Consider the following 72089-nt stretch of genomic DNA (forward strand, 5'->3'; position numbering starts at 1 on the left):
ATCTCTATCATATCCATCTAGTTGTTTATTTGGTGTTTGTGACTTGTTTGAGGCACGACACTTGGGGTGCTAAGCTCTTGAAAGGCCAAGTTCTACAAGCTACAACAAAGAGGTAATCTTCTAACTAGTTTTATTATGTAGTTTATGTAAAACTGCATGCTAGTTAGACTTCATGCTTTGGAAACCAATATTGTATGTATAATTAGAGAAAACATAGATCCAAAGCATTAGGGTTGTATGTGCACCATAGGAATGTTAAAGTATATAAAACCCAACAGTGGTATCAGAGTCATGGGTGTTTTCTATTGTATTGATGCAACTGTGTAATTTTCAAAGCTGAAAAAACTGCAAAACTAGATTCTGCCAGGGCCTACTCGATGAGTCCACATATGAGCTCGACGAGTAGGTGCCTTATGATGATGAACTCGTTGAGTCCATAAGTGCACTCAACGAGTTGGACTGTCTGTGGGCAAAATCTTCGAGTTTTTGGCCTGTTTTGGATTAGGATCATTACCACAAACTATTTTGGTTCATAAAATATGATTTTACTGATATGGTAGTGTTTATCCCCATCCAATAACATGATGATTGTCAAAATTTAAGATAATTACTTGATTTTGTGAAAAACTAATTATTTGTAAAATTTGAATCTTTTTGCTATATGAATTGAATTAGGTCAAATTAGTTAAAGATAAAATTAGTTGATTATTTTATTAGTTTAAAAGTTTGATCTAAAGAGTTTATGAAACCTCCATAAGTTATGGATATGAAAAGTCTCACTCTTAAAACAAGTTAACTTCTTTAAGTTATGGAATTCAAGAGTCATGAATGATTACAAGTCTAGCCATTAAATTTTGAAGTCCAAAGGTCTTGAAGAGTTTCATAACTTGTCCTCAAGTTATGAAACTTGGAAAGTCTCATTAATGCAATATAAATTTTAAGTTATAAAACTCAAAGGTTTTTGAAGAGTTTCAAAACTTGCCCTCAAGTTTTGGAATTTAAAATTTGATTAAAAAAAGGGTTTTAATTGTCAAATATTAAATACTAAACCTTTTGACTTCATAACTTAAGTTTAGAATTAAAAGTTTTAATTATGGCTTTGTTAACAATTAATTAAAAGAGTATTAATAAGTCCACAATTATATGGTTTGAGTTTAATTAAATTAAAAGTCTAGTTTAATTAATAGATTAAACCACCTAGTATTTTAAATGTTTAAAATACAACCTTATACTATATAAAATTAAAAGTCTAATATATTATATATATGTATAAGTTAAAAGTCAATCTTACCATTAGTAGGCCTCATTCACGAAGCTGATCTATAAGGGGTGTTTAAGGAAGCGGCCTATAAAATGACCGTCATTGGGTATACACTCTTACCCACCGCACCCTTGACTAGTGGAGGGTCGTTAGCCGAACGGGTTTGACAGGACATTTAAATCCTCATTAAAAGTATAATAAAAAACTAAGTAACTAAATACTTATAAACTCCCAATCTTAGTTACTTAGGAAAAATGTGAATTTTATGCTAACCCATGAAATTGCACTTTGCACCTTGTTAAGTCGTTAGTGGAGCGTGTGTGGTTAACCGGCATACTAATTTGGGAATAACAATGTGTGGCAAAGGGTAGCTTGATGTCAATCATGGATCAATGGAGTGTGTGTGGTTAACTGGGACATTGATTGGATGATTTGTAGCATTAAGTGTACCAAGCTGATTTGCTTGGTTATTCACACCTTGTTTGTGATCCTCAGTATCCCAGTCACAAACTTGAGAGGGCATAATCGAGATTAAACATGTCGTTGAAAAGTTCAATGAATCTCAAAAGATCTAGGAATTTCAATTCATTTAAAACCTAATGTTCATTTTCGTTTTTCATGGTGGAAATTGGTAAATTGTCATTTACCTACCTTCAAATATTTTACAATTGGATTACGGCATCCCTCTTCCGAATTGTAGAATATTGTGTTGGGTCCTAGCCTTAATATTTCATTTTGGGTGTTATATTAAGGACTTAAATCAACTAAACTTGAATTTCTCCCTTGTAGATGTCTAGTTCTGACAACTATGGTCTTCCCAAATCTTATGGAAAAAGCTTTCCTCATGAAGATGATGTTCCATGTTTTGATCAAGGATCTGGAAATCATACTTCACTTCCTCCACCTCCTCCAATTATTCTCCCTGACCCACATGTTCATAGACTTGAAAAGTTCAAGGTCACTCAAGCCCTATTGGCAAGCAAACAAGAAGATGGAAAGTTTGTATGTGCTCACATCTTGAACATGAAGCTGCATATTGACAGGCTGGGAATGTTGGGTGTCGTGTTCCCAAGGAAGTTGGCTATTGACTTGGTTCTTCAATCACTTCCCGAGTCGTACAGTCAGTTTGTTAAAGACTACTATATGACAAACCACGATGTGACCCCTATCGATCTTACCTATTTGCTTATTGCTGTTGAATCAACAATGATTTGGCGCATTGGTAAAGCAAACCCGATTTGAAGATCTACTTCCCAAACTTCCATGGACACTGACAATGGAAACATTGGAAGTCTAGAAAATATTTCTCTTTCCAAGGGAAAGGAAAGGCTAAGTCTGATATTGTCCCATGTACCATTCCGAAAGAGTCTGTTTGCTTCTATTGCCAAGAAAAGGGACATTGAAAGCGAAGCTGCCCTGACTACCTGAGGGATCTAAGAGATGGTAGAATCAAATTGTATGGTTCCACTTCAGGTAAGTTCATTATCTAACTCTATTAGGTTCCCATTTATGTATTCTTTTTACATGATGTAAAGTTACATTTTGATGTTTTGCAGAATCAAAGAGAAAGAAGAAAGCTTAAAGGAAATAGCATGCTGAGTGTGATTGCGAAGAAATGGATTTCGATCGCATGGCTCGATGATCAGATTTTTGAGTTGTTGCTTAAGAGTTATGATAGATTGCTTAGATATGTGTAGTAACATAGTTTTCATTTGTAATTGCATTGTAAGGAAAAGTTTTCCGCAAATGTTATAAATAAAGAAAATCTTTGTTTTATCTTATTTATATTTCCTTGCAGTGGAATTTTTGAAAATTGGTGGTTATATATTGTTAGCAATATTGAAAATGGATTTGATTCTTTCGTTTGTGGTAGTGTCATAATTTGCCAAATAAGGAAAGATTCTCATCACCCAAGTTTCAATTGGACATAAACTTGGAATCATGCAACTTGTATTGCATGATGAATGAGAACCTTCGTCTTTGGGAAATTAAGACTAATTCCTTGTTCACATGTATATGTGAGTTAATTGAAGGACTAGGGGATCTAGTACACATATTTGTGCACTGGTCAGGTCCACCACAAAGAACAATAAGACTATTCGTCATGATTTACTAAAAGGTTAGTGAGTATGGTTATGATTACAAGTTTAAGTGTAAGTCTGAATCGTTGAAAAAGTTTCAATGTATAGCAGAACGAATAAGAAGAATCAAATTAGGCAAAAAGATAAACGTTTCTCCAATCTGAAAGGAAGGGAGAGTACTTGAGTATCATGTTTTATGATTATCTTAGTGATTATGAAACCAGATCACAATTGATCCTATAAGGACATCTTAGTGCATTCGTATGGCTAAGAAGAGGAATCGTGAATTGTTGAAATGGTTAAATCAAAAGGTGAATCATACTTCGTTCCAAAATCAAGTCTTAGAGTTATACTCCAAGATTGTACATTGAGTGACATAATCTTAAGCAAGGGTTATAACACTTATCAAATGTAGAGTAAAATGTTTACTACTCTTGTACATTTGAAATTGGTAAGTTGTGATGTTTTGGATAAGACAAAGACCAACTAAGACCAATTGTGTGAAGTGTTAGTCTGGATAAGAAACCGCACTAACTCTTGAATATTTGTTTTGTTAAGGAATGTTTCTTGACAAAGAGAATCTTATATGTCAAGAGGTCAGTGGGAGCCTTAAAGATCTTGGAAAATTTTCAAGAACTAATCAAGAATAAACCTGTTGTTAAACACTAGCACACAACTTGAGGTTTGTAACCTACCGTGTTGAAATATTCTTGTTTCTGTGCCATTCCAGTTGAAGTTGACCATACATGTGAGTTCTATGAGCACTCAATTGGTTGCACAACAACTTGGAAGACACGGTAGGCCCTTGTGCTACCAGGTGGCAAGAAATTAAGATTGAACAAGTTTAGTCCATATGAGTTTGGATTTGTCACTAACCTTGTCTTATGATTATGATTATGACAAATTCACATGGATAGGAACACATACACCATTAATCTAAGTGACAAAGGTTTCTCTCCAATTCATGAAAATGATTGTGAGGAAACATTTTCACTAAGTAGATTTTAAGGAGATAGCATTTGTGATATTTGCATTCTCAAATTCGATTATGATTATGGCATCCTTCTTCATAGTTCGAATTGTGAGAAATGGCAAAAGGTCTGAACATTTGAGACTTATTAGTGTAAGTTCTAAAAATGTTTAGACACACATATGAGCTATCTAAGGAAAGGTGTATGAGTTTGAGAATCCTAGATAAAGTCTTATCGAAGCGTCTTGTATCAGAAATCTGAACTTTGGTAAGAAAGTCAACAAGTATTGATTTCTAGAAGTCCAGCTTATTTCTGGGTACATGTCAAAGCTAGTGGGAGCATAAGTGTTATGCTAATAAGATAATAATTATTATGCTAGTGGGAGCATAATTATTATGGTACGTGTTGCGAGTTAGCAATGTTTTTTTTAAAGAGAAAAAATTAATGTTAGCAATGTTAATTATAGAAAACAAAAGTTTCAAATCGCAAAGTTGCAGGGTTTGAAAAGTTGTTTTGCTATAATTAAGGGAGAGGAATTCATACTTCATTTCAATTCTGAAAACTTAGATTGAGATTTTAATCAAATTTAGTCAAGGACATATATGAATGCTATGTTGAAATGATTCGACATAAGGAAATTCTATATGTGGAAATATTATAGCGAAAGACTGGTCAAGTATCATGTCTTTATGTAAGACATTATGAATCATATCCCATATGCTTCGAGTATAGGATCGATTGCATATGTTATAATATTCTCGTGTTCTAATTTTCCAAAATGCCTAGGGCATTAAGAGGGAAAAAGGACTAGAACCAGATATGACTAAAGTTATTAAACAATTGTTAAGGACAATCCAAGGTTCGCTAAGGATTGGTCACTTGGAAGTATAGTAATGGATGGACTATATTGACATTATTATGAATAGACAGGATTCTATTAATAATGAGTTGTCATATGGCATTTATGGAAATGTTTCCATAATGGGAGATGGATATTGGGAATCTATGTGGAAGTTAGAAACTTTTATGCAAGAAGAATGTTCAAAGGAATGTACTTCGAAATTGAGACTTCGCTTCCATGGAATTGTTTTGTAACAATCTCCAAAGGAATACTTTGTAATATCGTTGGCAAAGTCTCTGTGACTTTAGTACCATGACATTACAAAAGGTTATATTGCATGATAGTTTAGAATCTAACACTAAGTAATAAGGATTTGGAATTGTGAAATGAGTGTCATTGGAAATTATTACAATTGATCTATTTCACAAAGAAATGACCATAGGTAAACATAGTGTGCATGCTTGGAGCATGGGATAACTATTGTTTTAATTCAAGTATTAAGTTGATAAATCGAAACATTATACAATGAATAATGTGTAATCAATATGGTGATTAAATAAAAGGTGTTTTATTTATATTCGAAAGTTTTGAGACCATATTGGATTCGATAATTCTTAGGTTTCACTTTGCATGTTTTGACTTCCTGAATAACTAGGTTATTCAAACCATCCACAGTCAATCATACTTTGGAAGTAGGTATTGAAGCTAGACTGTCATGAATGGGTCTGTAGATTGTCTAAAGGTGTTTAGACATAGCACAAGTTTGCTGTAGTATTCATGAGTACTCTTGTAATAAGATTTGAGTATTGGATTCAACCCACGCTCATTTGAATCACTTCATGGATTTTATCACGAGTGATCATGAGACGATAATATCTTATATTATTGAAACCTAGACATGTGAGTTGTAGTTTACAAGTCGGTTGCACATTGACATATGTAAATGCACCAGTAACTTGGTGTTATAAAACATATTGGTGTGTGTGATTTGATGAGTAAGTACAGCAAGCATATGAGTCGAAGTTTATCCGTTTCTTTTATCCAATGTGGGATAAAAGCGATATTTGTGGGCCCCTCGATGATTTAGTGATGACAACCCTAAGCGCTTGACCAATCCTGGAATGAATTGATTTGTTCAATTAGTCAGTCGGCATAAATCAGAAATCAGGAAACAACACATGAATAGAGAGAATGATTATAATCCATGTCTCAGTTCATACGATATATTGTAGAATGGAGGAATATATGATCCCTTATCTAATGGATGCGTCGTTTGATTTGTTCAGAGTTCGACAACGGTTTTTTGAGAGCTACGATTGCTAATCGGATTTTAAGTTGCATTGGCAATTATAGTTATTAGACTTATCCAAGTGGGAGACTGTTGGATTAGGTGTCTAAGCCCATAACTATAACTGGTATGTACTTGACCCGATAGTAGCATGGTCCATTTCGGGTTGCCTTCACTAGAACAATTTGATAGATGGATATTTGAGTAAGAGGTTATTTATGATTTATTAATATATTATAAGTATAATATATTAATTGAGGAATCATATTATTTAATTAGTATTGATCAAGAATTAATTAAGAATTCATTTAGTGATCAAAAGAGACTAATTAAATTGATACATATAAGTTGGGCTAATGATCCATGGTTTGATTTGTGATGGACTTATGGGTTAATCCATGAAGTACTTATCCAAATCAAATGGATGGATCATTGGCTAATGTGTATGGATTAGGGTTACACACGACCCTTGATATTCTACATATATATATATATATATATATATATATATATATATATATATATATATATATATATATTCATAAGCTAAAATCGGTTACACCTTGAATTCCAAGAAGTATAATTCGATTTCTAGTCTCCTAAATCTCTCTCATATCCATCTAGTTGTTTATTTAGTGTTTGTGACTTGTTTGAGGCACACAACACTTGGGGTGCTAAGCTCTTGAAAGGTCAAGTTCTATAAGCTACAACAAAGAGGTAATCTTCTAACTAGTTTTATTATGTTGTTTATGCAAAATTGCATGCTAGTTAGGTTTCATGCTTTGAAACCAATATTGTATGTGTAATTAGAGAAAACTTAGATCCAAAGCATTAGGGTTGTATGTGCACCATAGGAATGTTAAAGTACATAAAACCCAACAGTTCCCGCCATAGTTTTTTATAAGGTTGCCAGGGTTCCCGCCATGATCTTTCATACGGTTGGCATGGTTCCCGCAATGGTATTTCATATGGTTTCCGTAGTTCTAGCCATGGTCTTTCCTTGCAATGCCAAGGGCTAAATCTTGGTCTTACATACAGGTGCCAAGGTCCAAATCCTGGTCTTTCATACAACACATTAAATCATATGTAGTTAGGGATCAGATAGACAGTCAAATAGATGATTCTACCCAAAAGCAATAAATCAAACAAGAACCATGTAATAAGGCGTCGGACTAAGAGTTCTCAAACTATCTAACTTAGCCCCATACAACCTATCAAAAAACAATCAGTACTATCATTACCCTAACCATTCATGACACCTAACAGTATCGTACAATATATAGGCAAGACACAACCAGTCTAGCATACCATGACATTAAGTTTCCTATATTTCATATACATAAAAAGGAGTTATCCTAGCCAACCAACATACTCGTACTCCAACAGTACCACTATATGCAAAGGATATATAAATTTTATACGTAGCATAGTGATAAGACTCACCTGAGCCACAGAATCGGAGAAGCACAACAACATTCTCACTCCTTGCATTGATCAATCCCGCGAACCGATGAACACCAAAATAAAGATAAATCCTTAATCCACGACCCCAAAGCTCCAAGTTTAACCCAAGATCAAACTGGTAAAAAGTCAAATGTAAAACAAGTCAATGGTCACCATGACGTGGAGACCTCTTGGCCACGTCGGGGGCATGTCAGGACAAAACAGTCGACATGCAGGATACCACCACGTCATGGGTCCTCCTTAGCCATGTTATGGTTACTGTCAGGATGTAATTTTCTCATTAAGAACTTAATCCTAACAGAACAAGGCTCAAAACTTTAGATTTGGTCCTTCTCTTTGGCTTAATGGATAAAGTTTCCAACTTTATCCATCAAGACTTCACTACAAAGCAAGATCCTAAACCCTAAGTCCAAACAAGCTCTTTCAAGGCTAAATATTGTGCATGGGATCAAGAACACCCAAGCTAGGACCTTTTTCACATTTAACAGAAGTCCAAGACCATAATAGTATCACAATAAGCTCTGGAGTTCCTCAAACTCCAAGAGCATCCATGAATGGGACCAAAACCAACCAAAAAGGAGCATAAAAATGGATCTCAAAAGAACAAGGTCAAGGTGCAAGATTTATACCTCTAATGACTTAGAAACATGAATAAGGTGATGGATGTATGCTTGCTCTTTTCTTCCTTGCACCAAGATGGAGTTTCCTCCTTAACAAGCTTCACAAAATCAAGGAGATAAGCTCAAAACCAAGCCACCAAGCTTACAACCATGGAAAGGAGGCTAGAGTTTTAAAAATGAAGAATGGAGGCTGAAGAGGATGCCCTAAATTTGTAGTTAGTACCTTTAAATATGGTAGAAACCCTAAAATCTTGGGCTTGGGTTGCATCAGTAACTACGTCGTGGCCATCACATTGCCACGTCGTGGTAACCAGCCAAACACGTTTCTTCATTCATGTCTCATTGCCACGTCATGGTCATCTTCTTACCATGTCATAGCATAAGACTTTTCCGAAAAATATTATACTTGAAATCCTTAAGTCTTCAATTGGTCATATCGGGAAACGAGTGTTACAGAATAATTGTCATTTTTACAACTGGAGCAAAAGTCTCTTCGTAATCTATATCATATTATTGTGAGCATTCTTTTGTGACAAGTATGACCTTATAACGTTCAATAGACCCACCAGAGTTGGTTTTCATCTCATATACTCAACGACAACTAATTTTGTGTTTTCTAGTAGAGAGTGGAATCAAATCCCATGTATGAGTCTGAAAAAGAGCTGCAAGTTCCTCACCCATAGCGTTTTGTCGAATAGAATTAAAGAAGACATCTTTGTAGGATGTTGGTTCATAGAGACGATGTATATGTAAAACCTCAATTTACAAGTATTTACATTTTGACCCATGGTATGAGAAATTGTTTGCAAATTGGTCACAAATGGCATTTACATGAAAATCCGGATTTGATCACGTACGATGGGCGTATGCTTGGTACACTGGGCGTACGTGGCAGAGACTTTGTAACGCCCCAAATTTTTTGATTAATACTTTAAGTATTTATTTAATTCACAACTGCAAGATCTTAAAACATTTATCAGAGTATCATTAAAAGTTATCAAGTATACAAGTCCCCCATTGATGCAATGCAATCAAATCGTGCCCCTCCTTTAATATAAGAAAACATTAAACATGTAAACCACAAATCGTAAGCACAAAGCATAGTGAGTTCCCCAAAATACCACACACAACACGACACAAATAAACATTTATGGGTTATCAGCAACCTTGGGGACTATCAGCAGTCCCAGTGGGCTAACAGCACGCCCGGTGGGTTATCAGCAACCCTGGAGACTATCAGCAATCTCAGTCACATATAAACAGCATAACACAATAATAATAGCTAGACCCAGCTGGTCATCACAGATACAACTATTCTACCACACAGACTCATACAAACATACAAGAGTCACAAAGACAGCTAACATCCTACATACATAATTTAGTGAGTCGACATTGGTGCCTTCGAATCACGAGCACCTGGAGAAGACTCACCTGAATCGAAGAACCCTGAAACACTACGACACGATCCCTTTTCTGCACTGCTTGCACCCGCAAATCCACTAATACCAGAACCAGATAAAATCTTATTTAATAGCTCAAAACCCTCAAGTTTGACCCAAGGTCAAACTTGGTCAAAAGTCAATTGTCAACGGAAGTCAAAGTCAATAAGTCAAGCTTTAGGCTGAGTACGCCCAACGTACTCATTTCGTATGCATGGCGTACTCACCATCCAGGGACGGGACTCCTCACGAGTACGCACAGCGTACCCAAAGGTACGCCCAACGTACTCGACCAAAAGGCACTTTTCCATTAAGTGCTTAATCTCTTAAGCCCTTTCATCCAACACTTAGATCTAGTCCCACAACATCATTCTAAGTAATAAAGTTTCCACCTTTATGACTTTCCATGTCTAGAAAAGGTCCAAAATCCAAAACCTTAACTTATTGATCCATTAAGACATCATGACACTTTCATGGAAGGAATAGAAGGATCAAGATCACATTTTTATGGATCCTAATAGCTCCATAATGGATAGGGTTTCCAACTTTATCCATTAGAATGCTTCAACCCACCAAGATCTAGACTTTAAATATCAAAGGGACCAAAAAGTGCATCTTTTTCAACTTAATGCATTAAGTCCAAGTCTCCAACCTTCAGATCTGAATCACAATGATGTTTAGATGGATAAAGTTTCCAACTTTATCCATAAGAAGGTCACAAACTTTCAAGATATAAACTTTATGCACTAAAATGACCAAAAGCTCATAACATCCAAAACTAGCTTGATCTAACAAATGCATCATCAAGATTCAAAATTTATACCTCTATAAGAAAGATCAATGTGAACAAAGTCTGGATCTACAGGCTCCAATGCAACCAACACTTTTCCAAATAGTTCCTTCTTCTCCAAGATGCACCATGCACACTCCAAAGCACTCAAAACACCTTCTTTTAGCTCACAAGGCTCAAACTATGGTTAGGGTTTCATGGGAGGGTGTTGGAGAGGTGGAGACTGAGAATGAAATGGTTTTGGGGGAGTTAAGGAGCTTAAATAGGGCTCAAACCACGAAAATAGGGTTTGGGCACTGATTGCGTACGCCTAACGTACTCCTCGTACACTCAGCGTACTCAGGATGCCCTAATACGCCCAGCGTACTCAGCTTAACCCAAAACCGTCCAAACTTCAAACGATCATAACTTCTTCGTTTCAACCCTGATTTCGACGATCTTTATGTCCACGGAAAGGTATTAAGGATATCTACAACCCTATCTAATTATTTTTGACTTAAAACACATCAAACTAAAATCCCTAATTCATAAAAGAAGTCTGAAACACTACTTTTCCATTTTACCCTTTGACTCCAAAGCACAAACCGAACTCTTGGATCACACAATCTACATTACCTACATCTAAATGGCTCTAAACCTTTCATTACCAAAGCCCAAAGTGTAACACCCCATTTATTAAGTAAATAAATAGACAAATTAATGAATGAATAGTAGCCCTAAAATCAATAATAATTTAGCAAGGTGTTGGTTCGAGGAGTTAACTGTCATAATTTTAGAAGTTGGGGATTAAAATGTAAATTCCGAATTAATTTGTAAAGAATTTTGAAGGTTGGGGGCTGTTTAGTAAATTATGGGTTTAATTTGAAAGGATTTTTTACGACAGGGGCTGCTTGGTAATTATTAGGACTTACTATGAAAGGAATTATGGAAGCAAGGGCTAAAAGGTAAAATTTGGACTTAAATTGAAAACAAATCTCGTGAGGAGGGACTGAAGTTGGCAAATGGCACACAAGTTTAGAAAGAACAGGGGATATACCCGGTGTTCCTTCCCCCGTCGTCTAACCCTAAACCTAAAGGCGCCATTCAGCAGCCGCCACCATTCTTGGAGCTCCTCTAGCCGCCGCCTCCTTGCCATTGAAGCTGGAAACCACCAAAGCAAAACCGTCGGTGAGTCTGCCGACGACGATGAAGAACATCGCATGGACGTTGTACTCGTGAGACACTGTCGCTGCTATCTTTCGTCGGCGAGAACGCAACCTCCATTTCCTCTGCCGCCACCACTCCTTCTCCCTTCGTTTCTGCTCCGCATTAGCTAAACCATGCCGCCGGCGTCGACGTCGCACTCTTACGGCTGTTTCTTTTCACTCGGGAAATATCTTCGGTCGTCGCTGCAATAGACATGATGGATGTGGGTACGTTTGGTGGTGTTTTTCCGTGATTGCAAGATGTGTGTGTGAGTATTTGCTGGCCGGTAAATGTGGGTAACCACCATGGCAGCCAACCATGGTGGCTGCCGCCATATAGCATCCTTCTGCCGTTTTCTGCCACCTTTACCGCCACCAGCCATCGTAGGAGGTGGTTGTGTGTGTATATATTATGTGTGCGTTGTAATGATAAATGTTATACCGGTTTTTCTTAGTCAAAAGTGAAGAAGATCACCACCACCGCCGTGAGGTGGTGTCTGCCGCCGTAAGTCGCCGCTGACCACCACTGCCCGAGGTGGTAGTGGGCGGTGCCTAGCTTAGTGGAACCCTAATCCGCCCAATAGCTTAATCTTGGACGTAGTTGGCTTGTGATTGGGTTGAAACCCCTAATTAGGGTTTAGAAAACCCTAATTCTGGGAATGTTAGTTTGGGAATTTTCGGGACCCGCTTTTGGACTGTTAGACTGGAATTTTGATTTATGTCCAACTACATTATATTAATGGCCTAGTGGAGTTATGGACTTAATGGGTTAAGTAAGAACACTTAACCCTAATCGTCATTTCATGTGAGAAACCCTAATTTTGGTTGGGCCATCCAAGAACAAATATATGGAGTAGAATATTTGGAGTGGGCTTTAGGATAAGGCCCATTGGAAAGGCTTGGGCCTAATTTGGAAAATTAGGCCATATTTGAGCCTTGATGATTATGAGATATTGGGCCACCAGAATGTCAAGTATTTGGACTAGAATAAATGGTTGGACCTTAAGGTAAGACCATGTAGAGGTTTGGGCCCAATTTGGAAAATTGGGTCGTATGTTGGGCCTTGGATCATTGTTTGGATTTTGGGCCTCCAGAATTTGAGTTTGGGCCTTGGCTTTGGACCAAGTTAGGTTAGGGGTAAAATGGTCTTTTTACCCCAAGTATGGACTTATGGTTATGCATTGGAACCCAATTATTAATTGGGTGTTGTTTTGATGTTGACAGTTTGGGGATCTGTCAGCCAGCAGCCACAACTTTATACGCGGGACTTCAACAGTGTGAGGTGAGTCTCCTCACTGTTTGTGTGGGTCGAAGGCACCAATGCCGGCCCATTTGGTTTATGCATGGTAGGAAGACCCAGGGGTTAGCCCTAGGCATTATGTATGAAAGACCAGGAGGCGGCTCCTGACACACTGTATGCTATTATGTATGGTAGGAAGACCCGGGGGTTAGCCCTAGGCATTATGTATGAAAGACCAGGAGGCGGCTCCTGGCACACTGTATGCTATTATGTATGGTAGGAAGACCCGGGGGGTTAGCCCTAGGCATTATGTATGAAAGACCAGGAAGTGGCTCCTGGCACACTGTATGTGATTATGTATGGTCGGAAGACCCAGGGGTTAGCCCTAGGCATTATGTACGAAAGACCAGGAGGTGGCTCCTGGCACACAGTATGCTAAGTAGCTAAGTATAGTAGTTTGTATGCTAGTTGTCACTATGATTTCTTGCATGGAAGACCCGGAGGTGGCTCCTGGCACTTGTCTGTAAGACCCAGGGGATGGCCCCCGACTTGGCAAGGAAGACCATGTGGCGGCCTGTGGCATAACGACAAGACTATGTGCGGCACATAGCATCTTATATGATTATGATTGATAGGTATGGCTCACGGTTATGTATGGCATGTATGGATAGGTCGATATGTATGGTATGTGGTATTTGGGGAACTCACTAAGCTTCGTGCTTACGGTTTTCAGTTTTGGTTTTAAGTACTTCGTTTTCAAAGGAAAGAGTCGGCGATCGCAACGCATCACACTATGTTTTCCGCACATGAGATCTTTTGGATTACACTATGATATTGTTTTATGATAACACGTTTTGATTATTGACACTTTGGATTTTGACATGGGATGTTATTATGGATGTTTTTATACTGTTAGTTTTATAATAACTTAATTATAAATGAAATTTTTGGTCTTAAATTTTGGGATGTTACACGAAGCCTTATGATACTTGACCTTCGGGTCACGGCCCCTGAATTATGAAACGACCCGAAACAGGGTGTTACAGACTTAAACCCTAATTTTTAGGGTTTTGACCCTATTTAAACATTCTTAACTCATTGAGACTCATTCGTTCATTAGCCTCCATCTCCATTTTTGACCCTAGCTAACCCTAATCTCTTGTATGAGCATTTTTTACCTTGAGTGTGTATTTTGGTGATCTTGAAGGAGGAAGAAGGAAGAGGAATCATCTTGGGAGCTCAAAGACAACCTAAATTCAGAAGCACATCATCATTTTGCACCACTTAGAGTTAAAAATCTATGATCTTGATGAAGTTTTTCTTAGATCTTGTTATCCATGGATTTGTGTTTATTTTGGTCCCATAAGCTTGGAGTTTATGAGTATGGGTTACTCTAAATCATATGAGTTGTCCTTTAAGATGTTTTGGAGTGTTTAGAGTCATAAAAATGTAATCTTGGTCCTTAGTTTCCTTCTGTGCATGGGCTATGATGTCTTAATGAGCTACTTAATAGCCATGCAATATCATAAAGTTGGAAACTTTATGATTAAGAACGGCATTTGAGGACTAGATCTGGATTTTGGACAAAATGGCTTAAAGGATTAAGCTCTTATTAGAAAGGGAAGCTGGCAGACGCGTACGTTGGGCGTATCTTATGATACGTTGTGTGTATGTGGTCAACAGCCCGTAACCCGGTCAAGACGCTTAGTACGTCGCACGTACAATCTGAGTACGTTGGGCGTACTCAGCTGAGTTGACTCAGTTGAATCCTTTTGACTTTTGAATTTGACCAAGATTTTACCAAGTTTAACCTAGGGGTATTTTTGGTATTTTGAGTTATAGTTTAAATTGGTCACTATTTGATGTATAGGTGACTTGTAGAGCTGATATTCTGAGCAATGTCCTGTTCAGCTATCTTTTCAGACTGAGTTGTGAGTTTTCCCTCACTATACTTGTGGGTCAAAGGCACCAATGTCGGCCCATTAGATTATGTATCATGGTATATAGGATGTTGTTATGCGATAGTGATCTATAGATCTACCTGTTAGTCGGTTGACTGTTTATATGATAATCTATTTGCTGAATATGTGTTATCTATTATATGTCGACATAGTGTGGTTGGGTTGAGACTATACTGCTTTGTGCGGTCAGTCAATAAACCCGAGGCAATCCAACCGGGAGGTTGTGGGCCAGGGTAATCCAACCGGAAGGTTGTGGACCTAACATGCAATATGATTATCCGTTTGGTGGTGTGTAGTACTTTGGGGGGAACTCACTAAGTTTCGGCTTACAATTTCAGTTTATTGTTTCGGGTACTTCATGTGATCGCGGGAAAGCGAAGGCGTGATCGTGCATATCCTTCCAGTTTTTATGATTTTGGATTTCTGGGATACTTTGATTATTGATTATGACTTTTGAGAACAATGTTTTGTAAACAATTATGGTTTTAGTTGGATTTTAAAATGAAATTTTTTACCTAGATTTATGGGGTGTTACAGTATATTCCCAGTAAAGGAGGCAAAAACAATCGAGTAAGAGGAATATACAATTTTTGGAAGCTTGGTGGACTTTCGAGCTCTAGTAGGTCTTGATGAAGAGGGATTCTGAGCAAGATGGGAATTTTGAGCAGGTGGGGGTTCGTGAACAACAGTGGGTGTGGGATCAGTGGTTGGAAGGCTATCTGAAGTAGCAGAAGAATTAAAAGAAACACCATCACTGTCAATGCTAAATCACGGTGCGAAAATCAACGAAAAAAAATAATATCCAACGAATACCAACAATAATCGGAACCCTCGAACAATCCAGACAAATCAAAACAAACCAAATTCATAAACATATCAGAAAGGCATACCAAAAATTGATTCACGGAATGCCACAACTTTACATATAACTCGTTTCAAACAATCATAAACGATGGACCGAATATGGTTATGATACAATGTAAACTTATGAACAAAATACTGCTATGAATTCATTATTTAATCATAAAAAAAAAAGAGTACAATTATAATGAAAGAAAAAGACGATATAAATAAAAAAAACTAACTAGATTAAACCTAAATGGCTAAAGGGTCAAATATACAGCCTAAACCGAAAATATGCCGAATAGATTTATTAGGCTAACAATAAATACTTAATATTTTTATAAAAAGATTTTTTTGGAAACGGCGAATATATATAAAGAAAATACAATTAGCAAGTAACTAAATCGTGGGTTTGTACAAGGTGTTATACAAATACAGGAACTAAATGGAGAAATACTCCAATCAATCCATTTACCATATTGCTCAGAACCTTGGTATTTATATCTCGAATACAAATAAGAGATGATATCATCCACGATCTTTGCAGGGGTTGTATTTATTTTTTTGAACACCATCTGATTTTTCGCCATCCAAATATACCACAACATACAATAAAAGATTAAGAAGACAATCTATCATCTTGAAGCAATTACCCCCAATAAAAGATTTTTGTAAAAGATGATATAATTTTTGTGACACACTATTTTGTTTTTCATAAAATCAGTATACATAGTAATTCGTCATCATTTTTTTGGGCGGTTCCCCAATAAAAGATTTTTATAAAAAATATACTCCCTCCGTCCTAAAATTATAGTCCATCTTTTCTTTTTGGTTTGTCCCAAAATAATAGTCCACTTATAAAAATAAATAACATTTTTACCAAAATACCCCCTCATTATTACTTAACCAACTAAGCATTTAATGAAACATTAAATGCAAAGTAAGGACAAAACTGTCATTTTATTAAATAAAGTTAATGGTAATTAATGTTTTTCTTAATATGTGTATTTTTTGTCTGTAGACAATAATATTGGGACGGAGGGAGTATAATTTTGGACACTCATAATATGAGTGTCCATCGTAATTCGTGTGCATTTTTTTTTTTTCTAGTTTTTTTACTAAATAGCATTAAATTTAAATCAAATTTTATTATTTTCTGAAGCAGCTTTGCATTAAATATAAAGCAAATTTTACTATTTTCTGGAAGCATTTTTTAATTAATCTTACTTCGAATAAATAATTATGGAATTTCAACCTCATTTTTTTCCATTGCATATGGAATAAAACGATAGAGTGTTTATGATTAGACGTGAATGAACGATATAAGATATATACCAATCTTATGAGTAAACGCGAAGCCCATGATTAATGGGTGATGGCGCATGGTGGAAGAAATCAGTACACACAGGCCCCACACACACATACACATGCGATAAACGCCATTGTTGTTAGAGCCTGTCATCATTAAATAGCTTGGCCCTCCGATTCCCCATCCTTGTTCTCTGCTGACTTCCCTTTCACCACATTTGCTATTAATAGATCAACCATACAACATTAGTTTGTGTGCAGGTGTGTGAAAATGGAAAATGAAGGTGTCGGTGGAGTGGTTGAAGAGAAGAAAGTTTTGAAGATTAGATCGAAGGAAGAAGCTAAGTATTGGACAGATGCTTATCCTATTGGCAATGGGCGTCTTGGTGGAATGGTTTGGGGTGGTGTTACTTCTGAAACTATTAATCTCAATGGTACGAACACTACACTCTCAACTTTAATACCTGTTTAATTGATATCATCTATTCAAACTTCTTCAAATCAATTATGGTTTGGTCAAATATCTGTTGAAATTTGCATATTGGAATTTTGGATATATTGTCTCATAAGTTGCATCATAATTTGGGTGCACATGAACCGAGCTATTCGGATCGACTCATAAAAAGTTTGACCAAGCTCGAGTTAAACGAGTCGAGCCGAGCTCGACTTTAATTTCAGACTCATTTATTAAACAAGCTTGAGCCCGAGTTTCATCTGTTGAATTCGATCAGGCCCACGAACCTAAAAGAGTCTATACTTACTTATATAATAGATTATTTATAATTCGTGGAAACCATACTTACAAAATTAACTAAACATTCATTAAACTTTATGGAAAATCTCAAAATTATTAATCAATTATTTTAAATAAGTTATTAAATAAGAGATATTTTTTAGTTATATAAAATTATAACCGTTGATTTAAACAAATAATATTTCTAATGTTATTAATTTAATGTAATTCGAGTGATAAATTTATATTTTGAAATTTAAAATGGAGAATCGATAGGTTGACAAGTGGCATAACATTAATTAGGACACTTAATAGAATGACACATGACAAAAAGAAAATTGACAAGTGGCATAACATTAATTAGGAGACTTAATAGGATGACACATGACAAAAAGAAAATAAATCTATTCTTTTATTATAATAGAAATTTTCATTTTTTAAATTTGTATATTAAATTATAATTAAATAAGTAAATATTAAATATCAAATAATGACAAATGAGCTTCATATTTAACTATTAACCGAACCGAGCTTAACAATTTTAAATACTCCATGAGCCGAGTTTTAACTTTGAAAACTAAGCTTGAAACGAGCCAAACTTGAGCTCAAGCCCATGAATTTTAAATGTGCAAAGCTCTAGCTCGACTCGACTCATTTACACCGCTAATGTTCGTAATGAGATTTCGAATATGGATAATTTTTGATTTGGTGATTCAGTTATTATACATGATTTGATTAGTAAATTAGGTTTTTTAAAAACTAATTGACATAATTCATTGATAACATCGTAAAGTTTTTTCCATAAATATAAAAATATACCTTTAGTATATTTGCCGTTAAAATGATATTTTATTTAATAAATAATTTACAACTTAAATAACATTTCCTTTTAGTTGAGCAGCTTTAAATTTAATCATGGGTATCTAAAAGACAACGAATACATTCATATAAAAAACGTTTGTCTTGCGTTATCAACATTTTTTCATTATCAATAGAAAATTTAATTTAGATTTGAAATGATTTGAGAATGATTAGGCTTTTTTTTATATCGTAAGATTGTTTTATTTAGGATTTATCGATGATTTTAGATAAAACTTCATAAATGGCCCTTGTGGTTTTGATAAATCTGGGTTTTATCCCTTAACTTCAAAAACTTCATGAAAGGTCTTTGTTGTTTTTAATTGTTGTGGTTTTTAATTTCTATCGTAGTTAGTCTATCACCTATATAAAAAGACTTTTATATCGTTTTTAATTTGTTTTGTATTTTCTTTTGACTAATTTACAGTTACAAGAAAAAAAATTAATAAAAACACTTACCACATCCTATCCTACCCCTTGCCTTTCTTTTTTCGGTTACAAGAAAAAAAATTAATAAAAATACTTACCCCATCATATCCTACCCCTTTCCTTTCTTTTTTCGGTTACAAGAAAAAAAAATTAATAAAAATACTTACCCCATCCTATCCTACCCCTTGCCTTTCTTTTTTCGGTTGACGACACCCAAGACAAAACCAAAAGTTAAAATCTCCCACAAATCACTTGAAATACCTTTGATTATAAGCTTTTTAATTAAAATAAAATGTTAAAAGTTCATAATATCGAATGGAGTTTTTAAGTTAAAAGGTAAAAACTTCCAAAAGATTTTAAAAACTTCATGAACAAATTATCCTGTATATATAAATTTAATATAAAATGTAATATTGAGCTGGAAGATTAATTATAAATGCGATAAAATGATAAGTGATGTTTATTTTATAAAAGAAATGTTTATTTAAGATTACTCTTATGGGGAGTGGACTCGGGGATCTGCAGCCGCTGAGTCAACTCGTTATTACGTTAAACACCGGCCTTCGAGCTCGGGATGCTGAGTTCGGCGAGCCAACACTGGTTGGAGAGAGAGAGAGAGAGAGAGAGAGAGAGAGAGAGAGAGAGAGAGAGAGACTTCTCTTCACTCTCTTCTTCTACTCCACAGGCCCCACTCCCACTTTTCCCGACTCGGTAATGCATTGAGTGGAGAGTTGTTTGGTTGAAATGGAGCTCGATGAATTGTAAATTTGTTTGTGCAGATGATACACTGTGGACACGAAGTCCAGGTAACTACACAAATCCAGATGCCCCAAAAGCACTATCCGAGGTCCGAAAACTTGTGGATGACGGAAACTACGCCGAAGCTACTACTGCCGCCGTCGAATTATCCGGCGAACCCTCCGCCGTATGCTTCTTCATTTACTTTTTTAATTAATACACAAACTTTCCTTCCATTTATAACTTGAATGTAAATACAATCTAATCTCTCTTCTCTTTCTCCCTCAGGCGTACCAGCTTGTGGGTGATATCAATCTCGAATTCGACAACACTGCTGCTGCCTACGACGCGACAACGTATCAACGAGAGCTTGACCTAAACACCGCTACAGTAAAAGTCGGGTACTCCATTGGAGAAGTTGAATTCACGAGGGAATATTTCGCCTCATTCCCTGATCAACTCATCGTCTCCAAATTTTCTGCAAACAAATCAGGCTCTTTGTCTTTCACTGTATCCCTTAATAGCCAGCTACCTCATCGTTCATCTGTGAATGCTCAAAATCAGATCGTTATGGAAAGAGCCGAAAATGACGATAACTCTGAGTCAATTAAGTTTTCTGCTATCCTTGATTTGCGAATTAGCGATGGAATCGGCACCATAACTGTTACAGAAGACAACAAAATTAAGGTCGTAGGATGTGATTGGGGTGTCATACTTTTAGCTGCATCATCTTCATTTGAAAGCCCTTTCGCTAAGCCTTCTGATTCAACGAAAAACCCTACATCTGAGGCTTTGAATACTTTAAACTCGGTCAAGGATTTTTCATATGAACAACTTTACACTCGTCACTTGGATGATTATCAGAAACTTTTTCATCGTGTCTCGATTGATCTTTCGAAAACCGATTCATCAAAAGATGTGACAGAAAACATGGTGGCAACATCAGAGAGGGTGAAATCTTTCAAAACAGATGAAGATCCTTCGTTGATTGAGTTGCTATTCCAATACGGTCGTTATCTGCTTATTTCATGTTCAAGACCTGGAACTCAGCCTGCAAACCTTCAGGGTATATGGAATGATAAAGTCACACCACCATGGGAGTAAGCTATTCCATTCCGAATCCGACCTTTCTGTTTACAAAATGGAAATTAAAACCATTTTTAATGTCTTATATATATTTTCAGTGGTGCACCTCACTTGAACATCAATCTTCAAATGAATTACTGGCCTTCACTTTCCTGCAACCTCCATGAATGCCAAGAGCCTTTGTTCGACTACATTGAATCACTTTCTGTAAACGGAACCAAAACCGCAACAGTAAGACGACTTTGAACTTTCTTATATTCTTATTAAAAAAGCGCCAAAATAGTAAATGACTATTTTACCCCTATGTTAAAGGTAAACTACGAGACAAACGGGTGGGTTGCACACCAGGTATCGGATATATGGGCCAAAACATCACCTGATCGAGGTGAAGCTGTGTGGGCTTTATGGCCCATGGGTGGAGCATGGCTTTGTACCCATTTATGGGAACATTATACTTATACAATGAACAAAGTAAGACCCTCGGGTTTTTTTTTTTTTTTTTTATCTTCACATATATTAATATATATGCTGACTTTGGTTGAAAAAAAATAGAATTTTTTAGCAACAAAAGCATACCCGTTGCTAGAAGGATGTGTTTCTTTTCTTTTAGACTGGTTGATTGAAGGGAAAGAAGGGTTTCTTCAAACTAACCCATCAACTTCACCGGAACATATGTTCACTACACCTGATGGTAAACCGGCTAGTGTCAGCTATTCAACCACCATGGACATGTCGATCATTCAAGAAGTCTTTTCTGCAATTGTATCTGCTGCTCAGGTATAACACGGTACAACTTATTCTGTCATGTCATGGATTGTACTGTGTGACAAATGAATGATTGGAAACAAACAGGTTTTGGGAAAAGCTGAAGATGATTTGATCAAGAAAGTTGTCGAAGCTCAAGGGAGACTTGAGCCAACAAAAATTGGTAAAGATGGTTCGATTATGGAATGGGCAGAGGATTTTGAGGATCCAGATGTGCATCATCGCCATATTTCACACCTATTTGGGCTGTTTCCCGGGCATACAATAACTGTTGAGAAAACTCCGGATCTATGTACAGCTGCTGATGTCACTCTTAATAAAAGAGGTGCTACTATATCACATTTTATGTTGAACTAATCACCAAAAAAAAAAGAACAAAAAATAGGAACAAAAATAGGAAGGTCATATCATAATATCATAATAAAATGATCATTTTTTCCACATTTATCACAAAATACCAACTTATTTAGCGGGAAAAAAAGTTTTTTTTTTGTAATATTTATTGCAAATTGACATAATTTTTTGCAATGATATAATTTTGGTTTCTCCTAGAAAGATTGTGGGTTTAAGTCTTTAATTGAAAAAAAAAAACCATGTTTAAAGAAACTACATGTATGATTCAAAATATAATCATGTTATGTTTGTAAAAATTGAAAATATAATCTTATAGTATTATAAATTGATAAAAATCAAACGTGATTCAACATTTTTATTTAAAAAGGAGAGGAGGGTCCCGGATGGTCAACTACGTGGAAAGCGGCTTCGTGGGCCCGACTTCACAACAGCGACCACGCATACCGAATGGTCAAACATTTGTTTGACTTGGTTGACCCTGAAAACGAAGCCAACTATGAAGGTGGACTCTATAGTAATTTATTCACCGCACATCCACCTTTCCAAATTGATGGCAACTTAGGGTAATTACAAATTACCATATTTTACATGTGTTTGACAAATAATCTGTAATTAATAAACTGTTGAATGGATAAATGATGTCTGTCTCGAGATAATGAAACTATACTTGTTGATGTACAGTTTCAGTGCGGCTATAGCAGAGATGGTGATCCAAAGCACCATGAACGATATTTACTTGCTTCCGGCACTTCCTAGAGATAAATGGGGGAGTGGATGGGTGAAAGGTCTGAAGGCTCGTGGGAATGTAACTGTGAGTGTTTCATGGAATGATGGAGGTTTGAATGGGTTCAAACTTTGGTCCCCAAATGACAACAATTTAGAGGCGATGGAAAGTGAAAGTGTAACAAAAACTATACATTACAATGAAATGAGTGTCGTGGCAAAAATGTTGAAAGGAAAAGTATATACTTTTGATAAGGAGCTACAATTCATAAAGACGGATTGAATTCTTTGTTAGATTCATCAAGTATTTTCTATAAATAAATAGTATATATGTTCAATTTGACAAGTATCTAATAATATGTATTTGTGTTTATATGTTATATGGTTTATGGCTTTTAAAAGTTGTATAAATCATATTGCACATGTATTTGGATGGTTAACACATACATGAGAATGGCTATGTCTCACATATTTGAGTAAATGCTATTATGGTTCTTAAACCATGGGAATGGGATAAGGTGCACGTCATTGTTTTAAACTTCTAGTTACTTACGTTTTGTTTTTAATATATGTGTCTTTTATCAAATGTTTATTTGTTTATTTTAGGGAAAATGACTTATGAGGGTAATTAACTGTTGTCATTGTACTTATTTGGTCACTTTTCTTTTTTTTGTATCTCGTTTACCATTGAACTTGTTGTAGGTGTTCACAGAAACCATTGAAACCGGCTATTGAAGGTTTCCGGCAATTTCTTATCTCCGGCGACTCTCCGGTCGTCTTCTCTGGCGAGCCTCCGGCAAAAATGAGTTTTTCCGGCGGACTTTTCTCAACTGCCATCCAAGCGGCACCCACCGTCGGTGCTACTGCTTAGCTTTTTCCACCCTCCCCTCTCTCCTTCTTGTCGATTTGCTGCCAGAAAAACGAAGAAGGGACGAGGCAACAAGCCACCTGCTACCTCCTCCTACCATCACCGAAACCCACCTGCCACATCCCTTTTGTCGCCGGTAAACCACCATCACCACCTCCTGCTGCTTGCTGCTGCTGTAAGTCATCCATCCGAGACCCAAGGATCGGTCGGAAAACTCATTTTTGCCGGAGGCTCGCCGGAGAAGACGACCGGAGAGTCGCCGGAGATAAGAAACTGTCTAAAACCTTCAATAGCCGGTTTCAATGGTTTCTGACTTTCTGTGAACACCTACAACAAGTTTAATGGTATATCAGATACAAAAAAAAAAAAAAAAAAAAAAAAAAAAAAAAAGACCAAATGAATACAAAGGCAATAGTTAATTACCCACATAAGTCATTTTCCCTTCATTTTATGATATGAACTTATGAACTTAGTCGGCGACATTCCACCAATGTAAGAGACACTTCACCTCATTGAAACCTTCCTTCCTCAAGACTTTAGGCAAGTTAGCAATAAGGTTCATGTCCCTTACGCAACATAAAATAGAGGCAGCAGCGTCCACGACCAATAGGACTTCAAGATCGAGGCTTTTTCATCTAGAGCAATATAATCATCGTTAGACTACCTTCTCTTTTCATGTTTTGGAGTTACTCCCCCAAACCATGCCCACATAGGATTCATTCCCCTGCTTCTCAACATTTTGTGTGAACTTTACAACATTAGGACCGTTCTTGCCTTTGTTACCCACCCATACCGGCTTTTGCATTATCTTCGACCTCTCAAATCGAACAAATGACACCCAAAATTGTCAATCAATCTATTCTTATCTTTTAACTCATAAAAATTGAATGAAAGAAAATTTCTAACCCATCTTTGATCGTTTCAAAGAAATGTATACAACCAATCTGATTCCATATTGCTTGTGTTCGAATCAATCTTTTGTGACCACTACTAGAAAAAAGAGGGATTTTCTACTTATATTTTCAATGAAAAAAAATTATCGGGATTTTCTACTTATATTTTTGCCTACATGGCAGTGTGGCGAAATGATGGAGTGTGACACTACTCCCTCCAGCCTTATAGACAAAAGATATACATCACGAAAAACTACATCATTACTCTATAGAAATTTGTCTCTAAAAAACACAAATCACAATAAGGTATTTTGTGTTGTGATCACGAAAAACTACATGTTTTTCAATCCAACAGAATATTGTGATCTGTAGTTTTGCCAATATTACAAATATGTATGTGAACAACATCAACATAATATCATCTAGGGAGGCATTTTTTTGTCATTTCTGCCACCGGGTGAGATTTATTTCCAGTCAACCATTTTTCAAATGGATGACTCTCTCTCTCTCTCTCTCTATATATATATATATATATATATATATATATATATATATATATATATATATATATATATATATATAATTTTCAGGAGTAATGAACACCTAACAAATGATTCCCAACATGCAAATCTTACCTAGAAAATAAGTGTGTTACTAAACACCCGCTAAATCATTCCTATTATCTAAATTATACAAAGGAACAAAAAACAATCAAATAAACAAATAAAGCAAAAAAGATAAAAGCAAAAGGAAAAACAAAAAGGCAAAAAAAATCTAAATCTAAAATAAAAGGTGTTTGGGTAATTAATGGGGATGAATTTTGTAAAATAAATTAAAAAAGGAAAAAAGTTGATGAGTAATTGATGGGGATGAATTTGGTAAAATAAATTTAAAAGAAAATGTCGATCGGTTAAAGTTGAAACAAAATTTTATTTGATTTACATTAGTTATGGTGTATTTGGTAACTTATGAGTTTTTTTATAAAAAGTTTCAAATAAAAAATCTTAGTTTATCTTTTAAAATGATAAATCTGCACAAATGGTCTCTGTGGTTAGCTGAAAATTGTCACTTTGGTCCAAAAAAGTTTGGACTAACACCAGAGGTCTAAACTTTTTATTTTGTTGCAAATTTGATCCAATTTGCTTTGAACTTTTTTATAATGACGATTTTACCCTTAACTTTTACTTTTTCAATTTTATTTATGTATTTAAATATTTGACTGGTTAAAAAAATAAAAAGAATTTAAAAGAAAAGACAAAACTCTCTCTCTCTCTCTCTCTCTCTATCTATCTATCTATCTCTCTCTCTCTCTCTCTCTCTCTCTCTCTCCATAAACAACCACTTCCTTTTCTCTCTCTCATTTTCTTTTCTTCCCCTTGTTGTTGCTTCATTTCCTAACCACCGGCGACACCAAGAAATACCCCAACACCATCGAGGACCACCTTGCTCCACCACGTCACCACCGCAACTGCCCACCACCCTCTACTCCCCCACTTCCTTTACCGATCAAACCCAACCCAACTCCCTTCCCTTCTCTTCGTTCTCGCCGGAAGGAAAGCAAAACAGGAGGCATCAAGGGTAGCAACGAGGACGAACCGAGAATAGGGGTGGTGCTGAATAGATCTGAAAAATCGATCAAACTTCAACTAATGATCTGAATAAATCTGAAAAACAAATATGAATAGATCTGAAAATCGAGCCACATATTTGTTGTAATCGACAGTGGGGCTCGACGCAAGAATATAAAGAGGTAGAGAGAGAGAGAGAGAGAGAGAGAGAGAGAGAGATAGTGGTAGTGGCTTACCAATGGCAGAAAATGGTGGTGGTGTCAAGAGGTTGATGGTGTCCGACGGGATTCCACAGCAGCGGCGACGGAGGGCGGCGATGGCAGCCCTGCTGCTTTTACTTTCCTATTCCGACGGGTTTGACGAGAGGGGAGGAGAAGGAAAGGGTTGTGGGTGGTGGGTTGATCGGCGATGGCAGGAGGGTAGATGGGTGGTGGCAGCGGTGATTTTTCGGTGGTCCCTGTTGGTTTTTCGGTAGCCTCATTATCGGTGGCTGGTTATCGGAACTCCTTACAGCAGTTCAGTGGTGGCTATGGGTGGTCCTTGGTGGCTGCTAGTCACGGTCCAAGGTGAAAGGTGGAGGTTGGTGATGTTTGTTCTAACAATGGTGGAAGTGTGTGGATTTAAGGTGATCGTGGGTATTAGTCCAAGAACAACAAACAAGAATATGTTCTCTTTCACTTTATAATTTATGCAATTTCTTGTCATACCAAAAGCAATCCTCTACACTAACCCAACGAGAGAGAGAGAGATTTTTATTTTTATTTTTATTTTCTTGTTTTAGAGAGAGAAATTATTTTTATTTTTATTTTCTTGTTTTTTTTTAAATCAGAAAATCAGAAAAAGAAATAAGAAAAAAGAGAAAAAGAGAAAATCATATTAACAGGGGCAAATCCGTCATTTTGAAAATAATCAGAACAGATTGGACCAAATACGCAACAAAATAAAAGTTTTGGACCACTGGTGCTAGTCCAAACCTTTTTGGACCAAAATGGCATTTTTCGACATATCACAGGGACCATTTGTGCAGTTTTGTCTTTAGAAATTGTTTTCTTTCCCTTTAGTAGGAGACGATTCAAAAAGTTTTGCTTATTATGTTCTAGTCATATTAAAAGAAAGTACAACTATTTATTATTCTATCGTTTTGTGTGCACGGAATCTAGTGGGGAAACTTGCCGACATACAAAAGTCTAGGGACCAAACCTAAAAACATGGCAATATATAAAAGTTAAGGGATGGAAATTGTTGTTGTTCAAATTTAAAAAAGGTAAAATTGATATTTTTACAAAGTAAAAGGGTGGAAAATGTCATTCTACAATGTAAGGGATGGAAAGTATATTCTACAAAGTAAAGGGCTACAAATTACAAATACAAAAGCCTAAAGACCAAATATCCCAATATATAAAAAAATACCAAAACATGAAATAACAAAGCAATTTGTAGCCAAAATATTACATAACAAACTATGATGAAATTATAAAAACACAAAACTATATTATTCGAATTGCTAATAAATTATATAACAACAATAGGATAGCTTTTCAATTTGTTTGTTTATGAGTTTCATCATTTTTGTTTTTATATTTATGTTGTGGTTTATATAAGTTGTTTATTTTCAATTTGTTGAAAACCATAAAACATATCGGAAAAAAAACTGATGACAAAATTTTGTTGATTAACAATTTGTTTAAAATTGTTTATGCATTTTGTTTAAAAATCTCAATTGAAAAATTGTTTTTATTTGTAAATGCTCCCCAAAGGATCCTTTAAAGATGGACAAAGTTTGGGTTTTATTGTCATAACTAGGGAGGAGCTTCCGAACCGGACCGGTTCGGAACCGGAACCATTTTTCCTATATTATAACAACTGGGAATCGGACCGCCGGTTCTAACATCGGTTCCGGTTCCGGTCTCGGTTTTTCGGTTATTTTTCAAATTAAAACCGGTTGAAATATTATAGATGATATGTTATCTTCCGGAGCTTGTAAATGATTCAATATTTAACTAAATTATGACTGTTTACATTCTAAATTGAAATACAAATACTAAATTACATGATGAAAAAAAATCAAGTAATTCCGACTTCATATGAGTGAGTTATGCGCATTTTAAAAGCGGGACATATTCCAAAAAAAATGTTGAAAGAGAAAATACGCAACATTGATATGTTGTCTTCCGAGGTCTATAACTTATTCAAACTCTATCCAAAATATGTGTTTTTATAGTCTAAAATGAAGTACAAACACCAAATTACATGCTGGAAAAAAAATTAAGTAATTTCGATGTGATATGAATAAGTTATGCACATTTAAAAAATGGGACAGATTCAAAAAAACAAAAAAAAAAAATTGAAATCGAAAAAACGCAGCATCGGTATTCTTTCTTTCGGGGCATGTGTCTGATTCAATATCTAACCAAAACATATGTTTGTACAGTCAAAAATAAATTACAAACTCCAAATTACATGTTGGAAAAAAAATCAAATAATTCCAACTTCATATGAGTGAGTTATACACATTTTAAAAAACGGGAAAATTTTATCAAACCGGGACCGGTTTTATAAAATGGAGAACCGGTAACCGGACCTTGTTACCAATTTCGGTTCCGGTTCCGGTTCCGGCGGTCCTAATGTTCATCGCTAGTCATAACCTATTGGTGGTAACGATGGCATATCGATTTTGAGAAAGGCAAGGTACTGACATTTTGAAGATTCATAGGTTAGTTTATACGTTAGCTCTCTCTCTCTCTCTCTCTCTCTCTTACACACACCTTTGAAAAATGTAATATTTTCAAATTTTATTTATTTATTTATTTTTATCTTTTTACAATTATAAATACTCACCGCTATTTTTTCAAAAACCACACATTTCTTCAGTTTCATTCAATCTTTCTTCAATCTCATTCATTTTCTCTCTAATTCAGTTCCAATTTTATCCAATTATATTCTAAATAGATTATCCTAGCAAATCCAAACAAAGTTGTTTTAACCAAAGACATAACTGACCAAACAAAACCACTTCACAAGATTTTTTTTTCATTTTTGTTTTAGAAACCTAAACCTAAACTACCCACGATACAAACACTATCAACAACAATATAACTCATTCTCGATTCAACAATCTTACAACCAATTTCGTCTTTCGCCAGAAAATCGGTTATATGCAATATAATCAATCAATTCGAGAAACTTCTTGTAATTTTGTGAAATGCAAAACCTAGAATCTGAAGAATCTAGCGACGAACCCGCTCTTGTCCAAAATGAACAAACAAGCGATGAACCCGAACCCATCGTTGAGACCGTACATGCTTATATAAAATGGAAAAAGTTAAAGAAATGGACAGAAAAAACAAAAGGTGACGTTGGCTAAGGCGTATATCAACGTTTCTGAAGATACGAAGAGGTGGCTTTGGCTAAAGCTCAGTTGGAAGGTTCAGATCGTATAAGGCACCAAATGAACTCCAAATGGAAGGATCTCCAAAAAAAAATATAACGATTTTAAATACATCTTCAACCAAAAAATTAAACGGTGTGGCCAGCGGGAGATCCACGGTTGATGTTTTAAAATCGAGACAAATTGAGTATCAAGGGCTTTATAAAATATAATTATTTTCACATGAAGCAGGTTGGGATATTTGAAACGCCGCGCCATATGGTTATGTGTTAGATAAGTCGGTGAAGACTCTCTGCCTCCATCCAAAAGAACAAAACATCTTCATCCAACGCCTACACCACCTCTTCAGATGCATAATTCTCACCCGGATTCGGCCAAGACCTGGAAGTGGTTCATTTTGTTGACTTACCACCTCAAAGACAACGGAAAGGGAAAAATTGGCATCAATATCCTCACAACCACCAGAAATAATTGTTCTCGTCAATGAAATCGTTGACATCCCTACTATAAGCAAAGTGGAGACGGAATAGGAAAAATATCAAGATGAAAAATTGTGCATGATGCAAGAAACCGAGCAAGGGAAAGTTGCACTCTTGGAGCGTGGGATAGTGGCGCAAGATATGCATTTTTTAAATCTACATGACCATTTGACTGGATGTTTGTTGTGATCGATGCTTGAGAAGAAACGTCAAATTGTTGAAAAATATGGTTGAGATTTTTAGAATTGCATTTTAAGATTTTAATTATTGTTTTTGAATTTTAATTGTCATTTTATCTTTTTACTTTTTATTTGTATTAGTTTATGTGTTATAAAAAAATATTATATTTACTTTTATTTTTAATATAGTTTAAAATTAATAGAAGTTTAATTTAGAAAAAAAAAATTGAATGGGTTGAAAGGAATATGAAAATATGAGAAAAGATGTGTTTTTGTTTGTTGTAGGTTGAAGAATAAAAATTAAAAAACAAAAAGACATAAAAAGTAATATAGCATGATGAGGGAAATGAATTATAAATAACAAAAAAAATGGACTTTTTCTACCCTAACATCCTATCCAAAATTTGTAGTAAATATACAAAAAAAAAAAAAAAAAAAAAAAAAAAAAAAAAAAAAAAAGTTGAATTAGAACTAGAGGTTAAAAGGGGACATCAACTATTCATCTGTGAATTGAATAGTGTTATGTCACCGTTTCAATAAAGATAGGATGATTCGTTTCCTGTTTTCATGTAACTTTGCTTATTATAATACATTTATTATGAGAAAATACAAAGATTATCTTTTAACATTGAAATAGTATCAAGCATAAAAACGAATAAACAAAAAAAATGTCTTAGAAAACAGAAAAAGTTTTCAGATGGATGAATTTTTTATATGTCATTATGTTGGTACTAAGTCTTTTTTTACTGTATTTTTAACGGTAATTAACAATTGCTTTCTTGTATTCGAAAAAATACAAATCTATTTACCGGTCTCAACAACAATACGAGAGTTACTTGTAGACACACCTCAGTAGGCCCGATATACAACTTGCCAATCCAACCAAATATTTACAGCTTAGGTTAAAATTTTCTACCTATTTAATTAAATACAAATATTAGATTTTTATTTTTATTTTTTTAACGGCAAATCCAATCTACTCTTAAACTACATCAGCTACACCAGATCAAACAACTTTTTGTAATAACAATTATTAATATTTATATTCTTTTAGATTTCAATTCTTTAAAATCATTTTAACTTTTTTGAACTAATCGCAACTTGAATAAAATAACTAACTATTACTAAATAGAACTTAATAGAAGACTAAATACACCAAAGGTGTGGTATACGAAATTGTTATTAGATTATTATAAATTCTATAGATCTACACATCTCCAAAGGATGCCTTTATATCTTTAAAAAGCTCATTAACAATAAAATTTGATTTTTCATTTTTATAATATGTTAAAAGATTATAAAAAAGAATATTGGTTTACAAATAAGATTATTTATTATAAAAAAAATGCAATAGTAAGTTTAGATATAAAAAAGGTAAAAGAATAAAAAAATACACAAATTAAAAAGGGAAAACACTAAGGAAAAAATATTCCTTTTATGTCTGGCTTGGAACCAAAAACGCAACAAAAACAAACTATATAACTGTCCCAATTTAAATAAATAAAAAAAAAGATTATTTATTATAAAAAAGAATATTGGTTTACAAATAAGATTATTTATTATAAAAAAAATGCAATAGTAAGTTTAGATATAAAAAAGGTAAAAGAATAAAAAAAATACACAAATTAGAAAGGGAAAACACTAAGGAAAAAATATTACTTTTATGTCTAGCTTGCACCCCACCTACACCCCCAAGGACCATTCGTCTAATTTACTCTCAATATTAATTATTTGGATTTGTAACTTATTAAGTGGATGTAATCCTTATACCAACCATCTAGCGCTCTAGCAACATATCATATTATCTAATTTCCATTTCATATGATGCTTTTGCTAACCAATGATAGTTACTACAAGAATGGTCATTTTAAAGAAACATATATTCATTAAAATTAGAATGTGATTATATAAAAATTGCTCATGACGATCTTTATTTTTCAACATAATATTCAAAGGAGGAGAATGTTAGATATTTAGTTACTCTTAGTGTGCTAGTTAACCAAGACTGAAGTGACAAACGAACCCCTTGTATGTTGGAAAGGCCAAAGCACCCTATTACTATCACATGTAACTTTTTCACATACCTATCTATGTTTCTATGATGTTGAATGGATCCACCATCAACCTCATAAAAAAGTTATCGAAAGAAACGCTTTTGTATGAACAATGAACAAAAAAAAACAATCCCTTTTACATGGGTATTATTAATCTTTTACGAGAGAACAAAAAGGTTAAAAGCATTCTCTTTTTAAAGACTTTACTAATAAAGGAAATATCGTTGATATGCTTTTTCCAAGTTGACTAATATTATATAATGGAATATTACTATATCTAGTCATTACCTTTTAAAACAAAATATTATGTACATTACTGTAGAAAATCTTTTCATAAACCCCACCACATATCTCAAAGCAATTTATAGACGCATACACTTAAACATTATTGCAAACACATGATAGTGGAGAAACTATATGCCTATTAATAACACTTATCATTACCCCACCTTGGTCCATCCGATGACACTCGAGATCTTGAGAACCCAGCAATAGATCCTAATGCTGATTGGTGGGTTCCATATTTATTCTTAGGCTTTCAATAAAGAATACATATATATTAATGTCGACGATGTTTTTATTATTGTTAATCAAGATTTTATATTATTTAACAAGACCATAGGTATAGCTGGAGTAATAAGACAATAAATAGTACGGGTAAAAAAAAATAATGGCAGACACTCCAAATAACTTTCAAGATATTTGACATGACTTCGGTTGGAAACATCTATTGATTGTTGATCATCAATTATATACATTTTTGGCAACCCACAGAAAGAGAGCCATTAAAGTAAAGTATGACAAGGACATTGTATGACAAGATGCACAATATGTCCAAAACTATTGCCTAGGACAATTTTGTCTTCACGTCTTTGAACAAACCATATATATATATATATATATATATATATATATATATATATATATATATATATATATATATATATATATATATAGACTTAATGACCGATAAATTGTTATTTAGTCTAATTCAAATGGTTTATTTGTTCTATTATAAATATTTTATTCAAACAATATCATTACTTATTCATCGGAGACCCTAAGTGTCAGCAAGATGATATTATTAAAATAATCGTGTTAACTGTTTTTTTTTTTTTTTTTTTTTGTAGTGGCAAGCAACTTAACAGGATGATGACACAAAAATGTCACATCTCAAACATCTCAAACACCAACTTACAAGGTTATAAAAAATACTTGGTGGGTGTGTGTGTGAGAGAGAGAGAGGGTTTGTGTTGCCCCTATTAAAATAGATTGTTTTCCTTGTATTTTATTTCCTCTATATGATCTAAGGCCTACACTACTCTACACAAATCTTATCTCCCAAAAAGAGGCCTAAATTCGAATATGAATCCCATAGATGAAGTAAAGAATTGGCTGAATCTTAACGTGGGACAAAACTTTGAAGATTCTTATCCAAGTTCAAAACCAATCTCAGTGAAGATATGCCACTTCTGCAAGAGGAAGTTCTACAGCCCACAAGCACTTGGGGGTCATCAAAATGCTCACAAAAGGGAGAGAGATGCAGCAAGAAGATACCACTCACTTAACATGGACACTAAGTTCCCAATTCATCGAGCACTTGGTGTGCATACACACTCGCTTCCAAATGAACCAACCACAAACAAAGGGGGGCAAATAATGGTAACAGTGGGTGAGTATGGAGCAACATGGGTGAATGGTGAAGAGGGTTTAATGTGGCCTGGGAGTTTTTATTTGGATTCACAAATGGTGGCTTCTCAGCCATCGGATCAACTCTCACTTGATTTAACCCTCAAGTTGTGATTTTGGTAATCTACTTTATGTATGTATAAACTTTGTTGATTAGGTTCATTTAAGTTGTGTATGTGCTTCTTGTGATGATTTTGTTGCGAGTGTGTATGGGTTTTTTAAGTTTATATATATATAGCTAATGCGGAAGTTAAATGAAAAAGGAAGTGGATATATCATATATATCATATACATAATACATCAACAGATTTATGATAATCACTTACTTGTCCAGAAAGCATAGATATATATATATATATATATATATATATATATATATATATTATGATTATCACACAGCAATTGATTTTATAAAAGTTGAGATTACTGAAAATAAATAAAGTAAAGCTCACAGTTACAGAGTATCAGGGATTTTAAGCTTTTGGGTGTTGTGAAAGACAATGGGAAGCCTTTGACTGATGATGTTTGGATCGTTGTATGAGGCAGAATCAGAAGGATATCCTTTCTGCACATTTTTATTGATTATCTTAGAACTAAATTCAATAATAAATCATAAGCTTAAAGTTGCATAATTATATTTAAATAGCAAACAGAAAAAAAAAATACATATAATATATAAAGTATGCATAGAAACAACATCATAACTAAACTTAAAAAAATTTCTAACAAGTTTCCAATCAATAATTCCCATGTTTGTCTTTAAAAGAAATTATGGTGAAATTAGTTGCTAGAGATTTGCCCAATTAATATTTAGGGTAAACTGAAAATTCAATCCCTGTGGTTAGTGATTTTTGGTCCATAGCTGGAGCTCATTTAGTTCTTCAATTGAAATTCAATAAACTCCTCTCTCATTTGAAATCAAATTTGTATTCTGATTTTCTATTTATATCAGTTTGTAGATATTAGTTTTAACATCTATGTCTCTGTTTTATGAATTTCGTCTTCCAGCTTAACAGAGTTATTGCATCTACTAAGGGTTTGTAATGTTTGATTCCAGGGATAAAGATTATGAAACTGGGTTTTGATTACGAATCTAAATATATTTTGTATTAAGTTTAGATTGGATTTTTGGGATTTTGGTGGAAATTGTTTGATTTAGGGCTCTTGAGAAGGGCGATGAAGAAGATGAAAGAGACAAAGACAAAATGGTCATTTTGACAAATTTAACAGCTAGGCTGTTAAAATTGACAATCCAAGAACATTAAAAAAAATGAAACCTAGAACTAGGGACCAAATTTGAAAAAAGATTCCTTTTTGGATCTATACTAAAAAAAAAAATCACCATCCACAGGGACCAAATTTTCAATTTACTTGCCATTTACAAGATGATATATTATAATGCTGACTTTGCCTTTATTTAGAAAAAAGCAAATGTGATGCTTTCTTTCCATTTTAAATTATTAAGATTCTCTTAGAAAAAAACATTGACCATTAAGTTTGAGAGAGTGAAAAGGGGCTTACAGAAGCAAGTGCCTTAAATGTAGTTTCCCTCCAGCAAATCTCTCGAATGATGACTGGATTTGAAATCTCATTAAAAGTGCAAAAGACACGAGTATCCCTCAATCTCATTAGGGCACCATCAACTCTAAGCTGTAACAACAGATACACATACATGAATATTATTATTATAAAATTAAAAATTGCACCAACATATTAAATTATTATTATTCAAAGGGAAGTCAACTCACCCAGAAACGTAAGAGAAGAAACCAACAACTAGGCATCACTCTCTACAAAAAGCAAGAAAAATAAAAACACACGTCAAAGTAAATGAAGGTTAAAAGGATTAGCTGAATAAAAATTTAAGATTTTTTTTTTACCACTTTCACAGTTAAAAAGGAGACTCCACTATCAGCCAATTCATCTTCATATAAAATCACCTCATCATAAAAGAGAATAGGCTCTTTTTTTGATGCAAGTGCAACCACATTAATTTCTTCATCACAATCCTCCCATTTTAGACAACCATTCTTTTCCTCACTATCACTGCCAGTCTGATCATCATCCAAAATATTTTATTAAAAAGTTGTAATTTATTAAATCACCATCAAATGATTTCATATAGATAAAAAAAAATAATAACTCAATAATTACCTCGACAGTTTCACTTCCAGAATAAGGTGTGGTGAAAGTGTAATCATAGTTCAGAATCACCTGCTGAAAGGGTTTGCTGAAAAACAAAATAAAAAATTAAAATTTGAGATTCGATGGAACTCTACATCTTGTAAATTGCTAGGTGCTAGTTGATAAAAATTAACCTTTGGTAAAAACTAGCTGATAAGCATAAGCTAGCTCAGAAATGTAAAATGACATAAAAGGGTACATAACTAGAATTTAAAATATGTATTGCACAAGTTTAAACACCAACCACCTAGACAAACGGCCCAAACATTCATCATAAACGTAATTCATATTATTACTTCAGTTAAAGTATTTCAGTAATTAACATTAGCTTAATTAATTTATATATATATATATATATATATATATATATATATATATATATATATATATGTTAGTAACCTACTTCAATTGACTACAGAAAATGTCAAGGATCAATAGTTAAATGCTAAGGCCTAAGAGGGTTGTTGATGTTTTATTTCCCATAGTTAAAATATCACAAAGAGAATAGGTTCTAGTGATGAATTTATATGCAAACAAGTATTTATGTATAATCATTTTTTTTATATTTGTTCAAATGGATGTCTAAGTTACACAAAATATACGTGATATGATGTAAATAGTATATTTTAAAAAAATTGATCCGGATGTTTACAAAATTCAAACATAATCTTTTAAAAAACGTATGATCAATAAAACTTACGACATGGTATCATTTCAATTTTTATACTTATTTCATTTTAATCAAAAATCACAATTAATAAAGGGTATATTTGGGAGAATTCAAAAAAAGCTCCATATACTCGATTGTTAAAGAAAAAATCTTTGGACATAAAGAAAAGGGGGAACCTAGTATTATTGCTAGGTAGGCTAGTAATGACAATAGAGTACATTGGTATGTTTAGTTTTTCTTCAAAAACTAATCAAGCACTAATTGTAATTATACTCTATAAATGAACACAAACTTATAATTCCAATGTATTTTCATGTAAATTTATCCCGAATGCTCACACATGGTACTAGAGTTCTAGTTTTTTTATCTGCTCCTCAACTTTTATATATTGTCCTGCTTCTCTTGTACACAATGTTTTCAATTGCTTCATGTGATAATGGCATTATTCCAGTATGTTACTGACTAAATAACTAAAAATTAAGAAGAAGGCTGAAGATAAAGTGTATAACCTTCTGAATTTCCAGTGTGCAGCTGCAGGTACTTCAACTGGGGGTAGGGCTTCCTTCTTCCAGCCAAGTAAAGCATCAAAAGCATTGAAGTGGATTTGTGTGCCACTGCTCACGTGCTTAAGAACCAAACAACTGTCCCCAAACATCATCTCTGGCAAGTGGGTTGTCTCAAGCTTTTCTTCCCACCTGCAAAAGGTTTTGGAAAACAGTATCCATAACTTATCAGGAATGAAAATATAGTTTCATAATATAGAGTGTTCTTCATAACTTGCAAGTGGCTACACACAAATTATTTTATTGCAAATCTACCAATTCAGAATTACAATTCATGTGTCAACTTAATATCTATAACTTGTGTCAGTCGCCCTACTTAAATTTAAAAAGATATGTAGATGCAAATCTAGGTTTTCATTTATTTCGTTTTTCCATTTTTTTGGGAGAAGGAGGGAGGGGAGAGGGCGCTGGTATTGGGGATTACATTTCCTTATGAGTCAAAAACATGACAGCCAAATGCCAACACGTCAATCCAAATTATTGGATATGTATCCAAGTTTTGTATGCCAAACCAGGTTTATATTGCACCTAAGGCCCTTCTTTGTCAAATCTCAGGAAAATAGCTAGTCAATCCAAGTTTATAACATTTTGATTTGTCCAAACTCAATCATAATTCAGAAAACAGTTCCTTACGACCTCATGTAAGATCAATACAAGTACTCGATCACTCTCCCAATTCCTAAGAATTCCAAGCTTTATTAAACAGATTATACTAAGACCTTCCAGAACATCGCCGAACAAATTACATATTATAACGTTATAACAACAACGTAATTCGCGGAATTCAACTCTTATTCAATGTGCTTTAAATAAAAAAATCGATTGTTTAACAATTTTAACACAAATCCGAAGTAAAACCCTAAGTCAATTGGCTTATTGGACTACAATTGAAGTAAGAGAGAGAGAGAGAGAGAGAGAGAGAGAGAGAGAGAGTACGATTGTAGGTTGAGGGAGGTGAGGATTGAACGGTTGCTAGACTCGATCTCCCAGCCATGAATGCGGAGTCCTCTACGTCCGTCCGGTAGAAGCTCAGCTCCGGCGGCTTTTACCTCTTTCTCGTCCGCTTCCCACTCCATCTTTGTATGTGAGTCGGAGTCGTAGGTGGTGTTTGCAGAAAAATTGAGATTTGCACTCAACCCACGCCAACTATAGCATCTAGGTTTGAATGATACCTTCTTCCCATTTTACTATTTCAGTTAATGTAATGGACGAATGATCAAATTATTTTTCATATGATCTTTTTATATTTTTGAAAACTTCAAATTTGGTTTTTTTTTTAATTTGACTTATTAAGGTAACTAAGTATGTTCACATATGGGTAATATTGTTTTTTTTACTCATTTACCCAACTAACTTTTTTCAGTCGTTCACAAATAACCAACATTACCGGTTACTACCTGTTTTAGTCGGTTGCATTGATTTAGCTCAGTTAAAACACATTACGTGGCCATTACACCCTTTTCTCATTTAATTAGGGTTCGTCATCGTCAGTTTGGGACAAGCTCCAAAAACACACCCAGATTACCTTCTGTGAGAAATCAATCGATATAGCAAATCGACGATTATGGTTTGGAATTGAAGGTACGAATTGAAGTCGACTGTTAACATGGCATCCTCATCTATAGGTATGTATGTATCTGTAGATTTTCATTACAATGGAATGTTTTCGCCAAAACCATTAGTGTACTTAGACCCCGTAAAAACAAGTGTGCGTGATGTGGATTTTGGGGGATTTATGTATAAAGAGTTTCTTTTGTGGCTTACGAAATTAACCAAATGAGCCTGTGATAATGTCTACTATTGTATTAGAAAGGAAAGCTTGTGTGAGGGTATTAGAAGAATCGACAGTGATGTTGATTATTGGGAGTTTGTGGAAATTGTTTATAGTCTTGAGAGTGAGTTAGATGTGTGCATTGACCACCAAACTGAACCAATTCTTGATTGGGCTGATAACGAGTTGTTAGCAGATGGTAAAGGGTATGAGATGGATGAAGAGGATGACAAGGATTCTGAACTTTCAGAGACAATGGAATATGAACGTGAATGTGATGAAGAGGTCCATACTTTTGATAAAACTGTTGGAGACCCATTCTTGGGCAAACTTTCAAGACATATAAGTGATGAGGATGAAGAGGAAGCAAACACTGGAAAATATAAGGATGTTGTGTTCCATGTTCATAATAAGAATCAAGAATGGTAGCAAATGGTGCCAGTTTTGGGTATGAAGTTTTCTAACCCATTGGAATTGAAGTTGTGTGTCACCAACTATGCAGTCAAAAAATGGATAGGATTTATGGTATGAAAAAAGTGATCATCAAAGGTTATTGGTAAAATGTTGTAAAGGTAAGACAAATAAGAAGAATAAAGGTTGTCCCTTTAGGTTGTGGGCAACCTGGATGACCAGTGAAAAATCATTCCAGATTAAATCTCTAAATGATAGGCATAATTGTGCAAGAGTCTTCAAATTTGGGTCCATTGTTACCTATAAATGGATAGGGAATCATTTCATGAATCAGATACTTCCGAAACCAAAGATGCGTATAAGGAAGTTGAAAGCTAAAGTCAACAAGAAATTTAATTTGATTGCAAGTGTTGGACAATGCAGAAATGCAAGGAAGTACACATTTCAGGAGATAGAGGGTTCTTTAAAAGAACATTATGCAAAAACATGGAGCTATGGAGAAGAGATAAAAAGGACTAACCCTGGATCAACAGTGAAGATGGATGTAGATGGCATGCCTAATGGAACCACTTATTTCTCAAAGTTTTATGTATGTTTCAAGAGATTGAAAGATGGATGGGTTGAAGGTTGTAGGAGGGTAATTGGACTAGATGGTTGCTTCCTAAAGGGAATATGCAGAGGTCAGTTGCTTTCTGCTATAGGTAGATATGCAAACAACCATATATATCCTATTGTTTGGGCTGTTGTATCAGTGGAAAGTAAAGAAACATGGAAGTGGTTTATTGACCTTCTAATTGAGGACCTTGGAATGGGAGTTGGGCATGGACTAACCTTAATATCAGACCAACACAAAGTAATCAATTTCTATTTTTTCCATCTTTATTTGAGCTTATGTTTTTTTTATGTTGTTTATGTTTTGTGTTTATTACTAACAGGGATTACTTGAGGTTGTGAAGGAAAGGGTTCCAGCAGCAGAGCATATGTAATGTACTAGGCACATATGTGCTAACTTCATGAAAAGGTTTAAGGGTAAACTGTTTAGAAAGCTTTTCTGGTATGTTGTTGCATCTACTACCCCTACAAAATTTGAGCAACATATGAATGAAATTAAGAAATTAGAACCACTAGCTTATGATCATTTGATGGAAAGGGACCCTAAAACTTGGAGTAAAGCATTTTCTCATACTGATAGGGCTTGTGATGCATATGAAAATGGTATATCTGAGAGTTTTAACTCAATCATTGAAGCTATCAGGAAGAGACCACTAATCACCATGTTAGAAGAAATTCGAATTTATGTGATGGAGAGGCTTTATAGACAGAAGATTAAAGGGAAATCTTGGGATTTAACCATATGTCCTTCCATTAGAATGAAGTTTTCCAAGCTTACGGATCTTCAAAGGTAAGTGCTTAAATATGTTTTGTCCTTATATTGTCCTTATATATGTTTGTCCTTTAACATATGTTTGTCCTCATATATGTTTGTCCTTCATTATGTGTATGTGGACAGGTTTTGGAAAGTTATACCATCTGGTTATCAACAACATGAAGTCAGACTTGGGTATGATGCATATGTTGTGGACCTTGGTAGCAGGACATGTGCCTATAGAACTTGGCAGTTAACAAGTTACCCTTGTGTGCATAGGTATGCTTGCATTGCAAGCCTCAACAGGGATGTAGAGGAGTATGTGTCACCATGGTTTACCACAGCAATGTTCTTAAACTGTTATAGGTATACCATTAACCCACTCAATGGTAGTGACATGTGGCCTCATATAGACTACATCAAGCCATTTCCCCTCAAAAGGAGAAGGCTACCAGGAAGACCATCAACAAAAAGAAAAAGGGATCAGATTGAGAGGGAAAACCAAGGAAAAAAGCATTCATTCACAAAAAGAGGTAGTGTGATGAAATGCAGCATATGTAGGGAAAGTGGGCATAATAGAACAACATGTCCTCAAAAACCAATTGAGGAATCATCAGATCCAACTTCAAATAAAAAGAAATCCAAGAAAGCCGGTATGTTTGATATATATATATATATATATATATATATATATATATATATATATATATATCTTGTATAACTTAACATATTTGGCATAACTTAACTTTTCAAGTATTGCAAAACAGGTAAAGTGACGGTTGCATTGGCACATGAAGTTGATATAGAAAGTGACAGTGAAGTTGAAATGGAACCTGATAGTGAAGTGGAGTCTTTTAATGTTGAATTTGAAGATGATGTTATTCAGGAACAAGCTCAAGCTCAACCTGAAGATGAAGCTGAAGTGCAACCTGAAGTTCAAGCTGAAGTGCAACCTGAAGTTCAAGCTGAAGTGCAAGTTCAAGTTGAAGATGATAACCAAATTGCAGTTCAAGATCAAGTGGAAGAGATTATGCAAGAAGTGACAGCTTTTCAAGTTGTAGTGGGACAGAGGGCAAGGAAACCTTCAGAAAGAATTACAAAACTTAAGATAAGAAAGAAGTGGGAGGGGAAACAGGGAAGCAGTGGTGACAATCCGTATGAGATGGAATAGCTTGTGGGCCCCCGCCCTGGGGTATATTTCAACCCAAATATATCACAGTGGGCCTCGCACTGTGGTATATTTCAACCCCTCATGTCATATTGGGCCCCGCCCTAGGCTGTGTTTCAACCCGATCACAACATGTATCACACAACAACTATCATACTACATAACCAGATAATGGGCCGTCCTTGGTGCCTTCGAACCGTAATACCGGGAAGAGACTCACCTCGGTCTGCTGATAAGTACTAACTGTTTGGCTACCGATCCAAAAATTTCACACTATATATATATATATATATATATATATATATATATATATATATATATATATATATATATATATATATATATATATTACTCTAATTAGAATTATGGCACGAACCCAATCATGGGCCCAAAATCCCTAAGTCCAAACTCTTCAAATAAGGCCCAAAAGCATTTTTCCCTTTGATGGGCCTAACCATATTCGACTCATTACAATAACAGCCCTAAGGCCCAAAAGGCCCAACCCATGACACACAAGGTCCACAAACAAAACTGGGCCCACCTGTCCTAACCAAGCTAAGGCCCAAATCAATATTCTGGAAGTTCACAAAGCATCCCTAAACTCCCAGGGTCCAAAAATGAAGCCCACCACCTAAGGCCCAACCCCGTAGCCCACTGCTGAGTACGCGGGGCGTACTCAGCTTGTACGCCAAGTGTACACGCTTAAGGGCATGTACGAGCTTGTACGCCCAACGTACGCCTCAGGTTTGCCAACTTTGCATTTTAGCTCTTAATTGGTTAAGACATTAGTCCCAATACTCAAATCTTATCTCCTTGAAGTGGTTTATCACGTAAAGTTGCAAACTTTACGTGCATGCAAGGCTCAATAAGGTCCTAAAGCTCAAAAGAGATTAATAAGTGACTTAATACTTGCATGGAGGTCACAAACACCATAAAGTCTGTACCTTTAAACTAAAGGAGTCCCCTAAACGTCCAGATCTACAAGATTGGCATCTCAAATGGTCTTAACGCTTCAAGAGCAACCAAAGGGACCAAAAAGGACCAAAACAAGCTTAAGATGAGATCTAAGCAATAGATAAGCAAGGTATGAACTTTATACGTCTAGAAGCTCCCTAAGATGATGTAGATGATGGATCTAGAAGTTCCACCATGACCAAGACTTGCACCACAAGATCTTCTTCTTTCAAACACACCAAAAATGGCTCCTTTTTGTTACTTCAAGCTCAAAATCACCTCTAATGGCTATTTAGGGTTTTTAGGGACGTTTAAAGACAAGGTGGCTGATAAAGGTGTTGGGTTTTATGTACTCTAACATTCCTATGGTGCACATATAACCCTAATGCTTTGGATCTAAGTTTTCTCTAATTGTACATGCAACATTGGTTTCCAAAGCATGAAGCCTAAACTAGCTTACAAAATTTGATATATGAATCATAAAACTAGTTAGAAGATTACCTTTTGATGTAGCTAGTAGAACTTTGACCTTAAGAGAGCTTAGCACCGTAAGTGTTGTGCCTCAAACAAGTCACAAACACCATGAACAAGTGGAGAATAATGAGAGAGAGGTTGGGAGCTCCAAAAACGGCTAGGTTTACACCTTGGAGTACTAGTGGCCGATTTTGCAAGCTTAGGGACCCAATTTATAGTTTGGAATCTTTAGGGTTTCATACATAACTCTAAAACCTTTGGTAATCCAATGATCCATATGATAAGCCCTTTGGACTAACTCTTCATGGACTTTCACATAGAATTAGCCCATCACTAATCAACATGGATCATTAGCCCAAACTATAAATATTACTGATTTACCTAATCAGTCCCTGTAAATTTAATTAGTCTCTTTTGATCATTAAATTAATTCCAAATTAATTATTGATCAATACTAATTCAATAATATGATTTCTCAATTTAATATATTATTCTTATAATATATTAATAAATCACAAATAACCTCTTTCTCAAATTTCCATCCTATCAAATTGTCCTGGTGAAGGCAACCCGAAATGGACCATGCTACTCTCGGGTCAAGTACATACCAATTATAGTTATGGGCTTAGACACCTAGTCCAACAGTCTCCCACTTAGGCCTACCATTGCTTCCAGGTTGTTGAGCAGTTCACCTATACTTGTCAATGCACTTTCACTGATCAAGGTGCTTTGCATTATGCAAACAATTGAGAACTCATGCATAGTCAACTTTAACTGGAATGGGCACAGAAACAAGAATATGTCGACACGATAGGTTACAAACCTCAAGTCGTGTGCTAGTGATTAATAATAGGTTTATTCTTGATTAGTTCTTAAAACCTTTTTGAAGATCTTTAAGACTCTCACTGACCTCTTGACATATAAGATTCTCTTGTCAAGAAACACTCCTTGACAAACAAATATTCAAGAGTTAGTGCGGATTCTTATCAAGGAAAAACACTCCATATAATTGGTCTTAGTTGGTCTTTGTCTTATCCGAGACATCACAACTACCATGTATAAATGTTTTATAAACCTACTTAAGACATGTCACTCAAGGCATAATCTCGGAGTAAAACTCTAAGACTTAATTTTGAAACGAAGTATGACTCACCTTAATTGATTTAACAATTTCAACAATTTCCGATTCCTCTTCTTAGCCATAATTATGTACTAAGGTGTCCTTAGAGGATCAATTGTGATATGGTTTTCATAACCATTAAGATAATCATAAAACACGATACTAAAGTACTCTCCTTTCCTTTCAGATTGGAGAAACTTTTATCTTTCTGCCTAATTTGATTCTTCTTATTCGTTCTGCCATACATTGAAACTTTTTCAATGATTCATAATTACACTTAATCTTGTAAGCATAACCGTATTTACTGAACTTTTAGTAAATTATGACGAATAGTCTTATCGTTCTTTGTGGTGGACCTGACCAGTGCACAACCAAGTGTACCCAATCCCCTAGTCCTTCACTTGACTCACATATACATGTGAGCAAGGAATTAGTCTTAATTCCCAAAGACGAAGGTTCTCATTCATCATACAATACAAGTTGCATGATTCCAAGTTTCTGTCCAATTGAAACTTGGTGATGAGAATCTTTCCTTATTTGGTAAATTTAGACACTAACACAAACGAAAGAATCAAATCCACATTGCTAAAAATAGATACATACAAACATCAATTTTTCACAAATGCCATTGTAAGGAAATGTAAAATAAGATAAAATCAAATTTTTCTTTATTTATAAAATTACGGAAAATATTGTCCTTATAATGCAATTACAAATGAAAACTATGTTACTACATGTTTCTAAGCAATCTATCATAACTCTTCAGTAGAAGCTCAAGAATCTGATCCGATCATCGAACCATGCAATCGAAATCCATCTCTTCACGATCAGACTCAACATGCTTTTCCTTTAAGCTTCATTTCTTTTCTTCGATCCTACAAAACATCAAAATGCGATCTTATCACATCATGTATTAAGAATCTACAAATAGGAACTTAATAGAGTTAGATAGTGGACTTACTTGAAGTAGAGTTATACATTCTGACTTTACCATCCTTATGATCCTTCAGGTAGATGAGGCAGCTTCGCAACCAATGCCCCTTCTCTTGGTAATAGAAGCAAACAGATTCTTTTGGAATGGCACACGGGACAATCTCAGACTTAGCCTTTCCCTTTCCCTTGGGAAGAGAAATATTTTCTGGACTTCCAGTGTTTCCATTGTCAATGTCCATGGAAGTTTGGGAAGTAGATCTTCCAATCAAATTTGCATTACCAGTCCGCCAAATCATTTGTGATTCAGCAGCAATTAGCAAATAGGTAAGATCGATAAGGGTCACGTTGTGGTCTGTCATATAGTAATCTTTAACGAACTCACTATATGACTTAGGAAGTGATTGAAGGACCAAGTCAACAGCCAACTTCCTCGAGACAACGACACCTAACATTCCTAGCTTGTCAATGTGTGACTTCATCTCCAAGACTTGAGCACATACAAACTTTCCATCTTCGTGTTTGCTTGCCAATAGGGCCTGAGTGACCTTGAACTTTTCAAGTCGATGAACATGTGGTCAGGGAGAATAATTGGAGGAGGTGGAGCAAGAGAAGTTCCAATACAGCACGAAGAAGGGATTAATCTTTCACCTCGATCGTCTTGTGGAATATTATCTTTATAAGGAAAGCTTTTTCCAAAAGGATAAGGTAGACCATAGTTGTCATAACTAGACATCTACAAAGGGAGAAATTCAAGTTAGTTGATTTAAGTCCTTAATATAACACCCAAATGAAATATTAAGGCTAGGACCCAACACAATATTCTACAATTCTGAAGAGGGATGTCGTAATCCAATTGTAAAATATTTGAAGGTAGGTAAATGACGATTTACCAATTTCCACCATGAAAAACGAAAATGAATATTAGGTTTTAAATGAATTGGAATTCCTAGATTCTTTGAGATTCATTGAACTTTTCAATGGCATGTTTAATCTCGATTATGCCCTCTCAAGTTTGTGACTGGGATACCGAGGATCACAAACAAGGTGTAAATAACCATGCAAATTAGTTTGGTACTCTCGATGTCATTAATCACCTAATCAATGTGCCGGTTAACCACACACGCTCCATTGATCAATGATAATGTACGAGAAACCCATTGCCATCCTTCATTAGTCCACATTAGTGTGTCGGTTAACCACACACGCTCCACTAACTGACCAATAAGGTGTAATGTGCAATTTAATGGGTTAGCATCAAATTCACATTTTTCCTAAAGTAACTAAGATTGGGAATTTATAAATGTTTAGTTACTTGTTATTTTCATTATACTTTTAGTGGGAATTTGTGTCCTATCTTACCCGTTCGGCTAACGACCATTCACCAATCAAGGAAGTGGTGGGTGAGAGTAGACACCCATTCAACTACCATTTTATAGGCAGTTTCCTTATGCCCCCCCCCCCCTTATAGATTGGTTTCGTGAATGAGGCCTACTAACGGTAAGACTGACTTTTTAATTATACATATATAATATATTAAACTTTTAATTTTATATAGTATAAGGGTGTATTTTAAACTTTTAAAATACTTGATGGTTTAATCTATTAATAAATTATACTCTTAATTAAATTAAACTTAAACCATATGATTATGGATTTAATAATACTCTTTTAATTAAACATTTAATTAACTATTAATAAGGTCCATAAGAGTTAATTTGAACTATTCAACAAAAACATCAAGGTGTAACATCCGAATTTCCAGGTATTATGTTTGATCATTTATTCTTTTGAGTAAAAGGGAGGGACTCGACGAGTTGAGGCATAGACTCGTCAAGTAGGATCGTGTGTGCTGACTGGATTAATGAACGGACTCGACGAGTCGGAAAGGGTGGACTCGACGAGTCCGCGCTGTGGATTGAAACCCTAATTCTCGGGGTCTGTGCCCTATTTAAAGGCCTTTATGGCCTCCATTTGTGGCCACTTCACCCCTGAGAAACCCTAGAGAGCAGAGAGATCGTTTATGGTGCAAGAGGAAGGCTAATTCACCATTTCTTATGTGTTTTAGCAAGAAGGAAGGAGGTAGAACAAGCTAAGCGGGTTGAGAAGCTTGGATCCACTTCTATTTGATCAGAGGAAGCTGTTAGAGGTAACAATCTGAGCCATTCTCGTGTTTATAATGATTCTAGTGGAATCTAGGGTTTTCTTTATGCCTCTTTTAGTTGAATCTGGAGTATGTGAGGTCCCAAGGCGAAATGGTTCATAGATCTGGACCTGAAGAGGTCCAGAGAGTCCTTACCACTCTGCTTTATGCCATACCTTTTGAGTTATGAGCCTAGGAGGCCATTTTAGAAGTTATTTCACCAAAAGAAGCTTTGGGTGTGTTGCATGTGTACCAAGATTCGACCTTTACGTGATTACTATGCTTGGGAAGGTCAGATCTATAGATTAGAGAAGCAGATCTGACCTTAGAAGGTCATTTGAGTATGATCATGGAAGCAACTCGCCGAGTTCATAAGTGGACTCGACGAGTCGAGTCGGGGTTGCCCCGCGATTCGTGACAGGAGGAACCCGTCGAGTGGAAGGATGACTCGACGAGCCAAGAGAGGCTAGAGGATTCAGAGGACCCGCATGGACTCGCCGAGTCACCCATGTGCACTCGACGAGTCGGGTCAAAGTTTGACCGTTGACTTTCGTTGACCTTAGGGTTCTGGTAAAGACTAATTCAAGAGAGTTCAGGGAGGGGTAGAATGGCCTTCTACCCAATCTTCAGAGATGAGACTATGAGAGAAGTATTGATCGGGGATGTTATTTGAATGATAGGAGGAGGCTAGGTCGGGAGGTTGAGCACGAGAGCTTATCCGACTTCATTGAGGTGAGTCTTCTCACTATACTGTACCTGGAAGGGTACCTATGTTTGACCGGAAGGTCTTGTATGATATGAGATGTATGTGTTATATGCGGTTATGTGATATGTATGTGCTATGTATGTTATGTATGGTAAGGACCGGAAGGTCAAGATGATATGGACCGGAAGGTCAGGAGTATATGGACCAGAAGGTCAAAGTGATATGGACCGGAAGGTCAAGATGACATGGACCGGAAGGTCAGGAGGTTACGGACCGGAAGGTCGATACGGGTAGGACCGAAAGGTCTACCGGGATTCGGGACGGAAGTCCCCTGAGACATTTGGATCGGAAGATCCCACAGTTGTTATGTTATGTGTTGTATGTGGTATCTTGGGGAACTCACTAAGCATTTATGCTTACAGTTGTTGTGTTATGTTTCAGGTACTAGCGAGGATCGCGGGAAGGCGCCGGCATGATCTGTACACACTCATAGAGATTATGTTTTGAGATTCTGGGAATTGTTGTTATGATGACATTGGATACAGTTTGTTATGATATTGTTTTTGATTATTTAAAAATGAAAAATTGTTTTGAAAATTTACGTCGTTACAAGTTGGTATCAGAGCCTTGATTTGAGGGATTTGGATGCACCTTCGGGCGTGTCTGAATTCAGACTGAGGATTTGAGGAAAATTTTCAGAAGAGAAACAATTTTTCTAAAAGAGTAAAAGATTTTGAGAAAGGCAGAACGGAGCAGTGTGTACGATCAGCCAGCGCCCGAACGGTGATTTCCCAAAATACCCTTACATTATGTGTTGTGAGATATGATATGGTATGTTAGGCATGCTAGAGTAGGCTAGGTATTCATATTAGGACTAGAGTGGCATGATTTGTGATGCCTTAGCCTAGGAGATTACTGCTGCTATGAGATGCTTCGAGAGTGAGTAGGTAGCAGTGAGGAGCTTATGAGAAGTCTACCGAAGGGTAGCCTATGCTTAGCGAGATGTAGAGTACTTGTGATCTGGGATCCTAGGAGGAGGACTTGGAATGAATGTTGATGCGGTGTGGAAGGTAGTATTGGGCCCTTGCTACTGAAAACACCGGATCAGTGCACGGTCCAAGTAAGAATCCTTAGGGTACTAAGGAACAAGTAGGGTTGAGTTATCGAGTGCGAGTACACTCGAGTGAGTCTCTGATATTTTTTTTATGTTATGTTGTATTTCGGAGACATCATGGTTGAGACACGCCACAGACCTGAGACGAGCGGCGTGAGTGACGAGGAGCTTCGTCAGATGATCCACGATGAGGTAGCAGAGGAGATTCGAGCCGAGATTCCGGAGATGTTTGGGTCTATCAAGACCACATTGATTGAGACTTTTGATGAGCGGTACGCAGCGATGACTGAGGTTGCGGCTGCTGCAGCTACTGTAGCTGTGGCTACTGCCAAGCCTCAGGGAGGTGACTCGTTGTTGTTTCGAGAGTTCAGCAACACGAAGCCACCGGAGTTTGATGGGACGCAGGATCCGATTGCTGCGATGAGATGGATTTCTGATATCGAGTGATGCTTCTACACCTGTTCGTGTCCGGAGCATCTGAGGGTTCGGTTTGCATTGAAACAGTTTCGCTTGGGGGTGAAGGACTGGTGGAAGTTCGTGGCGGCGAACTTCACTCTTGCAGAGATTTCGGAGGTGACCTGGGAGAGGTTCACCACCATGTTCAGAGACGAGTATGTCCCCCCGGTGGAGCGGGAACGGTTGGCACAGGAGTTCTTGTCCCTCAAGCAGGGGGCGGAGTCCATGACTGTGATTACACGGATGTTTCACGAGAGGACATTGTTTTGCCCTGAGCACGTGTCGTCTGAGCAGGCACGCATGAGAAGGTATTTGAGGATTGAGAAGTGATGTCACGGTTCGAGTACCATGATAAGTAGCAGATTGAGAAGTGATGTCATGGTTCGAGTACCATGATAAGTAGCAGATTGAGAAGTGATGTCATGGGTCGAGTCCCATGAGTTGTAGCAGGTCGAGAGTTGATGTCATGGTTCGAGTGCCATGATTTGAGGTGAATTGAGAAGAGGGAACGTGGTTTGAGTATCATGACATGTGGCGGTTAGTGTTCTGGTTTTTACCAGTTATTCCGTGGGGATTGTCTAGACTGAGATCGAAGTGAATGAGTGTGGGGCCAGAAGGCCATGATGAGCAAGTTTTAAGTGGAGCATCCCTTGAAAGGGGAAAACGAGTGAGCTCCGAGGGATTGTGGGTGAAATGCCAATTGGAGTCGCAACACTCAGGGATGAGTAGGGATGGTGCGTTATGGGAGAATACGGTCTGGGCTGGGCGACCAGCCGATAGTGGAGAGGTCACTTTCGGTGACCCGAGTGGTGCTATATCCGTTTCCTGTGGGAGACATAAGAGGTGTTGAGATTTCGGTTTTGAGTTTGGGGGTGAGCCCTGTGGGATTACACGGATGGTGATCTTCAACCAGAGTATGTGGCAGTAGGTCTGCCGCCAGGTAAAGATATAGCTTGAACAGGTCGTCAGTGGGGACTGATGTCACACCCCAAAACCGATGGCGGAAACGTTCTGGGGCGGAGGACGTCATGTATAGCATCACAACCAATGAATAACAGCAATCATAGCAATACAACCATTACAGTGAATACTTGAGTAAAAATGTTTACATCAATTCTGAAACTTGTTTGAATTACATCATATAACTTGTATGAATATAACATTAAACTCTTATTGCTTCAACTCTTCAAAAAAAAACCCCAGCAGGCACCTGTCTACTGATTTCCTAAGAATACAAGTAGTTTAAAAGAGTATTAGCATAAAGCTGGTGAGTTCATAAGCGGTGACCATTCCCCAGATGTACCTCTCGATTTTCTTGCTCTCCGGGGTGACCATTCCCAGACAGAGGAGAGTCAGATCACAAAATCGCGCGGTGTAGGCAGCGATGTCGGAACCCTTCATCTTCAAGTTCCAGAGTTCGTGCTCCAACTTTTGCACTTCGCCCCTTGGGCAGTACTCCGCGAGCATGAGCTCCTTCAGTGTCTCCCAACCCATGGCATTAGCCACTGGCAGGGTTAGGGTTTTGACTTGACCATTCCACCAGGTCAAGGCTCTGTCGGTGAAGGTGCAGGCGGCGAACTTCACCTTGTTTGCTTCAGAACAACCGCAAATTTCGAAGATGGATTCGATCTTCTCAAACCATCGAGTCAGGGCGATGACACCTCCATTTCCGTCGAAGGACTTGGGTTTCGCAGTCATGAAGTCCTTGTAGGAACACTCTTTTTGATGTCCCTGACATCCATCTTGTCTCTGGGGGTCGGTTCCACCTCCAGCCCCACCAACGTTCACTTGTGCCATTGCTGCAGTCACGGCGGCTGTAACTGCTGCCTGAAACATGACGGGGTCGAATTGAGGAGGTGGTGGTGGCGGAGTGTCGTCGTTCCTTCTGATGGGTCTTGGTCGAGGAGGCATCTTGTTCTAGAAACAATCAGGAAGAAGAGGATAGTAAGTCCTCGAGATATAAAAACAAGATATATCTCATCCTGATAATGAAAGTATTCTACCCAGCGATAAACACAGAAAGGTTACTAATACAAGTAAGTTATCGCTTAAGGGAGAAGAGGTAGCAACACTTAGAGTGAATATGTATAATGAGTTTGGTTCTAGCGAAAATACTCCTATAGTATTTTATGTGAGATGATTTTGGTAAGTTTTTGGCCTGCTGTAGCACCACAGTCACTCCCAAACACATGTTGGTCATGTCTCGACTGAATATAGTTGATCAGGCTATATTCACCCTAGACATGATTACATAACTGCCCAGGTTTAACCGTAGTGTTCCAACATCCAAATACTTTTGTTCTTTTCTACTAGCGACACGAATTTCGTTATGTATGCATGCTCGTATACTTTTTATAAAAATACTTTATATTTTGAAAGTATACTTTTAGCGTAGAGCACTTAGGCCCCTTAGTGTTTATAGTTGTATACCACGTAAGGTTTGGTATACTAGTTCGCTATAAACAAGGGCTCTGATACCAATTTGTCACACCCCAAAACCGATGGCGGAAACGTTCCGGGGCGGAGGACGTCATGTATAACATCACAACCAATGAATAACAGCAATCATAGCAACACAACCATTACAGTGAATACTTGAGTAAAAATGTTTACATCAATTCTGAAACTTGTTTGAATTATATCATATAACTTGTATGAATATAACATTAAACTCTTATTGCTTCAACTCTTCAAAAAAAAAAACCCAGCAGGCACCTGTCTACTGATTTCCTGAGAATACAAGCAGTTTAAAAGAGTATCAGCATAAAGCTGGTGAGTTCATAAGCGGTGGTTTGTAGTGAAAATCATTGACGAGTTTCGGAAAATATTTGAACAGTTTCAAAAAAAAATCCGATATTTTCCTTAGTGACAATGTAGTGTTATCAGTTCTGTAATAAACCATGAATATCTGTATGTTTCCAAGAAAATCCGATATTTTCTTTAGTGAGAGGTAGCGTTATCGATTTCGTGTAAAACCATGAATGTTCGTTACTGAAAACTATAGTGATATGCGGAAATACTATCTCATGTGACTAGCTAAAACTAATCATGAAGTGCAAGTATTTTAAAGGTGAAACCATTGCATAAACGGTTATGTTTGAAAAACCCTGGCCTTAGCTAGAATACGTAGTGTGTATCAGTTCTATTTAGTAAAAATAGAACTGTTGAAGAGTGTTAAGTTGTAAACTAAAAATGATTTATACATATTGTGAGTCGTATAACCATGCTTGATATGACTAGAGACCTTTCCAACGTTCTTCAGGCGTCGAGTTAAATGACATTTGTACATCTCAGGCGTGCCCGCCTAACTGTAGCTAGCAGTCCAGATGTGGGATTGTCAGTCCCGAATAGATCTATTCACAAATCTCACGCTCTCCCTCCAGGAGACTCTGGTTATACAGTGGTAGGATTTATCCCTGTACACCTAAGGGTACAGTAGTGAAGTAGCGCCTCACAGTATTGTACAATCTAGTTTACATGTAGTGTAGTAGCGTTCTACCGTTGTGAAAATCCGTATGTATACCGTATATAATGATAATTACAGTTATGAAAAACCATAATAAAGTGGTGATGTAACTGTAAACTACTTCTGTCTCCATGCATATGTTTAATAGTGAAAGTTTCTGTACTCGTGATGTTTAGAAAATCCCAAACTATACCGATTATAGTTTGCATGTATAGTGAATAGCGTGTCCGGAAAACTATGCAACTTTTTGTGAAAACGTCCCTTATGCTCAACAAAGTACAAAAGGGTTAAAGTATGAGATTTGCATAAGTTTCGAAAACATTTATGATTAGCTTGTATTCCCCCCCTGAAAACATTAAAAAAATACGGAAAATGTAGGGGTATGAACTCACAGTTGTTGCGTGAAAACGTTGACTGAAAATGAAAATCCTCGAGTTGTTGCACGCGACACTTAACGGAATCCTATTATCAAATAAATACGTATATGTATCTAAATTAGCGATTTCGTTAGATAACGTGTTAGAGATACACTTGAATTCGGTTGAGGAATGTTACCGGGACTTGATCGAATCGAAGAAGATGAGTTTTCAGCCAAAAACACCACTTAAAAGGTGTTTACGGTCGAAGAGGAGTTTACGGTTCTTGAAGGCTTGGACCGTAAACTCAAGAACAGAGTTTACGGTTTCTGAAGTTTGGACCGTAAACTCAACATATCTTCCAATGTCTGAATTGTTCTCTCACTCTGTCCATCAGTCTGCGGATGATAAGTCGTGCTCATATCCAATTTAGTTCGAAGAGCCCTCTGTAGTGACTGCCAGAACCTCGATGTAAACCTGCTATCTCGATCGGAGATAATGGATACAGGTACACCATGAAGGCGAACTATCTCTTGAATGTAGACCCGTGTGAGTCTCTCCATCTTGAAGTTTTCTTTGATTGGCAGGAAGTGGGCGGACTTCGATAATCGGTCGACAATTACCCATATGGCATCGTGCCCACTCGGAGATCTGGGTAACTTGGTGATAAAATCCATGGTTATCCTTTCCCACTTCCACTCAGGTATTTCCGGCTGCTGAAGTAAACCTGAGGGCTTTTGGTATTCGACCTTCACCTTGGCGCAAGTCAGGCACTTGCCCACGAAGGTAGCGATTTCTGCTTTCATGTTTGGCCACCAATAGAGTTGTTTGAGATCCAAGTACATCTTATCCGAACCTGGGTGAACGGAGTATTTCGTCTTGTGAGCCTCATTCATGACAACCTCTCTGTACCGGCCGAACTTTGGGGTCCAGATCCGGTTCATGAAATAGTACGCTCCGTCTCCTTTGACCTCCAAGTTCTTGTCCATCCCTCGCAGTGACTCATTAGCCACGTGCTCGGGTCTTAAGGCTTCCAGCTGAGCCTCTCTGATTTGCGCGGTTAAATGGGAATGGATGGTCATTGTTAGTGCCTTCACCTTACGTCCTGAGTACTCCTTTCGACTGAGGGCATCTACTACCACATTGGCCTTTCCAGGATGATAGCGAATTTCGCATTCGTAGTCACTGAGTAACTCTACCCATCGTCGTTGTCTCATGTTTAACTCCTTTTGATCGAAAATATGTTGCAAGCTCTTATGGTCGGTGAAGATAGTGCACTTGGTTCCATAGAGATAGTGTCTCCAGATCTTTAACGCAAAGACCACTGCCCCCAACTCTAAATCGTGAGTTGTGTAATTGACTTCGTGTGTTTTCAACTGTCTCGAGGCGTAGGCGATAACCTTTCCTCGTCGCATGAGCACACAGCCTAGGCCCTGATTGGATGCATCACAATAGACAACGAAGTCTTCTGTCCCTTCGGGCAGGGACAAGATAGGTGCGCTGCATAGGGCCTGCTTCAATGTTTGAAACGCAGTGTCTTGCTTGACTCCCCAACTAAAGGTTACCCCTTTCGCGTCAGAGTAGTTAAGGGCTTAGCGATTCTGGAGAAGTTCTGGATGAATCTGTGATAATAGCCCGCGAGACCCAAGAATTGCCGGATTTCTGTGGGTGTCTTTGGTGCAGACTAGTTCTCAATCGCCTTGATCTTGGAAGGGTCCACGTGTATTCCTTCCTTGCTAATCACGTGTCCAAGGAAATTCACCTTTCCTGATCCAAAATTCGCACTTCGAGAATTTCGCGTATAGCTTTTCTGCCCTTAATGTTTCCAACACCTGCCTTAAGTGCTGTTTATGGTCATCCTTACTCCGCGAATAGACAAGTATATCGTCGATGAACACAATCACGAACTTGTCTAAGAAAAAGCGGCACACCTGATTCATCAGGTCCATGAATACTGTCGGTGCGTTGGTTAGACCAAAGGACATTACTACAAACTCGTAGTGTCCATAGCGAGTTCGGAATACTGTTTTGGGCACATCATTCTCATGAACTCGCAACTGATGGTACCCTGATCTTAGATCTATCTTTGAGAAATAACTGGCTCCCTGAAGTTGGTCGAAGAGATCGTCGATTCTGGGTAAGGGATATCGGTTCTTGATGGTAAGCTTATTCAGCTCTCGGTAGTCAATGCACATCCGAAAGGATCCATCTTTCTTTTTCACAAATAAGATCGGAGCTCCCCAGGGTGAGGAACTCGGCCTTATGAATCCCTTACTGATCAGCTCATTGAGCTGACTGGATAATTCTTGCATTTCCGCTGGTGCTAAACGGTAAGGGATTTAGCTACAGGAGTAGCTCCGGGGATCAAGTCGATACGAAAATCGACTTGGCGCTCGGGAGGGGTTCCTGGGAGATCTTCGGGAAAAACATCAGGAAAGTTACAGACTTCGGGGATGCTCTCGAGGTCTCTAACTCCTTGCGTCACGTCTAAAACGTGAGCTAGAAATGCATGGCACTCCTTTCGCAGATACTTCCGAGCTTTGATGCATGAAATGATTCGGAGGTTGGAGCTAGGCTTATCTCCGTAAATCATGAGAGCTTCGCCAGAGGGAAGATTGAGACGGATAGCCTTCTTGAAGCAAAGAATATCAGCATGATGGGGACTCAACCAATCCATGCCGATAATGACATCGAAGCTCTTGATGGACACAGGCATAAGATTGATAGGAAAAGAATGATTGTCTAGGGTAAGAGTACAGCCTATGAATATGTCGTTAGTGCTCTCCTTCTTTCCGTTAGCCATCTCGACGGTAAATGTTTCGGTTAGAGGTTGGGATTTACACTTGATTAAATGTTTGAATGTATGACTAACAAAACTCCTATCCGCACCAGAATCGAAGAGAATGCATGCATAAGAGTTGTCAAGGAGGAACGTACCCGTAACAACGGTAGGATCAGCAACTGCTTCCTCCTGGCCCATCACCAAAACTCTTCCTGTATTGCCCCCAGTTGCTGCCTTGGGATAGTTTCTCCTGAAGTGCCCAGCCTCTCCACATCCATAACAAGTTTGACCACCGCCCGCTCCCGGAGCCTGGTTGGTTGGTTGAGCTGGTGTCTTGCAGTATCGAGCTGTGTGTCCTTTCTTTCCACAACTGTTGCAACTCAGCTCACGGCAGGGTCCGTGATGATGAAAGTTACACTTGTTGCAGAGGGGTAGCTTCCCAGCATAACCACTGGTAGGAGATTGGGTGGTTGGAACAGCAGTGGGAGCAGCAGCAGGAGCAGTAACAGCATGAACTGCCACTATTTGTTGTTTCTTGGAGGGCTCCTGCGAAGACTGACCCTTTCGTTTGTTACCAAACTTCTTTTTCTTCCCACCGCTTTCCTTTTGTGGTTCAGAGACAGCTGCCATTTCATCCAGATCGATTCCATGATCGATCAGAGTCTGTGCCAGATCCTTGGCACTTTCAAATGTGGTCGGCCTCGCAGCCAAGACATTTCCTTTTGTTGGTTGTGTCAGTCCCCAGATGTACCTCTCGATTTTCTTGCTCTCCGGGGTGACCATTCCCGGACAGAGGAGAGCCAGATCACAAAATCTCGCGGTGTAGGCAGCGATGTCGGAACCCTTCATCTTCAAGTTCCAGAGTTCGTGCTCTAACTTTTGCACTTCGCCCCTTGGGCAGTACTCCGCGAGCATGAGCTCCTTCAGTCTCTCCCAACCCATGGCATTAGCCACTAGCAGGGTTAGGGTTTTGACTTGACCATTCCACCAGGTCAAGGCTCTGTCGGTGAAGGTGCAGGCGGCGAACTTCACCTTGTTTGCTTCAGAACAACCGCAAATTTCGAAAATGGATTCGATCTTCTCGAACCATCGAGTCAGGGCGATGACACCTCCATTTCCGTCGAAGGACTTGGGTTTCGCAGTCATGAAGTTCTTGTAGGAACACTCTTTTTGATGTCCCTGACATCCATCTTGTCTCTGGGGGTCGGTTCCACCTCCAGCCCCACCAACGTTCACTTGTGCCATTGCTGCAGTCACGGCGGCTGTAACTGCTTCCTGAAACATGACGGGGTCGAATTGAGGAGGTGGTGGTGGCGGAGTGTCGTCGTTCCTTCTGATGGGTCTTGGTCGAGGAGGCATCTTGTTCTAGAAACAATCAGGAAGAAGAGGATGGTAAGTCCTCGAGATATAAAAACAAGATATATCTCATCCTGATAATGAAAGTATTCTACCCAGCGATAAACACAGAAAGGTTACTAATACAAGTAAGTTATCGCTTAAGGGAGAAGAGGTAGCAACACTTAGAGTGAATATGTATAATGAGTTTGGTTCTAGCGAAAATACTCCTATAGTATTTTATGTGAGATGATTTTGGTAAGTTTTTGGCCTGCTGTAGCACCACAGTCACTCCCAAACACATGTTGGTCATGTCTCGACTGAATATAGTTGATCAGGCTATATTCACCCTAGACATGATTACATAACTGCCCAGGTTTAACCGCAGTGTTCCAACATCCAAATACTTTTGTTCTTTTCTACTAGCGACACGAATTTCGTTATGTATGCATGCTCGTATACTTTTTATAAAAATACTTTATATTTTGAAAGTATACTTTTAGCGTAGAGCACTTAGGCCCCTTAGTGTTTATAGTTGTATACCACGTAAGGTTTGGTATACTAGTTCGCTATAAACAAGGGCTCTGATACCAATTTGTCACACCCCAAAACCGATGGCGGAAACGTTCCGGGGCGGAGGACGTCATGTATAACATCACAACCAATGAATAACAGCAATCATAGCAACACAACCATTACAGTGAATACTTGAGTAAAAATGTTTACATCAATTCTGAAACTTGTTTGAATTATATCATATAACTTGTATGAATATAACATTAAACTCTTATTGCTTCAACTCTTCAAAAAAAAAAAACCCAGCAAGCACCTGTCTACTGATTTCCTGAGAATACAAGCAGTTTAAAAGAGTATCAGCATAAAGCTGGTGAGTTCATAAGCGGTGGTTTGTAGTGAAAATCATTGACGAGTTTCGGAAAATATTTGAACAGTTTCAAAAAAAAATCCGATATTTTCCTTAGTGACAATGTAGTGTTATCAGTTCTGTAATAAACCATGAATATCTGTATGTTTCCAAGAAAATCCGATATTTTCTTTAGTGAGAGGTAGCGTTATCGATTTCGTGTAAAACCATGAATGTTCGTTACTGAAAACTATAGTGATATGCGGAAATACTATCTCATGTGACTAGCTAAAACTAATCATGAAGTGCAAGTATTTTAAAGGTGAAACCATTGCATAAACGGTTATGTTTGAAAAACCCTGGCCTTAGCTAGAATACGTAGTGTGTATCAGTTCTATTTAGTAAAAATAGAACTGTTGAAGAGTGTTAAGTTGTAAACTAAAAATGATTTATACATATTGTGAGTCGTATAACCATGCTTGATATGACTAGAGACCTTTCCAACGTTCTTCAGGCGTCGAGTTAAATGACATTTGTACATCTCAGGCGTGCCCGCCTAACTGTAGCTAGCAGTCCAGATGTGGGATTGTCAGTCCCGAATAGATCTATTCACAAATCTCACGCTCTCCCTCCAGGAGACTCTGGTTATACAGTGGTAGGATTTATCCCTGTACACCTAAGGGTACAGTAGTGAAGTAGCGCCTCACAGTATTGTACAATCTAGTTTACATGTAGTGTAGTAGCGTTCTACCGTTGTGAAAATCCGTATGTATACCGTATATAATGATAATTACAGTTATGAAAAACCATAATAAAGTGGTGATGTAACTGTAAACTACTTCTGTCTCCATGCATATGTTTAATAGTGAAAGTTTCTGTACTCGTGATGTTTAGAAAATCCCAAACTATACCGATTATAGTTTGCATGTATAGTGAATAGCGTGTCCGGAAAACTATGCAACTTTTTGTGAAAACGTCCCTTATGCTCAACAAAGTACAAAAGGGTTAAAGTATGAGATTTGCATAAGTTTCGAAAACATTTATGATTAGCTTGTATTCCCCCCCTGAAAACATTAAAAAAATACGGAAAATGTAGGGGTATGAACTCACAGTTGTTGCGTGAAAACGTTGACTGAAAATGAAAATCCTCGAGTTGTTGCACGCGACACTTAACGGAATCCTATTATCAAATAAATACGTATATGTATCTAAATTAGCGATTTCGTTAGATAACGTGTTAGAGATACACTTGAATTCGGTTGAGGAATGTTACCGGGACTTGATCGAATCGAAGAAGATGAGTTTTCAGCCAAAAACACCACTTAAAAGGTGTTTACGGTCGAAGAGGAGTTTACGGTTCTTGAAGGCTTGGACCGTAAACTCAAGAACAGAGTTTACGGTTTCTGAAGTTTGGACCGTAAACTCAACATATCTTCCAATGTCTGAATTGTTCTCTCACTCTGTCCATCAGTCTGCGGATGATAAGCCGTGCTCATATCCAATTTAGTTCGAAGAGCCCTCTGTAGTGACTGCCAGAACCTCGATGTAAACCTGCTATCTCGATCGGAGATAATGGATACAGGTACACCATGAAGGCGAACTATCTCTTGAATGTAGACCCGTGTGAGTCTCTCCATCTTGAAGTTTTCTTTGATTGGCAGGAAGTGGGCGGACTTCGATAATCGGTCGACAATTACCCAGATGGCATCGTGCCCACTCGGAGATCTGGGTAACTTGGTGATAAAATCCATGGTTATCCTTTCCCACTTCCACTCAGGTATTTCCGGCTGCTGAAGTAAACCTGAGGGCTTTTGGTATTCGACCTTCACCTTGGCGCAAGTCAGGCACTTGCCCACGAAGGTAGCGATTTCTGCTTTCATGTTTGGCCACCAATAGAGTTGTTTGAGATCCAAGTACATCTTATCCGAACCTGGGTGAACGGAGTATTTCGTCTTGTGAGCCTCATTCATGACAACCTCTCTGTACCCGCCGAACTTTGGGGTCCAGATCCGGTTCATGAAATAGTACGCTCCGTCTCCTTTGACCTCCAAGTTCTTGTCCATCCCTCGCAGTGACTCATTAGCCACGTGCTCGGGTCTTAAGGCTTCCAGCTGAGCCTCTCTGATTTGCGCGGTTAAATGGGAATGGATGGTCATTGTTAGTGCCTTCACCTTACGTCCTGAGTACTCCTTTCGACTGAGGGCATCTACTACCACATTGGCCTTTCCAGGATGATAGCGAATTTCGCATTCGTAGTCACTGAGTAACTCTACCCATCGTCGTTGTCTCATGTTTAACTCCTTTTGATCGAAAATATGTTGCAAGCTCTTATGGTCGGTGAAGATAGTGCACTTGGTTCCATAGAGATAGTGTCTCCAGATCTTTAACGCAAAGACCACTGCCCCCAACTCTAAATCGTGAGTTGTGTAATTGACTTCGTGTGTTTTCAACTGTCTCGAGGCGTAGGCGATAACCTTTCCTCGTCGCATGAGCACACAGCCTAGGCCCTGATTGGATGCATCACAATAGACAACGAAGTCTTCTGTCCCTTCGGGCAGGGACAAGATAGGTGCGCTGCATAGGGCCTGCTTCAATGTTTGAAACGCAGTGTCTTGCTTGACTCCCCAACTAAAGGTTACCCCTTTCGCGTCAGAGTAGTTAAGGGCTTAGCGATTCTGGAGAAGTTCTGGATGAATCTGTGATAATAGCCCGCGAGACCCAAGAATTGCCGGATTTCTGTGGGTGTCTTTGGTGCAGACTAGTTCTCAATCGCCTTGATCTTGGAAGGGTCCACGTGTATTCCTTCCTTGCTAATCACGTGTCCAAGGAAATTCACCTTTCCTGATCCAGAATTCGCACTTCGAGAATTTCGCGTATAGCTTTTCTGCCCTTAATGTTTCCAACACCTGCCTTAAGTGCTGTTTATGGTCATCCTTACTCCGCGAATAGACAAGTATATCGTCGATGAACACAATCACGAACTTGTCTAAGAAAAAGCGGCACACCCGATTCATCAGGTCCATGAATACTGTCGGTGCGTTGGTTAGACCAAAGGACATTACTACAAACTCGTAGTGTCCATAGCGAGTTCGGAATACTGTTTTGGGCACATCATTCTCATGAACTCGCAACTGATGGTACCCTGATCTTAGATCTATCTTTGAGAAATAACTGGCTCCCTGAAGTTGGTCGAAGAGATCGTCGATTCTGGGTAAGGGATATCGGTTCTTGATGGTAAGCTTATTCAGCTCTCGGTAGTCAATGCACATCCGAAAGGATCCATCTTTCTTTTTCACAAATAAGATCGGAGCTCCCTAGGGTGAGGAACTCGGCCTTATGAATCCCTTACTGATCAGCTCATTGAGCTGACTGGATAATTCTTGCATTTCCGCTGGTGCTAAACGGTAAGGGATTTAGCTACAGGAGTAGCTCCGGGGATCAAGTCGATACGAAAATCGACTTGGCGCTCGGGAGGGGTTCCTGGGAGATCTTCGGGAAAAACATCAGGAAAGTTACAGACTTCGGGGATGCTCTCGAGGTCTCTAACTCCTTGCGTCACGTCTAAAACGTGAGCTAGAAATGCATGGCACTCCTTTCGCAGATACTTCCGAGCTTTGATGCATGAAATGATTCGGAGGTTGGAGCTAGGCTTATCTCCGTAAATCATGAGAGCTTCGCCAGAAGGAAGATTGAGACGGATAGCCTTCTGGAAGCAAAGAATATCAGCATGATGGGGACTCAACCAATCCATGCCGATAATGACATCGAAGCTCTTGATGGACACAGGCATAAGATTGATAGGAAAAGAATGATTGTCTAGGGTAAGAGTACAGCCTATGAATATGTCGTTAGTGCTCTCCTTCTTTCCGTTAGCCATCTCGACGGTAAATGTTTCGGTTAGAGGTTGGGATTTACACTTGATTAAATGTTTGAATGTATGACTAACAAAACTCCTATCCGCACCAGAATCGAAGAGAATGCATGCATAAGAGTTGTCAAGGAGGAACGTACCCGTAACAACGGTAGGATCAGCAACTGCTTCCTCCTGGCCCATCACCAAAACTCTTCCTGTATTGCCCCCAGTTGCTGCCTTGGGATAGTTTCTCCTGAAGTGCCCAGCCTCTCCACATCCATAACAAGTTTGACCACCGCCCGCTCCCGGAGCCTGGTTGGTTGGTTGAGCTGGTGTCTTGCAGTATCGAGCTGTGTGTCCTTTCTTTCCACAACTGTTGCAACTCAGCTCACGGCAGGGTCCGTGATGATGAAAGTTACACTTGTTGCAGAGGGGTAGCTTCCCAGCATAACCACTGGTAGGAGATTGGGTGGTTGGAACAGCAGTGGGAGCAGCAGCAGGAGCAGTAACAGCATGAACTGCCACTATTTGTTGTTTCTTGGAGGGCTCCTGCGAAGACTGACCCTTTCGTTTGTTACCAAACTTCTTTTTCTTCCCACCGCTTTCCTTTTGTGGTTCAGAGACAGCTGCCATTTCATCCAGATCGATTCCATGATCGATCAGAGTCTGTGCCAGATCCTTGGCACTTTCAAATGTGGTCGGCCTCGCAGCCAAGACATTTCCTTTTGTTGGTTGTGTCAGTCCCCAGATGTACCTCTCGATTTTCTTGCTCTCCGGGGTGACCATTCCCGGACAGAGGAGAGCCAGATCACAAAATCTCGCGGTGTAGGCAGCGATGTCGGAACCCTTCATCTTCAAGTTCCAGAGTTCGTGCTCCAACTTTTGCACTTCGCCCCTTGGGCAGTACTCCGCGAGCATGAGCTCCTTCAGTCTCTCCCAACCCATGGCATTAGCCACTAGCAGGGTTAGGGTTTTGACTTGACCATTCCACCAGGTCAAGGCTCTATCGGTGAAGGTGCAGGCGGCGAACTTCACCTTGTTTGCTTCAGAACAACCGCAAATTTCGAAGATGGATTCGATCTTCTCGAACCATCGAGTCAGGGCGATGACACCTCCATTTCCGTCGAAGGACTTGGGTTTCGCAGTCATGAAGTTCTTGTAGGAACACTCTTTTTGATGTCCCTGACATCCATCTTGTCTCTGGGGGTCGGTTCCACCTCCAGCCCCACCAACGTTCACTTGTGCCATTGCTGCAGTCACGGCGGCTGTAACTGCTTCCTGAAACATGACGGGGTCGAATTGAGGAGGTGGTGGTGGCGGAGTGTCGTCGTTCCTTCTGATGGGTCTTGGTCGAGGAGGCATCTTGTTCTAGAAACAATCAGGAAGAAGAGGATGGTAAGTCCTCGAGATATAAAAACAAGATATATCTCATCCTGATAATGAAAGTATTCTACCCAGCGATAAACACAGAAAGGTTACTAATACAAGTAAGTTATCGCTTAAGGGAGAAGAGGTAGCAACACTTAGAGTGAATATGTATAATGAGTTTGGTTCTAGCGAAAATACTCCTATAGTATTTTATGTGAGATGATTTTGGTAAGTTTTTGGCCTGCTGTAGCACCACAGTCACTCCCAAACACATGTTGGTCATGTCTCGACTGAATATAGTTGATCAGGCTATATTCACCCTAGACATGATTACATAACTGCCCAGGTTTAACCGCAGTGTTCCAACATCCAAATACTTTTGTTCTTTTCTACTAGCGACACGAATTTCGTTATGTATGCATGCTCGTATACTTTTTATAAAAATACTTTATATTTTGAAAGTATACTTTTAGCGTAGAGCACTTAGGCCCCTTAGTGTTTATAGTTGTATACCACGTAAGGTTTGGTATACTAGTTCGCTATAAACAAGGGCTCTGATACCAATTTGTCACACCCCAAAACCGATGGCGGAAACGTTCCGGGTCGGAGGACGTCATGTATAACATCACAACCAATGAATAACAGCAATCATAGCAACACAACCATTACAGTGAATACTTGAGTAAAAATGTTTACATCAATTCTGAAACTTGTTTGAATTATATCATATAACTTGTATGAATATAACATTAAACTCTTATTGCTTCAACTCTTCAAAAAAAAAAAAAACCCAGCACGCACCTGTCTACTGATTTCCTGAGAATACAAGCAGTTTAAAAGAGTATCAGCATAAAGCTGGTGAGTTCATAAGCGGTGGTTTGTAGTGAAAATCATTGACGAGTTTCGGAAAATATTTGAACAGTTTCAAAAAAAAATCCGATATTTTCCTTAGTGACAATGTAGTGTTATCAGTTCTGTAATAAACCATGAATATCTGTATGTTTCCAAGAAAATCCGATATTTTCTTTAGTGAGAGGTAGCGTTATCGATTTCGTGTAAAACCATGAATGTTCGTTACTGAAAACTATAGTGATATGCGGAAATACTATCTCATGTGACTAGCTAAAACTAATCATGAAGTGCAAGTATTTTAAAGGTGAAACCATTGCATAAACGGTTATGTTTGAAAAACCCTGGCCTTAGCTAGAATACGTAGTGTGTATCAGTTCTATTTAGTAAAAATAGAACTGTTGAAGAGTGTTAAGTTGTAAACTAAAAATGATTTATACATATTGTGAGTCGTATAACCATGCTTGATATGACTAGAGACCTTTCCAACGTTCTTCAGGCGTCGAGTTAAATGACATTTGTACATCTCAGGCGTGCCCGCCTAACTGTAGCTAGCAGTCCAGATGTGGGATTGTCAGTCCCGAATAGATCTATTCACAAATCTCACGCTCTCCCTCCAGGAGACTCTGGTTATACAGTGGTAGGATTTATCCCTGTACACCTAAGGGTACAGTAGTGAAGTAGCGCCTCACAGTATTGTACAATCTAGTTTACATGTAGTGTAGTAGCGTTCTACCGTTGTGAAAATCCGTATGTATACCGTATATAATGATAATTACAGTTATGAAAAACCATAATAAAGTGGTGATGTAACTGTAAACTACTTCTGTCTCCATGCATATGTTTAATAGTGAAAGTTTCTGTACTCGTGATGTTTAGAAAATCCCAAACTATACCGATTATAGTTTGCATGTATAGTGAATAGCGTGTCCGGAAAACTATGCAACTTTTTGTGAAAACGTCCCTTATGCTCAACAAAGTACAAAAGGGTTAAAGTATGAGATTTGCATAAGTTTCGAAAACATTTATGATTAGCTTGTATTCCCCCCCTGAAAACATTAAAAAAATACGGAAAATGTAGGGGTATGAACTCACAGTTGTTGCGTGAAAACGTTGACTGAAAATGAAAATCCTCGAGTTGTTGCACGCGACACTTAACGGAATCCTATTATCAAATAAATACGTATATGTATCTAAATTAGCGATTTCGTTAGATAACGTGTTAGAGATACACTTGAATTCGGTTGAGGAATGTTACCGGGACTTGATCGAATCGAAGAAGATGAGTTTTCAGCCAAAAACACCACTTAAAAGGTGTTTACGGTCGAAGAGGAGTTTACGGTTCTTGAAGGCTTGGACCGTAAACTCAAGAACAGAGTTTACGGTTTCTGAAGTTTGGACCGTAAACTCAACATATCTTCCAATGTCTGAATTGTTCTCTCACTCTGTCCATCAGTCTGCGGATGATAAGCCGTGCTCATATCCAATTTAGTTCGAAGAGCCCTCTGTAGTGACTGCCAGAACCTCGATGTAAACCTGCTATCTCGATCGGAGATAATGGATACAGGTACACCATGAAGGCGAACTATCTCTTGAATGTAGACCCGTGTGAGTCTCTCCATCTTGAAGTTTTCTTTGATTGGCAGGAAGTGGGCGGACTTCGATAATCGGTCGACAATTACCCAGATGGCATCGTGCCCACTCGGAGATCTGGGTAACTTGGTGATAAAATCCATGGTTATCCTTTCCCACTTCCACTCAGGTATTTCCGGCTGCTGAAGTAAACCTGAGGGCTTTTGGTATTCGACCTTCACCTTGGCGCAAGTCAGGCACTTGCCCACGAAGGTAGCGATTTCTGCTTTCATGTTTGGCCACCAATAGAGTTGTTTGAGATCCAAGTACATCTTATCCGAACCTGGGTGAACGGAGTATTTCGTCTTGTGAGCCTCATTCATGACAACCTCTCTGTACCGGCCGAACTTTGGGGTCCAGATCCGGTTCATGAAATAGTACGCTCCGTCTCCTTTGACCTCCAAGTTCTTGTCCATCCCTCGCAGTGACTCATTAGCCACGTGCTCGGGTCTTAAGGCTTCCAGCTGAGCCTCTCTGATTTGCGCGGTTAAATGGGAATGGATGGTCATTGTTAGTGCCTTCACCTTACGTCCTGAGTACTCCTTTCGACTGAGGGCATCTACTACCACATTGGCCTTTCCAGGATGATAGCGAATTTCGCATTCGTAGTCACTGAGTAACTCTACCCATCGTCGTTGTCTCATGTTTAACTCCTTTTGATCGAAAATATGTTGCAAGCTCTTATGGTCGGTGAAGATAGTGCACTTGGTTCCATAGAGATAGTGTCTCCAGATCTTTAACGCAAAGACCACTGCCCCCAACTCTAAATCGTGAGTTGTGTAATTGACTTCGTGTGTTTTCAACTGTCTCGAGGCGTAGGCGATAACCTTTCCTCGTCGCATGAGCACACAGCCTAGGCCCTGATTGGATGCATCACAATAGACAACGAAGTCTTCTGTCCCTTCGGGCAGGGACAAGATAGGTGCGCTGCATAGGGCCTGCTTCAATGTTTGAAACGCAGTGTCTTGCTTGACTCCCCAACTAAAGGTTACCCCTTTTTGCGTCAGGGTAGTTAAGGGCTTAGCGATTCTGGAGAAGTTCTGGATGAATCTGCGATAATAGCCCGCGAGACCCAAGAATTGCCGGATTTCTGTGGGTGTCTTTGGTGCAGACCAGCTCTCAATCGCTTTGATCTTGGAAGGGTCCACGTGTATTCCTTCCTTGCTAATCACGTGTCCAAGGAAATTCACCTTCCTGATCCAGAATTCGCACTTCGAGAATTTCGCGTATAGCTTTTCTGCCCTTAATGTTTCCAACACCTGCCTTAAGTGATGTCTATGGTCATCCTTACTCCGCGAATAGACAAGTATATCGTCGATGAACACAATCACGAACTTGTCTAAGAAAGGGCGGCACACCCGATTCATCAGGTCCATGAATACTGTCGGTGCGTTGGTTAGACCAAAGGACATTACTACAAACTCGTAGTGTCCATAGCGAGTTCGGAATACTGTTTTGGGCACATCATTCTCATGAACTCGCAACTGATGGTACCCTGATCTTAGATCTATCTTTGAGAAATAACTGGCTCCCTGAAGTTGGTCGAAGAGATCGTCGATTCTGGGTAAGGGATATCGGTTCTTGATGGTAAGCTTATTCAGCTCTCGGTAGTCAATGCACATCCGAAAGGATCCATCTTTCTTTTTCACAAATAAGATCGGAGCTCCCCAGGGTGAGGAACTCGGCCTTATGAATCCCTTACTGATCAGCTCATTGAGCTGACTGGATAATTCTTGCATTTCCGCTGGTGCTAAACGGTAAGGGATTTAGCTACAGGAGTAGCTCCGGGGATCAAGTCGATACGAAAATCGACTTGGCGCTCGGGAGGGATTCCTGGGAGATCTTCGGGAAAAACATCAGGAAAGTTACAGACTTCGGGGATGCTCTCGAGGTCTCTAACTCCTTGCGTCACGTCTAAAACGTGAGCTAGAAATGCATGGCACTCCTTTCGCAGATACTTCCGAGCTTTGATGCATGAAATGATTCGGAGGTTGGAGCTAGGCTTATCTCCGTAAATCATGAGAGCTTCGCCAGAGGGAAGATTGAGACGGATAGCCTTCTCGAAGCAAAGAATATCAGCATGATGGGGACTCAACCAATCCATGCCGATAATGACATCGAAGCTCTTGATGGACACAGGCATAAGATTGATAGGAAAAGAATAATTGTCTAGGGTAAGAGTACAGCCTTTGAATATGTCGTTAGTGCTCTCCTTCTTTCCGTTAGCCATCTCGACGGTAAATGTTTCGGTTAGAGGTTGGGATTTACACTTGATTAAATGTTTGAATGTATGACTAACAAAACTCCTATCCGCACCAGAATCGAAGAGAATGCATGCATAAGAGTTGTCAAGGAGGAACGTACCCGTAACAACGGTAGGATCAGCAACTGCTTCCTTCTGGCCCATCACCAAAACTCTTCCTGTATTGCCCCCAGTTGCTGCCTTGGGGCAGTTTCTCCTGAAGTGCCCAGCCTCTCCACATCCATAACAAGTTTGACCACTGCCCGCTCCCGGAGCCTGGCTGGTTGGTTGAGCTGGTGTCTTGCAGTATCGAGCTGTGTGTCCTTTCTTTCCACAGTTGTTGCAACTCATCTCACGGCAGGGTCCGTGATGATGAAAGTTACATTTGTTGCAGAGGGGTAGCTTCCCAGCATAACCACTGGTAGGAGATTGGGTGGTTGGAACAGCAGTGGGAGCAGCAGCAGGAGCAGTAACAACATGAACTGCCACTATTTGTTGTTTCTTGGAGGGCTCCTGCGAAGACTGACCCTTTCGTTTGTTACCAAACTTCTTCTTCTTCCCACCGCTTTCCTTTTGTGGTTCAGAGACAGCTGTCACTTCATCCAGATCGATTCCATGATCGATCAGAGTCTGTGCCAAATCCTTGGCACTTTCAAATGTGGTCGGCCTCGCAGCCAAGACATTTCCTTTTGTTGGTTGTGTCAGTCCCCAGATGTACCTCTCGATTTTCTTGCTCTCCGGGGGTGACCATTCCCGGACAGAGGAGAGCCAGATCACGAAATCGCGCGGTGTAGGCAGCGATGTCGGAACCCTTCATCTTCAAGTTCCAGAGTTCGTGCTCCAACTTTTGCACTTCGCCCCTTGGGCAGTACTCCATGAGCATGAGCTCCTTCAGTCTCTCCCAACCCATGACATTAGCCACTAGCAGGGTTAGGGTTTTGACTTGACCATTCCACCAGGTCAAGGCTCTGTCGGTGAAGGTGCAGGCGGCGAACTTCACCTTGTTTGCTTCAGAACAACCGCAAATTTCGAAGATGGATTCGATCTTCTCGAACCATCGAGTCAGGGCGATGACACCTCCATTTCCGTCGAAGGACTTGGGTTTCGCAGTCATGAAGTCCTTGTAGGAACACTCTTTTTGATGTCCCTGAATTCCATCTTGTCTCTGGGGGTCGGTTCCACCTCCAGCCCCACCAACGTTCACTTGTGCCATTGCTGCAGTCACGGCGGCCGTAACTGCTGCCTGAAACATGACGGGGTCGAATTGAGGAGGTGGTGGTGGCGGAGTGTCGTCGTTCCTTCTGATGGGTCTTGGTCGAGGAGGCATCTTGTTCTAGAAACAATCAGGAAGAAGAGGATGGTAAGTCCTCGAGATATAAAAACAAGATATATCTCATCCTGATAATGAAAGTATTCTACCCAGCGATAAACACAGAAAGGTTACTAATACAAGTAAGTTATCGCTTAAGGGAGAAGAGGTAGCAACACTTAGAGTGAATCTGTATACTGAGTTTGGTTCTAGCGAAAATACTCCTATAGTATTTTATGTGAGATGATTTTGGTAAGTTTTTGGCCTGCTGTAACACCACAGTCACTCCCAAACACATGTTGGTCATGTCTCGACTGAATATAGTTGATCAGGCTATATTCACCCTAGATATGATTACATAACTGCCCAGGTTTAACCGCAGTGTTCCAGCATCCAAATACTTTTGTTCTTTTCTACTAGCGACACGAATTTCGTTATGTATGCATGCTCGTATACTTTTTATAAAAATACTTTATATTTTGAAAGTATACTTTTAGCGTAGAGCACTTAGGCCCCTTAGTGTTTATAGTTGTATACCACGTAAGGTTCGGTATACTAGTTCGCTATAAACAAGGGCTCTGATACCAATCTGTCACACCCCAAAACCGATGGCGGAAATGTTTCGGGGCGTCGGACGTCATGTATAGCATCACAAACAATGAATAACAGCACTCATGGCAACACAACCATTACAGTGAATACTTGAGTAAAAATGTTTACATCAATTCTGAAACTTGTTTGAATTACATCATATAACTTGTATGAATATAACATTAAACTCTTATTGCTTCAACTCTTCAAAAAAAAAACCCAGCAGGCACCTGTCTACTGATTTCCTGAGAATACAAGCAGTTTAAAAGAGTATCAGCATAAAGCTGGTGAGTTCATAAGCGGTGGTTTGTAGTGAAAATCATTGACGAGTTTCGGAAGGGTACCTGTGTGTGACCGGAAGGTCTTGTATGCTATGAGATGTATGTGCTATATGCGGTTATGTGATATGTATGTGCTATGTATGTTATGTATGGTAAGGACCGGAAGGTCAAGATGATATGGACCGGAAGGTCATGAGGTGGACCGGAAGGTCAGGAGTATATGGACCGGAAGGTCAGAGTGATATGGACCGGAAGGTCAAGATGACATGGACCGAAAGGTCAGGAGGTTACGGATCGGAAGGTCGATACGGGTAGGACCGAAAGGTCTACCGGGATTCGGGACGGAAGTCCCCTGAGACATTTGGATCGGAAGATCCCACAGTTGTTATGTTATGTGTTTTATGTGGTATCTTGGGGAACTCACTAAGCATTTATGCTTACAGTTGTTGTGTTATGTTTCAGGTACTAGCGAGGATCGCGGGAAGGCGCCGGCATGATCTGTACACACTCATAGAGATTATGTTTTGAGATTCTGGGAATTGTTGTTATGATGACATTGGATACAGTTTGTTATGATATTGTTTTTGATGATTTAAAAATGAAAATTTGTTTTGAAAATTTACGTCGTTACAAGTGGGTATCAGAGCCTTGATTGGAGGGATTCGGATGCACCTTCGGGCGTGTCTGAATTCAGACTGAGGATTTGAGGAAAATTTTCAGAAAAGAAACAATTTTTCTAAAAGAGTAAAAGATTTTGATAAAGGCAGAACGGAGCAGTGTGTACGATCAGCCAGCGCCCGAACGGTGATTTCCCAAAATACCCTTACATTATGTGTTATGAGATATGATATGATATGTTATGCATGCTAGAGTAGGCTAGGTATTCATATTAGGACTAGAGTGGCATGATTTGTGATGCCTTAGCCTAGGAGATTACTGCTGCTATGAGATGCTTCGAGAGTGAGTAGGTAGCAGTGAGGAGCTTATGAGAAGTCTACCGAAGGGTAGCCTATGCTTAGCGAGATGTAGAGTACT

The 72089-nt window shown here is 38.2% G+C and overlaps 3 protein-coding genes across 3 annotated transcripts; 2 read left to right on the forward strand and 1 right to left on the reverse strand.

Moving 5' to 3' along the window:
• The first annotated feature begins 17473 nt into the window (after positions 1-17473).
• Positions 17474-23326, forward strand: LOC145115405 (alpha-L-fucosidase 2-like). The gene is made up of 9 exons (XM_079051697.1): positions 17474-17728; positions 20094-20239; positions 20341-21152; positions 21237-21369; positions 21451-21609; positions 21691-21915; positions 21991-22228; positions 22625-22820; positions 22939-23326. Exons 1-9 carry the CDS (start codon positions 17566-17568, stop codon positions 23261-23263), a joined length of 2397 nt encoding a protein of 798 aa, XP_078907823.1. The 5' UTR covers positions 17474-17565; the 3' UTR covers positions 23264-23326.
• A 10448-nt stretch (positions 23327-33774) lies between these two features.
• LOC145113173 (zinc finger protein 7-like) lies at positions 33775-34212 on the forward strand. The gene has a single exon (XM_079049294.1). The coding sequence runs from the start codon at positions 33775-33777 to the stop codon at positions 34210-34212; it is 438 nt and encodes a 145-aa protein (XP_078905420.1).
• A 136-nt stretch (positions 34213-34348) lies between these two features.
• LOC145115408 (TIP41-like family protein) lies at positions 34349-38703 on the reverse strand. The gene is made up of 7 exons (XM_079051702.1): positions 38452-38703; positions 37462-37647; positions 36253-36328; positions 35979-36152; positions 35847-35888; positions 35620-35748; positions 34349-34663 (listed from the first exon to the last, which is right to left on the reverse strand). Exons 1-7 carry the CDS (start codon positions 38589-38591, stop codon positions 34553-34555), a joined length of 858 nt encoding a protein of 285 aa, XP_078907828.1. The 5' UTR covers positions 38592-38703; the 3' UTR covers positions 34349-34552.
• Positions 38704-72089: the final 33386 nt, after the last annotated feature.

This window comes from Lactuca virosa, chromosome 5 (assembly GCF_052849685.1).
Source record: "Lactuca virosa cultivar CGN04683 chromosome 5, Lactuca_virosa_CGN04683_v6, whole genome shotgun sequence".
Taxonomy (NCBI): domain Eukaryota; kingdom Viridiplantae; phylum Streptophyta; class Magnoliopsida; order Asterales; family Asteraceae; genus Lactuca; species Lactuca virosa.

Bases quoted from the DNA above. Each gene is read 5' to 3' on its own strand.
- LOC145115405 (XM_079051697.1), top strand. From the start codon at position 17,566: ATGGAAAATGAAGGTGTCGGTGGAGTGGTTGAAGAGAAGAAAGTTTTG. The intron at 21,610-21,690 runs GTAAGACCCTCG...GAAAAAAAATAG, and splicing joins ATACTTATACAATGAACAAA to AATTTTTTAGCAACAAAAGC. The intron at 21,916-21,990 runs GTATAACACGGT...GGAAACAAACAG, and splicing joins CAATTGTATCTGCTGCTCAG to GTTTTGGGAAAAGCTGAAGA.
- LOC145113173 (XM_079049294.1), top strand. From the start codon at position 33,775: ATGAATCCCATAGATGAAGTAAAGAATTGGCTGAATCTTAACGTGGGA.
- LOC145115408 (XM_079051702.1), bottom strand. From the start codon at position 38,591: ATGGAGTGGGAAGCGGACGAGAAAGAGGTAAAAGCCGCCGGAGCTGAG. The intron at 37,648-38,451 runs GTACTCTCTCTC...AACCTTTTGCAG, and splicing joins ACCTCCCTCAACCTACAATC to GTGGGAAGAAAAGCTTGAGA. The intron at 34,664-35,619 runs GTAAGCCCCTTT...AAAAATGTGCAG, and splicing joins CATTTAAGGCACTTGCTTCT to AAAGGATATCCTTCTGATTC.